Source organism: Vigna unguiculata, chromosome 7 (assembly GCF_004118075.2).
Source record: "Vigna unguiculata cultivar IT97K-499-35 chromosome 7, ASM411807v1, whole genome shotgun sequence".
Lineage (NCBI taxonomy): Eukaryota > Viridiplantae > Streptophyta > Magnoliopsida > Fabales > Fabaceae > Vigna > Vigna unguiculata.
The window spans coordinates 21390181-21461745 of NC_040285.1; the positions used below are offsets into that span (position 1 = coordinate 21390181).

A 71565-nucleotide genomic window follows, 5' to 3' on the forward strand; every position below is an offset into this window, starting at 1 on the left:
TCAATATAAATTAATCAACTTTTTAAAACTTAAATCAACAAACCCAATTAAATACACTCAAGTAAAACTTAGTTTTACTTTAAACTCTCACCAATCCAACTCCTAAACATGGCCACTACACAATAAAATATTAAATTCTCATATTCCTCTCAATATATCTTAATATGGTGTTTGAATTTTGAAAATCGCTATAGACAAAATTGTCTATCCATATCAAGCTCCGTTAATTACACGTTATTCCTTTATAAATTAATAATATAATTTAGTTTAAAACGAGTTCGGCAGAATTAGAAAATGTCCCATCAAGCAGTTACCTTTTCTTATTTCAGAAATCAAATTTAGTTGCAGATTAAGGTGGTTAATGAGACAAGATAATGATAAATACTCCCATTGTTTCATAATTCCTTGAAAAATAAAGAAAAGAAAGCAACAAAAGAACAAAACTACAACATCATAACTCCTACAAAATATGCTAGTTGGAACACAGACGTTGGAACCTGTCTTGTCAAGAAACTCATAACTTTGCTAAAAAAATGCACACAACAATTCCTTTCTGCAATGAATGAGTATTTAGAAATGTAAAGTACACTGAACACTTTGCAAATTTTACTAATCATGAGCTGCAGCTGAACTTTGTCATTTTCATGCCAAACCTGTTTCTCCAAAAGAGAATTATAAAGTGGTAGACCAGTTTCATAAGGCCCTATTCTACCACACATCTATATGTACTTGCTGTTCTTTTGCTTTCTAAGATTTCAAATTTCACTCCTTTGTAATTTATTTATTAAATTATTACTAGCATAGATCATGTTTTTTACTAATCTCATTTTGAGGAAAGTTATGAACCTAAGAATCAAGACAAAATGTTTACTTGTAGTAATTTCAACATAACTATAACTTGAATCAGTGAAAATTACTATAAAACCAGATGACTTTTATTTTGTTGTGAGGTAAGGCAAATTAACAGCAATGACAGTTTCTTTCTTTTTTGTTTTTAATTTTTTCATGTGATTTTTTTAAAAAATTTTAGTATTAAATTGTAAATATTAACCACTCAAACAACTTACTATTTGAATCCATATCATATTGTGAGATGTAGTTATAACAATTGGGAAGACTATATTCAATTAATATTAGTCATAAACTCTAAATGAATAATAGTCAACATGAAAAAAATAAGTTGGTAATAATAATGTTTGAAACGTGGATAACAATAGCAATTGAAATGATTAACTTATTTAAGTATCAACAATATGAAAAGTAGTTAACCAAAGTAATGAAAGAAAATTGTTTAAAAAATTATTTTAATGGCCCAAAAAAGTATAAGTATAAATTAGTTGTGAAAAGTAAGTTAAACATGTTTTTAAATTGTCTCAAAACCAAAATGCACGAACACTAAAAAAATCACATTATTATTCAAGGGAACATAAACGATAAATTTAATTTTCTCTTGCACATGCTATGCTAATATATTTTTTTATGCTTAAACTATACAGAAATTAGATTGTTAAATCATGTCAAACAGAAAAAAAAAATCTAAGGTTTTTGGGTAAGACATTGTCTTGTCCTCATAATTTAGACAATGTTAATCACAGAATTATTGGAATTATATTGGACGCTACATAACACCATGAATATCATTATTATTGAGATTATGTGCAGAAGAAACTAGACAGTACTATTGGTTTAATTGGTGAGTCAGAGGTCTCTTTTTCCCTTACCCTGGCTATTGAGAGAAAATTACACGTAATAATAGCATTGCTAATCACTACGGCCGAAACCAGACTAAAGAAAGAAACTTCCTTAAAATCAAATGAGTTGGTTGCAACCAAAATTCCAATCAGGAATGCCTTACACGTTATACCTAACAGTATGTATCTTGTCAAGTTTCTCCAAAAATGTACTTACTGACCAAAATCCTCAACAATTAAATAGCCTTGAATACAAAACAAGGACAGGAAGTAAAAGCAAACACTACTTCAGAGAGGAGAAAAATCATCTAAAGATCCAAACCATCCATGCAAAAAACAACCAATATTCAATATCCTTTTGTTGATACAATGGTGGTGGTAAGGGAGAAGAAAGTACAACAATCCTGAGTCTCTCTAACTGGTCAGGACCACAATGCAGTAAATGGGGAAAGAAAAAAAAATGCATGACAACTGCATGCTAGAGAAATGAATCTCATAATATTCATTGCGTTATTGCAGGTCAAAAATGTAATCTGACTCACGGGGGAATGCACTTCAAATGACTGGACAAATAATGAGAAACAAAAAAGAATTTCCCAAATTGGGAGGGGTTTTGTTTGCAAAGGTATTATTCTTCAGCATTTCATTAATTGTAGTGGTTAGTTGGTGTGGCACTAGCTACCAGTGGAGATTTTTGTCACTAGATTGCCTTCAATCCAGCGAGTTTCCTTAACTCCTCGCACAGTATAAATGTAATAGTGGTTTGTGGCCCTAATCTTGCAAAAATTGCAAAGCCCCTGAGACAAAAGTTACAGCTTAAGTAAACTAATATACAAACAGTTGTGATTTGTGAAAATTTTCAGTAAGTCATTGATCATAGAAGATTATTGATGATGTGAAAAAAAGCTAAGGAACAAGAATCATGCTGACCAACATAAACTCACCCTTTGTAAAGTCCCATGGGACCCTCACTGAGCAGTACCTGTTACCACATAAGAAATGCATCATATAAACAACAGTAATTTTATAGTGAATGCAGTTATGCAGACATGAATTGCATCATATTCATAGATGGGGCTTATGGAAGCCATTTCTTTATTACTATTACAAACTACTGTAGTAAACAATTTCATCCGACTTTGATTCTCTAAATTCATTCAGAGAGATTTGATTTAGGGCTTCTTCCTTTTTGTTGTTAAGTATCTTTCACTCTTTCGTGGATAATATTCTTCATTATAGACACAGGAGGGAGGCCAAGAATTTTCTAATCCAAAATACAATGCAATCATTCTTCTTGAACCTTTCAGGTGTTATTACATAAGCAGCCAGCACACATTTTTTCTCATAAAAAAGAATCAGGACAAGCTAGACTTGATTTCATGAATGCATGAAAGTAACATAGAACATAGAACAGCACCAAATTATCAACTAAAGTCAACCTTTCACTGGATTCACAATATGTTAACCAAAGAAATCATCGTTAAAAAGTGTTTACTGAAGGTAGCAATAGTATAAACTTACAACATCTGTATAAACCTCACAGGAACGAAGTTATTAGAAGACTAAATATGCCCAGTCCAATGAACAAATTGATTTAAAGGTCAATTAAAGATTTTAAATGCACAACTATGGCCTCAACTACGGAATTTTTCTTTTCTTTTTACAAGTTCCACCAAAGAAAATTAAAAACATCTTGTTTCGTCAAATCCCTTTAGTCCATCAAACCTGGTACTGGATGTTAGTGATGCCTTAATTTCTTGGAAATGTAAGAAGCAAGATCGTGTTTCTAAATCTTCTACTGAGGCTGAATATCGTTCAATGTCAGCTGCTTGTGCTGAAGTTATATGGTTACGTAGTCTTTTGGACCAGCTTGGGTTTTCCCAACCTACATCTACACCTCTTCATGCAGACAATAGAAGTGCTATTCAGATTGCTGCAAATCCAGTGTTCCATGAACGTACCAAGCATATTGAAGTGGATTGTCATTATATTCGAGAGGCCTTGACCAACAATGTCATCTCTCTTCCTTACATCTCTACTGATTTTCAAGTTGCAGATATCTTTACCAAAGCTATGACTCGACAGCGCCATCAGTTTCTTGTTGGCAAATTGTTGCTGGTTGATTTACCAGCATCAATTTGAGGGGGGATGTTAGTGTGTATAAATATAATTGATTATGTCTTTAATAGATTATTCTATACATGTAACACCTAGCTGTTAGGGATTCTCAATTACTCCATGTAAATAGGAAATCTCCTATAATCCCTCCCCCTTTATTGAATATTAATGTAAAGATATTCTGCACTGCCTATTTAAGAGAAGGGTGTTGCAGAATCAAAGACAAGTCATTCTGAAATACAATCTTGAGTATTGGATTGAAGTATGTTTTCACATACCGTGATATTGTGACATGGTATCAGAGCTACAACTCTGAACCGTGGGTCACTCTTGTTCTCCATCCCGCTCTGAACCGTGGGTCACTCTTGTTCTCCATCCCGCTTCTTCTTCGACCTGTTATCGAGCTCCGCTGCCTCCATCTTCGTCACACTGTTCGGAATCCATTTTTCCGCACACTGTTCGGAATCCATTTTCCGCACACTGTTGTTCGCAGTCGCTGGTTCGAACTTGTGATTGACGTTCGCAATTGGTGGAAGTTCTTCAACCTGTTCGCTTCTTGGTCGTTTGGGTTCGCGAGTAGTGGTGGTTCGTGAATCTATTCTTGTTCGCGATTTTGCGCTTCTTGGTCGGTTCGGTTAGCAGGCGGTGGTGGTTCGTGAATCTCGTTCTCGTCACTGTGATTATCGTGTTCGCTTCGATTCACGGTTCGTTCTTGTTATTGCTCGTTTACGCTCTTCGATTCATTCTGGTTTGACGTTCGTCAGACCCTTGTCTTCTCTGGTTTTGATTTCGAAAACCCATTCTTTGCATCCCTGTTCGTCATGGCCTCAGACAAAGTCGACACTTTTCTGGTTCGATTTAATGGAAAGAATTATGCTGCTTGGGAGTTCCAATTTAAGCTCTTTGTCAAAGGCAAAGAATTATGGGGTCATATTGATGGAAAAATTCTCGCACCGACGGCTGAAGCAGATTTGGCGAAGTGGGAAACGAAAGATGCCCAAATCATGACCTGGATTCTTAGCTCTGTTGAGCCTCATTTTATCATGAATCTTCGGCCTTACAACACTGCTAAGGATATGTGGGATTATTTGAAAAAGGTTTATCATCAAGCCAATGCAGCTCGAAGGTTTCAATTGGAGTATGAGATGGCTAATTTCACACAAGGAAGTCTATCGATTGAGGAATATTATTCTAGTTTTCAAAATCTTTGGGCTGAATTCTCAAATATTATTTATGCGGGTATTTCTGGTGAAGCCCTATCAGCTGTCCAAACGGTGCACGAGATTAGCAAGCGAGATCAATTTTTGATGAAGCTACGATCTGATTTTGACGCTACTCGATCCAATCTGATGAATCGTGACCCTGTGCCTACGTTGGATGCTTGCTTGAGTGAGCTTCTCCGAGAAGAACAACGAATCAAAACGCACACAGTTATGGAACAAAATATGAATTCTTCTGCTCCAGTTAGTGTGGCCTATACTGCCCAAGGAAAGAATAAGCCCAGAGATATGCGTTCTGTCCAATGCTACAGTTGTAAGGGATTTGGTCATCTTGCAAAGGATTGTTCACAAAAATTTTGTAATTATTGCAAGAAAAGGGGGCATATTATCTCCGCTTGTCCTATTCGCCCTGCAAAGAAACAAGACACTGCTTATCATGTCTCAGTTGGTGCTTCGAGTTCTACTGCTTTGCCTGCTCCAACTTCTGTTCCTACACCTCCTGTCAACACTCTTACTCCAGAAATGGTACAACAAATGATTGTGTCAACCTTTTCTGCCCTTGGTCTTTCAGGTAATACTCCTATTTCTTCTCAACCTTGGTATCTTGATTCTGGAGCGTCTAACCATATGACAAATTCTGTTGTGTCCCTATCCAATGTGAAATCTTATGATGGCAATCAGCAAATTTACACAGCTAATGGAACCTCCTTACCTATTAGTGCTATTGGTGATATTTCTCCTTCTTTGCCTAATGTCTTTGTGTCTCCTAATCTTTCCACAAATCTCATATCCGTTGGCCAATTAGTTGATCATGATTATAATGTCCAATTTTCTCGTTCTGGTTGTGTTGTGCAGGATCAAGTGTCAGGGAAGATCATTCTGAAGGGACCTAAAGTAGGACGACTCTTTCCGCTATGCATCTCACCTTCCACATATTGTCCTGTTTTTTCTCTAGTTTGTGTTGATGATAGACAACTAAATAAAATGTGGCATAATCGTTTAGGCCATCCAAATTCTCATGTACTTAGTACCTTGTTTAAATCTGGTTCTTTGGGCTATAAAAACTCCCATGTTTCATTTGATTGTACTACCTGCAAACTTGGTAAAAGTAAAACTTTACCATTTCCTCATAATGCATCTCGGACAAATCATTGTTTTGACATTATTCATAGTGATGTTTGGGGGATTTCTCCTATTGTATCTCATGCAGGTTATAAGTATTTTGTCACGTTCATAGATGACTACAGCCGATTTACTTGGGTATATTTTCTTCGGTCTAAAGCAGAAGTTTTCTCTGTTTTTCAACATTTTGTTTCGTTCCTTAAAACTCAATTCTCTGCTCACATAAAAATTTTAAGATCAGATTCTAGAGGTGAATATATGTCTAACACATTTCAAAGTTTTCTTCAAAATGAGGGAATTCTATCTCAGCGTTCTTGTCCTTCTACACTACAACAAAATGGTGTTGCTGAAAGAAAGAACCGTCATCTTCTTGATGTTGTTCGCACTCTTTTGCTAGAATCCTCTGTTCCTCTTCGTTTTTGGTGTGAAGCTCTCTCCACTGCTGTTCATTTAATAAATCGGTTACCTTCTCCTACTCTCCATAATGTTTCTCCTTTCTATAAGTTGTTTGGGTATTCTCCTTCTTACTTTAATCTCCGTACTTTTGGTTGTGTTTGTTTTGTACATCTTGCTCCTCATGAACGTCACAAACTCACTAATCAATCTGTTAAGTGTGCTTTTCTAGGTTATGCTATTAATCAAAAAGGTTATGTTTGCTATGATCCGCAGCTTCGTCGCATTAGAGTTTCTAGGAATGTAGTCTTCTTTGAAAATCAGTTTTTCTTTCCCTCTTATGTTGCACCATCATCTTCATCTTTTTCCTTTATGCCACAATTTTTAGACTCTTCTCACACTATGGAACGGTTCAAGCCTGGTTTGGTGTATACAAGACGTTGTCTTCCTTCTGGTACCCTTCCTGATTCTGCTCCGACACTTGATTATGTCCCTCCGCCGGCACTTGATCCTGTCACCTCTGTTCTACCTCTTCGTCGGTCCACTCGATCATCAAAACCTCCTGATTGGTATGGCTTCTTTACACCTATTTCTTTATTCACTACATTGTCGTCTATTTCTATTCCTTCTAGTTATACCCAGGCTATGGAACATGACTGTTGGAAAAAGGCAATGCAAGAAGAACTACAAGCACTTCAAGAAAATCACACATGGGATATTGTGTCTTGTCCTCCCACGGTAAAACCTATTGGAAGTAAATGGGTGTTCTCTATCAAACTTCGATCTGATGGCTCTTTAGGTCGCTATAAAGCTCGACTGGTCGCTCTTGGTAATAGACAAGAGTATGGGATTGATTATGAGGAGACATTTGCTCCTGTTGCTAAGATGACTACAATTCGGACTATCCTTGCTATTGCTGCTTCTCAATCTTGGCCATTGCATCAAATGGATGTGAAGAATGCTTTTCTTCACGGTGATCTCAAAGAAGAAATCTATATGAAACTTCCTTCTGGTATGCTTCCTTCTTCCTCTTCTGATGTTTGTAAACTTCGACGTTCCTTGTATGGGCTTAAACAGGCTCCTCGGGCTTGGTTTGAGAAGTTTCGTACTACTCTGCTTAAGTTCTCCTTTACGCAGAGTCAATATGACTATTCTCTTTTCTTTCACAAGTCTACTGTCGGTATCGTTCTCCTGTTGGTTTATGTGGATGATCTCATTATTACAGGAACTGATCATGAGTTAATTATTAAGTTGCAAACTGCGCTCCATGCAACATTTCGCATGAAAGATCTTGGACAACTCACATATTTTCTGGGATTGGAGGTTCATCATCGATCCAATGGCATTTTTTTAAACCAACAAAAGTATATTCAAGATTTAATCAAATTGGCGGGTTTAGTTGGAACTACTTCAGTTGATACTCCTATGGAAGTAAATGTCAAGTACAGGAAAGATGAAGGAGATCTCTTGCCTGATCCCACTCTCTATCGGCGTTTGGTAGGCAGTCTTATTTATCTCACCACTACTAGACCTGACATTTCGTATGCTGTTCACCAGGTCAGCCAATTTATGTCTTCTCCTCGTCATCTTCATTTTGCTGCGGTTCGTCGTATTATCCGCTATCTTAAAGGTTCATCTGCACGTGGGTTATTCTTTCCCAAAGCCTCATCTTTACAGCTTATGGCCTATAGTGATGCTGATTGGGCAGGATGTCCAGATACTCGTAGGTCTACTACTGGTTGGTGTATGTTTCTTGGTGATGCCTTAATTTCTTGGAAATGTAAGAAGCAAGATCGTGTTTCTAAATCTTCTACTGAGGCTGAATATCGTTCAATGTCAGCTACTTGTGCTGAAGTTATATGGTTACGTAGTCTTTTGGACCAGCTTGGGTTTTCCCAACCTACATCTACACCTCTTCATGCAGACAATACAAGTGCTATTCAGATTGCTGCAAATCCAGTGTTCCATGAACGTACCAAGCATATTGAAGTGGATTGTCATTATATTCGAGAGGCCTTGACCAACAATGTCATCTCTCTTCCTTACATCTCTACTGATTTTCAAGTTGCAGATATCTTTACCAAAGCTATGACTCGACAGCGCCATCAGTTTCTTGTTGGCAAATTGTTGCTGGTTGATTTACCAGCATCAATTTGAGGGGGGATGTTAGTGTGTATAAATATAATTGATTATGTCTTTAATAGATTATTCTATACATGTAACACCTAGCTGTTAGGGATTCTCAATTACTCCATGTAAATAGGAAATCTCCTATAATCCCTCCCCCTTTATTGAATATTAATGTAAAGATATTCTGCAGTGCCTATTTAAGAAAAGGGTGTTGCAGAATCAAAGACAAGTCATTCTGAAATACAATCTTGAGTATTGGATTGAAGTATGTTTTCACATACCGTGATATTGTGACACTGGAGAGATAGGGAGTCATTTCACATAACACTATGATAATAAGCTAAGTCACATTTTAGACAAAATTTGAGATATGCTCTTTAAGCCCACCTACACTCTCAAGGTTCGGCCATCAAGTAGTCATCAAAGTGCCTGTTCCCTCGATATCATTTCAAGGTCCTCTCAAAAGTTTGTGAAGGTATGAAGAATGATAAATCTATATTGGGCAACAATATAATCTAATCGGGTAAAAAACCAAAAGACTGGAAGAAAGGAAAAGAAAAAAAAATTAATACCTGGTATGCACAATGAAATCCTCCTTTATATATTCTAGTTCCAGTGGCTTCTCGTTGCAGCATTAGACGTGTTTTAACCATATCTATGGGTGCAGTTACAAGGGTGCTCAGTATGCCTGCAGCAGTGCTTGAGCTATACAAGGAGCAAACCGTGATTATTTCAGCTAGGTCAGATAATGGAAAAATAGTTATTTAAAAAATAATGATAAATTAGGAAGGCACAAGTTCAGATAATCAATCCATAGTTGTATGGTCTGCCAATATAGGAAAAAAGACTGTTTCAGTTTGTCAGATGAAAATAACAGGTAAGACAACTTCCATAAGATATGTACACAATAAAATCAATTCTAAAGCAAACCCTTGTTGAATTTATACTGACTAATCTGTTGCTCAAATTTCTTTAGTCTTATTATTCTAAGTCTGTCACCCATGATTTCGATCAATTTTCAGGCCTTAACAAATATTCCATTTACTTTGAACCAGTTGGCATCAGAAAAGATGCAAAGAAGAAACAAATTAGCCGCAGTGTCATACATCAGATGTAGAGGGAATCCTTCTTCAAGAGATGTCCACCTCACTAAAATCTGCATAATAACAAAATTTAACAAATGATAAAAAGGTAATAAGAGAGTTAACAGTGGAGACAAAAATGAACATGGGAGAGAATCAGAAACAAAATTACGCTTTAAAAGTTGACCTGTTTGGTTTCGTCATATGTAGCCAGCTGGGATGCAGTCAAGACTGCTGCTCTGGCCATGGCAGGGCCCACTCCCTTCCACAAAGCTTTGATTCCCTCTTCAGATAAAGTCCTTCGAAACTCTGAAACTGGTCCACTCTTTCTCATATCTGGATTCATTTGCAAACGAACCTGATTGTGGGAATATGATTTTGAAGAAAAAGGAAAAAAATATTTAATTCAATACTAAAAGATATGAAACTCACCTTGAGAACTTCCATTGGATTTGTCAGCGCAGTTGCAATTGCACCAGCAAACATTCCCGAAGCAATTTTAACTAAAACATTGGAGGAGCCAAAGGCAAGATCACAGGCATGCTTAGAGGGTTCATAAAGGCCCAAGCGGAGTCCTCCATAAACAACTGACCTTGTAAGTGCAGGTGTCAAACCTTGATACAAAGACTTTGGTCCTTCATTTTTCACCGCACTTATAAATATTTTTCCCTGAACAAATACTCAGCTGATAAACTTTTGTATTATAATGTGATAACAAAGGTCTAAAGAGGAAAGATTGTACTCAGCAAACTACCATTCCACTCAAAGGACCTTTCTGGCCAACAAGTTGCATTTGTAGCCTAACTTTCAATACATCTGCACAGAACATAGAAACATATTATATAGATGTTTTTAACTATTCACAACTTGATAACATGTGCAAAGGGTAAATCTCATCTGATCTTACCAACTTGATAAATACATCAAACCAGTCTTCAAGATATAAAGGAGCATAGACTCACAGTCTAACACAAATCAATAACGGTTATACCGTTCAGACATCATATGCACACTCTGTCCTAGCACTTTTAAAATACCGGACACTGACCGGTGTTACATGAGTATTGTCAGTGAAAGTAATTTCAACCATTGATGAGAAAATCGAGTTAGTGGATTCTAACAAATTCATAATTTTTTATGCATGTGAGAGAGTTTTATTTTAGTACTATTCATTCTCAACTTTGAGGTCTTGATTTTGAGAACCTCTATTCTATACCAACCTCACCATAAAGCAGATCTCATTTTAAAGAACCTGAAGCCAACTATTCATTCTCTCATCAACAGTTAAGATTTCCCACTAAAGCTAACCAAATCCAATCTCTATATGCACAGTGCCACGTTATGTAAGTCAGATAATATTGAATACAACTTAATTCACTCTCAAACCCAATCTTTATATGATATACTGAACATTAAAATTGGCTTTAAATGTCACACTTTTGCCATCAATTTGGACATTAAGATGAAATCAAATTGACCATTGAAGGACCAATCTGATGCTATGCATAGCCTAAAGGAAGCTGAAAAGTGTGTCTATACTGGTACACAGTTTATACTCAATCAAATCAACGAATTCAAATTGCAATTATGCACAAACCAGGGTCACAGACAACTTTAAAAACCCAAGTTAATATCCAAACAGCCCTTAGCAGAATAAACATTAAGTTGCAAGGGACACAGAGAGAATCAAAGCACCTAAAGGGTGAGTAACTCCAGTTGCAACCGCCACGGAAAGTCCACTGGTAGCAAAGTGGTTGAAAACAGTGGAAGGTGACGCAGCCCAGTTCTGCTTCTCATCATTTTGGAGTCCTGACACATTTTCTTCTCAATACCCATCATTCAAAATTAAAACTTTATACTTGACAGTGCAGAAGAAATCACGGGTACCCGATGTTACATTTAAAAGAACGAATTCATTTTGTTCAATTTGATATTTTGGTTCAAGGAATAGAAGCAAACATAACCTGAAGGTGTGGAATTGTTGGAGGAAGAATTCTCAGGCATGTTGTAGCTTTCTTCCGATCACTGTTGATGTGTGAAAACTAAAATGTCTTACCAGATCTTAATCTTTGATTCGTGATTCGAACCTGGGCACATGCAGCCAAGGTGAAGAGAAAACACCTGCTCCTGTGGGTTCGGGAAAGAGAAGTATATGACCAAACAAATCATGTTCTTTTTTTGTTGAAATTTAATAACTAATAAATGAATTAACCATCAATCTCTTCTCAAAAATATATTTGGAGGATGGATTAATTATGTAGATTGTTTTAATTTTGGGATCCATTAATAACAGTAGAATGGATTATTTATTCTACAATAAATAAAAAAAAAGTAGAAAGTGAGAAGAAAATAAATGGAATAAAATAATTTTAGTAACAGTGTATATAATTTTTCCCATCATTTTTTCAATAGAAAAGGTTGTACAAATCTCTCTCAGAAATTTTAATTATATGTGAGACTAAAGATTCATAGATATTGTAATTAAAAATGTTAGTAATACAGTCTTTATTGTTAATTGAAATTATTAAGAAAAAAATAATTATGATGGATTTCACTTCTCATACTGAGTCCCACTTGAATTTATTTTTGATCATTTGTCATGTTTTTATTTTATGATTTTGGGTTTGATTTTTTTTGGACTGTGAAAAGGCCGCAAGTTTTTTTATGGGTTTCTTTTATTATCAAAGTATAATTGTGTTTAAATATTAGAACGTTTAGGATGTTTCGTTTGTGTGACATAGTAAAAAAAGGTTAAAATATCTTTTTTGTCCCAATTTTCGTTAACTTTTTTCAAATAAGTCCTAATTTTTTTCAATTTGATTCAATTAGGTCCTAATTGGGTAACGTCGTTTAAATTGATAATATTTCATTGTACAGTTGACTTTTCTTTACTATGTGTCCACTTCCTAATCCTACGTGTCAGTTTTTCTTTATAATGAGATGGTTAATTAGGGGGTTAAACACATTAAGTCTTTAATTAACATGATTTAACGAAAAAAAAAAGATAAAAGAAAGTAAAATAAAAAAGAAATTGCAGCACGATTAAAAAGTAAAAGGGGTTAAACATGTTTAGGTTTGTGCTGAAGGAATTGGGGATTTAGGTTACCTACGCTCGAATTTGGGGGAAAGAAAGAAAAGGAAATTTACTTCATTTGTGGTGTGCAATTGCTACAGGATCATCATCAATTCATCGCAGATATCGATACCAGGTTAGGTTTTCTATTGCGTTAGCGCTTTCGCTTTCGTTTTTGGTTTTTGCTCGTTTGCAATTTTGTTTTTGGTGGTTTGCGATTGGCTTGGTGTTTGTTTCGAAAGCGGTTTTGTTTGTTTTATTGTGCTATTGTGTTGTCATTGTCTGCTATTGTATGGCATTCTGATTTTCGTTGTAGTGTCCCACTCGTTTTTCCTGAACATCTTTGTCAGTAGATTGGGGTTGTTGCGTGCTTTGTCGGTGTCGGTGTGGTTTGTTTGAAAGTTGTGGTCCCTTTTTTGTTCGTGGACCCTGGGTGTGTTGTTTCAAATATTTTATGCCATATTAAATGTGTTTGTGGACCCTGCTTACAATTCTTTTTTATATCTACCAGATATCACTTGTTTGAAAAAGTGGTGTGTAATGTGGGATGACAGTTTCGAAGTTGTGGTCCACCATGGTGGACTTTTTAAACAGCATGGTCCTATTAATTACATAGGTGGGGAAACCACTGTTTGGGGTTGTGACCCAGACAGGTGGAGTTATTTTGAGGTGATAGGGGAAATAAGGGAAATGGGGTATGTTAATGTTAAGGAGTTATGGTATGCAATAGAGAATGCCATGTATAAGTTGGAGGATGACAAAAGTGCAATAAATATGATGCACATTACCAAACACTATGGCCAGGTTCATATGTTTGTTGTGCATGGTATATCTGAAGCAGAAGTTGTGGAAAACGACTTAGAGGATCAACAGGGTTTGCTTTGTGGGGCTGAGTTAGAGAGTGGGGAGGGCAGTCACATAAATGCGGAGGTACAGGAGGTTGAAGAGGTGGTTCAAAAGGAGGTTGAGGAGGAGGTCCAAAAGGAGGTTGAGGAGGAGGTTAATGAGGAGGTTCACAAGGAGGTTAATGAGGAGGTTCACGAGGAGGCTAATGAGGAGGTTAATATGGAGGTTGAGGAGGAGGTTCAAGTTGAAGTGCAGATGGGGGTGATGGTTTAAGTGAATGTGAGGTGCAATCTCACTTGAGGGGTGAGGAAGGAGTTCAACATGAGGATGAGGGACTTGTTGATGTCCAGATCAGTTTGGACAATGGTGATCACAATTTGTTTGAAGGGAGTGTGGAGGTGAATAATGAGCAAGAGTCTGACACAGATCAAGATTCATTAGGAATGTTGTCACTGACACAATAGTAAATAACATGATAGAGGCATTTAACAGTGTACTTGTTAATGCTAGAAGCAAGCATGTTATCTCAATGTTGGAAGACATACGAATATACATGATGAAGAGGTGGCAATCTAAAAGACAAAAGCTGGAAAAAATGAAGGGGCAAATCTATCCTAAAATTAACAGCAGACTACAAGAAGAATCCAAAAAAACTAGATACTAGATCCCAAGGTATTATTTATTTAAGTGTTGTTGATGTATAACCTGATCTGTGTTGATGATTTCTGATGTAGAATCTGATAGGTGTATATGAATTCTAATGTAGTTGTGGTGGGGGGGGGGGAAACTATTTGAAGTTGCACACCTATCAGTGGTAGGTGACAAGTATGTTGTCAACCTAGACACCCAAGATTGCAGCTGCAGGAAGTGGATGATAACTGGCATCCCGTGCTGCCATGCACTTGCTGCCATCAGGTTCTTGAACTTGAATGCAAAAGATTATATCCCTCTATGTTTCAGGAAATCAAGTTTTGAAGAGATGTACAACTCCATTATCTACCCTATCAATGGACAAAACATGTGGCCCACCACTGATTTCCTAGATGGCATGCCTCCACGTAAAAGGATTATGCCTGGGCGACCCAAGAAAAAGAGAAGGCTGGAACAATGGGAGTTGAGGAAAGATGACACGCAATTACGAAAAGGTGGCCATAGAAAAAGATGCAGAGTTTGTCGTGAACTGGGGCACAATAGAAGACATTGCCCACAACTGCCTACACAAGTACAGTCCTCACAGCCAACTGATGTTCCTCCACAACCAACCCATCTCAGAAACCAACTTCTGCTACTCCACAACCAACCCAACCATCTCAAGAACCAACCAATTGTGCAGTCTGAAAAACTTGTTTAAGCGACCTTTTACTGTATATGTAATTTGGTCTTTAAGTTTGTACTTTGATGGCTATTATTTTGTAAAATTCATTAGCCATTTTTGGATCATTTGGATCACAAACTTTTTCATTTTGTAAGTTGGTTAATTCAGGATTATGGTGAAGGAGAACAATTTGTTTAATCACAATTATGAGGATTTTGGTTATTTATCAATTAAAATTTTATTAGTACTGACATTATTATACGAGTTACAATGCCATTTGATCTATTGAGAACATTATTAAACAGGAAAAGTTTATCCAGTATACAATTTAATTAAACATCTTTTTTAAAATTTGGGACCTATTTGAACATAAATTACAAAAGTAGGGACCTATTTGAACAAAACTAACACAATTGAGGACCTGATTGAACATAAATAACTTATTCATTCATAATTTTGGAAACTTCATACATCATTACCTTCACAATTACAACCCTTTTCTGTCAATTTTTCAGCATCAACGCCAACATCACAACGTTTATCAACCCAACAATACTAACCACTACTGCTAATACATTAAACCATTTCTTCAGAACCCTAACTACATTCTCGAGATCTTCTATCTTCATGTTTTGGTTCACAATAATAACTTCTTTTTCTTCATCAACGTCTTCATACCACCATTTAAAAAAATTGCAGCAAACACCACCACCTTCACTCTAGCGCTGTTGATGAACAGAAAATACATAAAAGATTCATTAAATCAGACATACCCAGAACAATAGCAATTAAATCAATCTTACCTTGTAGTTAGTACAACCCCAGAACTTTCTACCCACATTTCTCGGAGTTCTTGCTATCCTCAGAACTGCAGCTTCCCCACAATCACAAATGGGTCTTAAAGCTTGGGTGCGAGAAGAGGGAACACTACGCTGCACACAGTTATTACAGTATGAAGAAGATGATTGGGTCAGAGACATAGCTGCAACAAAGCTTCAACGTTCCAAGCATGAGCAAGGTCACACACGAGATGGCTTCTTCGACTTTTTATAAACCCTAACACTTTATTTTTTAATTTTCATTATTTGCATTTAATTAAAAACGTAATGTGTTTAACCCACTAATTAACCACCTCATTGTAAAGAATCACGGACACGTAGGATTAGTATTTCGACACGTAGCAAGGAAAAGCTAACTGTACAGTGAAAAGTTATCAATTTAAACGCCGTTACCCAATTAGGACCTAATTGAATCAAATTGACCAAAATTATGACCTATTTGAGCACCCCGCGAACATTGGGACCAAAAAAATATTTTAACCCTAAAAAAACTAGTATATATAATCTAGTTTATATATATATATATATATATATATATATATATATATATATATATATATATATATATATATATATATATATATATATATATACACTGAGATATATATTAATAAGTATATTTTAAGTGTAATTTGATTTCATAAAATTTAATTCGATTTCATAAAAACTAATTTATAATATAAAATTTGTATATATTTTTATATTCTAATTTAGTTTTATCTGGTCGACGTAAAATTTACGATATAAATTTTTTATTCTTTACCTTTTTATACATGAATTTGATAGATTTAACGAGCTTTTCAAATCAATGAATATTATGATACAAATAAATGTTAATTTAATCGGACAATCCTTTATTAGGGTGTCATTGCTTTATTCAATATTAATTTTTAAATTGAATTCAATAATTAGTAATGTATAAAAATATTAATATGATTAAAAACTAAAATATTCACTATTTTAGTTAACTGTATATTTTTTTTATGAAAGTTGTTATATATTTATTATACAATTTTATTTTTAACGTATGATTGAAATATATTTATTATGCAAAATTATAATATATTTTATTAAATATAAATATAATTAAAGTTTTTTTTAACATCTCATTTAATATTGTAATATTATTAAATAAAATTTCACAAAAATCATAATCCATAAACAATTAGAACAAGATATACAATGACATTTTTACGGTCATCTCAAGATTTCCATGATAATATATAAGGTTTTCCACGTCTACAAACTAAAATAATTAAGAGTTGATAATAGATGCTACCAACTTATTATATATATATATATATATATATATATATATATATATATATATATATATATATATAAACCATACATAACTAAGAAGTTTTAATCTAAGAATTATACAACTGCATCAACATCTTCCTCCTGGATATCTCATTAACTGTTTTTCCATCTGCTCTCATTATTAAAGGTGATCATCACAAAAGAAGAATAGCGAACACAAGACAAAAGGACAAGAGAGAGTAAGCTAATATAAAAGAAGTGTCATAAATCATGAATCAAATCATATTAGGAAACTATGTAATTACACCATTAAAGCCACAAACCACATCTTAAAAGACCTATTAGACTCAATTATCCGGATAACCAACATTAATGTAGAATTACTTGGAAGTTTTAGCACTTCCAATGGATAATTTCCACCTACAAGGTTAATCCTATACAAACCCCCTAAAACTCTAAAGTGTTCTTCTGACCATGACCTCTTACTACTCTCAACTCCTAATTACTCCTAATTAATTTTCCTATATATGAGTATGAACGCTTAGTAGAGTGTCAAAATAACTTCAATGCATGAGTCCCTACGTCAATGCACACCTTCAAAAGGATTTTCCCTTGAAAATCCATTCATCATTCTCAATTCACAGGTAAATAAGTATCATGTTATATCATCAATATGCAACACACATATCCATTGACAAAGTCATCATCATTACAGTTTCATACATCATTATATTCAAAAATTTCATACCATCCCCACACATTCATGTAATCACCAAGTATATTACACAATAACTTAATAACATTATGCAAATTAGTTGAGGATTTTAAAAATAAAACTACAACTTGTACAAAACTCTACAAATTATTTTCTTACATTCAAATTAAAGATAATTGAATTAAGAACTTAATGCAAAAAGAAAAAACCCAATTGGATACCTATAGAAAAATGTATGCACTAAACAAATGACAAAGGTCAAAGTTGTCAACAACCTAATCTACTACAACCTTACAAGAAAAATTGCTATCACTATAGACTTTCAAACAAAGATCACAACGGTCAAAACAAATAATCATATGTTTAAGACATGCTGTAAAAGTTTCAGTTCGATCCGACAATTAACGAAATGAAAATTCAAAATTTTCCTAGATGACTCAGAGTTGGAAAACTCACTCGTCCGGTGAGAGGATTGCTAGCCCAACGAGAATTGCTTGCCTAATGAGGAAAACTCTCAATCAAAATTGATTTTGACACTTGCTGGGCAAGCCGTGAGTCTACACGATGCAGAAACTCAAAATCTGCAGTTTTGTTACTAACCAACATACTAGAACAACGAAACTCAATTATAAAAGTCAAAAACAATCCCAAACCAATTACAACCTCTAAATAATACAAATGTATCTCAATTAACATTCATTCAACAAAATCCCCATATTAAATAATTTGTAATGAACAATGATAAATACATAATTATTTATCTAAAAAATAGGTATTAATTTTATGAGATATATAATTATTTCTCTTAAAATTGATTTATTTTTTTATAAATATTAAAGACAAAAAAATAATTTAATAACATAAAATACAAAGGTCGTTATTTAAGTTTTTGAAATAATTTTGATAATTAGAGGTTATAACGTCTAAGTAGTGTATTTTATTTGATAAATTAAATTTCAATTTCACTTTCTGGTTTTATAATGTTTATTGATATATATATATATATATATATTATTGATTTATTAACTAAGTATTGTGTGCATTATAGTTTTACAAAATGATTGATTTCAATTTTTTGAGTGTACTTTATATAAGAAAGACGTGAACATTAAGTGATGAATTATTTACAAGTTCATTTATATGTATTTAAAAGGCATCATCTTGTCTCACATATAGGATGTCTCACATAGTATTTAATTACTAATGTAAAATTTTACAAAAAAATCTCACTGAAAAAAGACTCAGTAAAAAAGTTAAAAATCCATTTAAATAAAATTATTCAAAAATCTAAAATTATTTAGAAACGTTTATAGGAATAGGAATTAAATTGGTATTTACTCAGCAATATTTCAATATCATATCAGACTATAAATCCATACCTCTGATGGAATCCAGAAACTTCCGCGCTTTCTGCACATAGTCTCTGTTTGAATAGCCCATTGTTTCGATTTTTTCACCCTTTCCATCCGGAACATCAAGCTCAGGTTACTAACGTCGTTCATTCCTCTTATTATTATTCTTTTATATTTTTTGTAGGGTTTTAAGTTTTTTCTCCTTTCACGATTTTGATAATTTGCTCCACTTCTAGGGTTTTGGCGGGACTCATTGCCATTGACACAGTCATGCCTCGGTACATATAAAATTGTGGATTCTTTTATATTTCAGTTTTCATGAATCCGAGGTATTCATTTTTTCTTGATCAATTTTGCATTGCAGGTATTACTGTGACTACTGCGACACCTATTTGACCCACGATTCTGTAAGTTGTTTTCCTCATCAATTCCTCTTTACTTCGAGTCTGTTTAGTCTAGTGAATTTCTTGCATTTAGTTGTACCTAAACTGCATTTGAAAATAGTTTATTGTTTCTGTCATTGTCATCGCCTGCTAGAACGATTTTCTACCTGGCAATAAGAAGATGCAATTGCAAGATGAATGTGTATTGTTTCCTGCGTCATGTGGGATTCTCAGGTGTAGTGACCTCTTTGTTATGGTTTAGGTTTTGCACATGAATCCCCCTAAATTCTCATTTTTTTACTCAATTAATTGGGGTTGGAGTGTAATTTGGGATGCAAAACAAACTGAAGTGGAAATTTGAAGGATCATGTTAGATGTGCCATGATTTTAAGAAGTGTGAGGATTTGTGATTCTCTGATTTTGGGTGATATATAATGTTTTTATTGGTGATTTTTGAATGTAAGAGGGTTTAATAGGTGAATTTGTTGATATTTTATTTTGAAAATGATGATTTTAATGTTTTAAGCGAAGGAAAGGATTTTGTTGTGGCAAATTAAAAAAACTGGGGGATTAACTTTGATGTTATTGGGGGGCCAAATTGCACATTAATTATGGTAGAGGAAGTAAAGGTGTACTTTAACCATTAGTGTTTCATGAAGGTTTTTTAGCCTCATTGTTTGTCTTATGCAGCCATCTGTTAGAAAGCAGCACAATGCAGGTTACAAACACAAGGTACCGTGAAATTTCTAACTTCTTGGAATCAAATGTACTACATTGTACACCATATTTATGGCGTTTAGCATCTGATCATATCTTCAGGCAAATGTGAGAACCTACTACCAGCAATTTGAAGAACAACAAACACAGAGTTTAATTGATCAGAGGATCAAAGAACATCTTGGGCAAGCTGCAGCATTTCAGCAGGTTGGTGTAGCTTATAATCATCTGATGGTTCAGAGGCCAAACCTTCCTCCTGTGTTGCCACCACCAAGACTGCCTATTCCTGGAAATGCACAAGTACCTGGAAGCCAACCACTAATGCCAGGAATGAGACCACCTGTCTTTCCTAGACCACTTCCTGGGGCACCAGGTGAATTTTATCTTGCACATTGCTTTTGTGAAGTTCATAAAGCTTCCATCTCCCCTTATTGAAACATTCAATCCGGCTCTGGCTGTCATATTTATGTCTTTGCATTTTACTTGCAGACATGTGGTTCTTTCAATTATTATCTTGACAGTGACTACTTATCACATGCCAAGGATTAACCACAAATTAATTTTGGTTTCTGTTGTTGCAACGACCTTGTTATTTAAATTTTCTTTTATATGGTGCTTCTTTCTTTGGATTTTCTGTATTAAAAATAATTATTTTGTTAAATAACTAAAATAAGTTTTCGACAAGAAAACCTCTATGCTTTTATCTGTTTCTTCTCTAAGCTGTAGTTCTATCTAATGCTGAAAGTTCTGAAAAACTTGATAGCCAAGTTCAAGCATTATAAACTTGTTCTTTTATTACCCAATATCTGACGTAAGTGGTTTTCAATTGGAATGTATAGGATATGCTTCTGCACCTACCATGCCTCCAATGTTACCCCCACCTGCTGCTCCCCAGGTGTCAGGTCAACTTAATACCCTACCAAGACCCCCTTCATTAGCTCCCCCTCCAACTGTTCCTGGTAGCACTGCGCCCCCAGCTTCCAATGGTGCTCCCTCTATGGTATCGTCAGCAGTGTACCAAGCTAATCCACCAGCACCTGGAGGTTATGATAATTACAATGCCAGTGCTCAAGCACCTGAGGGCAATCACTGACCTGGTTAAACTGGTATATTATTTAATATTAATTATTGAATTTTATGAAATACAATACTTGTTCAACTGTAACTCGGGTAGAAAGCATTGTAGTTGCTGGAATCACGCATCCACTGAATTTCAACTAATTAACATTCTTTCCTGTTTCATTTATTTGTGCTATGCAGTTCTCTCTGTAGAATGCTATATCTATTGGAATCTTAACTATTTGTGCTCTCCCTACCTGCCGTTCATCAAACGAGGACTTGCCATTTGTGGTCATATGTAGAGTAATCATTGGTATGTAGCATGTCCATCAGCTTGAATGCAGAAAAAAATCTTATAAGTTACGTTTTTAATGGAAGATTTATGTTAAGTGCCGATCGCCATAACTTTCCAATGTGGCCTGTTGATGATAGCTTCTATTCTGCAATTAGTTTATTTCTAAACTGAATTTCATTAGTGATAAATGTACTTGTATTGTAGGTTTGGAGAAAAATTCATTATTTCGTATTGTGTTATTGGCTCTGAATTTCCTAAAAGCTTTACCTGTTGATCAACAACAAAAGTCTTATTTCACAATGTAAGGTCAGTTACATAGATCAGATGCTATTTTCCTCTGTTAAGATTAAATCTTCATAGATATTACTCACCACGAGATCCTTCTTAGCAACTTCTTTTGATGTTCTTCTTGGTCTTCCTTCTCCTTTTCAAAGATTGAAAAAGCCATGCAATCTATTTTCCTCACTTTTATTTTATTTTATTTGAAAAAGCCAAAATATATAACAGTGTGATAAAACTTTCTTGGCAGTTTTATTTTTTGATCACAAATAACTAATGACTTTTTTTCCCATTTTAAGTCATCTCACCATCATTTAGTAATCCTGATCACAATCATTTTAATTTAGAAACCACTGGTGTGACATTTCTTATTTTTACTTTCAAGTTATATGTCTCGTTAAAATTACAATGTATATACTGTCTTCTTCCAGCTTAGTGAAAACCCTTAGTTTCTAAAGCTAAAAGTTGAATCTAACCATTTTACCTAATTATTCTATTAAAACTATATCGTTTGTAAAAGCAAACGTTTAATTAACGGTAACTTTGTATGCGTATGGTAAGCACATTTTAACGCTAGATTAAATGAGTGTGGACTTAAAGTTGAGCTGCAATATTCTCCCTATAAAACGTTTAATTAACGGTGTCTTGCTTGATCCATCCCCTCTGAAATTTTAGAAATGGTCGTTCTTTTATTTCATGGTCTCAGATTATGCATTTTTTCTACTGTTATAACTTTTTACATTCATTATGTCTTCATTCAGTGATTAAATTATTAGGGAATAACATTTTCCCTTGCTAATTGTGTTGGTACTTTTTTAGCACATTTTTATCAAATTACCCTCAAAGCAAACATCAGTTTGAAGTTCCTTTGTCCACCTTGACGCATCTGATATAGGTTCATAATTGTTTGTGTCGTACCAACTATTTATTTGGCAAGTCAATCAGTATTCACATATGGGGGATTCATTTCTTGAATTATTTTTTAAAATTAATTGTTGTGAAGAGATATTTCACTTGGTGTCCCTGTATGTATAAATATTATCTTGGGTTTCAGGAAATAATTATACCAATTTTCATTTGCATGTTTTGGTTCTAGCTTTTCATTAGCCTCGAAGAAAAAAAAAATACTTATATAGATTTCAATCAATTTATATTCCATCCATGTGTGATATATGAACTGATGCTTGTCATATTTACTTCTGACAAGCATGTATATATAAATATAGCATGCATGATCTCGAATACCATTTTTTTGGTGTTAACGGTTCTCAACTGGAAAACCAGTACTGAAGTGATTGCTGAAGACGAAATTTCCACTTTGGTCTAAGGAGTAAATTGTTCACTTCAGTAAAGGGGACTATGGTGAATGAGATTTTAAAATATTTTGCGACATGGGCAATTAAAGCAAAAGTTCCCACTTCATTAATTTCAAATTAACATAGCAGCAATGAATGAGACAATAAAAATAAAATTGTTTTGTTTTCTTGGTTTACTATTCTAGTAGTGTGTAGTATCGTTAAATAATTTTCGGACGAGGCATATGCAGTTTATACAAAAATCCTGCCCAAAGAGAGGTTTCTTCTCGCAGACATTAGAGTTCACCCAACGTTTGGATATGGCGCTTAATCGGGGATTTCTTTGTGCACGTTCCATCTTTTTCTTCTGCCTTTTTATAAATATGAAAACATTTACCTTGCTTTCGAAAATAATTTTGAAATTACATAATTGAAAAGTCATATTTGCTTTTGAATTCTCCAATTTGAAAACTTTTTTTTTTATTTCTAAATTGTGTAATTCAAAAATAATTTGCTTACATGAACAATAAACAGTTTTAAATTACACAATTCAATAATTAGTTTTTTCATAGGAAAAGATTGTAGATCGTGTAATATGGAAATATCTCACCTAATTTTGCACTAATGACTACGAAATTTTGTACTATAGTTTGGTGGGATTCTTTTCTGATGGTTTAGAAAGGTTTTCTCAATATTTTTTAAAACCTAGTTTTAAAGCTGTGTTTCAAAACAAGTGTATAAAATAAAAAATAAAAATAGTTAGATGTTGTCTCAATATTTTTTTGAAGATGCTCTATTGTCGTGTTTAAAAGGCAGATTAGAATATACAAAATGTATGAAAATTTAAAAGAATAATGCAAAATTACCTTCTGTGTTATTTTTAATTCATAATATAATAAAACGTAAGCGGGCATTTGGTCTAGTGGTATGATTCTCGCTTAGGGTGCGAGAGGTCCCGAGTTCAATTCTCGGAATGCCCCTTTTTTATTTATCCTTGCCTTCGATGATTAAAATTATATATTTAATAGATTTTCTGTTTTTCTTTACACATTACCTGCAATTCAAACTATCCTATTTTCATTTTAGATTTTGTTTGGAGTAAGAGTTTAAGTACTTTTACTGTTAAAATAAATTTTATATTATTAATCAATAGAAAAAATATTATTAATGCCCAATTTAGGATAATTATGGCAAAAGTAAATACATTTATCAAACAAAATGAATTATTGTTAAATGATACTATAAATTTGTTTTGCATTAATTGCTCATATAATATTTTCTTTTATAATGATACTTAAGTTAAAAAATTACGCACTTAAAATGATTAACCTTAGAAAAACTTACTATCGATATATCTTTTGACAATGACTAAAAGGTTAACAGCTTAGTTTAATAAGTTCTACTACTAGCCACATTTATTAACCCTGTTATAAATTAAAATTTATTAAAAAACTTTTGTTAATAATCACTTTCTAACACATTTTACCATTCATTGTAAAATAAGAAGAAAGTCTCGTTAAAACTAAGATGATATTCACCAAAATTTACAATTCTAATAATTTCATACAATAGTAAAGAGTGTTCAAAATAAGATATTTGAAAATTGTTGTAAGCATTACTCTTGTAAAAATCAATGAACTTTTCTTAGCTTATTAATACGAGTTTGAGATTACTATGTATAAAAAACAGAATGCAGATCCTAATGATTAAATAATAATAATAATAATCATAATAACAATATAAACTCAATGAAAAAAATGGCTAGGTTTTCATATGAAGACGTATCTACAAAACAGTGAAACTAAAAAAGCCGGTGAAACATAAAATTAAGATGTTTGAACATAGGATAGAGGATAAGGAAAAGGAACAAAAACACGAACAAGTAGAAATGCTGCTGCTGCGCCAACACTGAACTCGGACAAACTCAATTTACAATCTCTCTTTCTTTTTCACTCACTGTGTTGTGAAAATGGCAGTTGCACTATCAAGTTGCACTTCCTTATCCTCTGTGCTCTTCTCCACTGTTAAATTCCGCTGCTCATTCGGACAAAGACCCATCATTGCCTCTATTCGCTGCAATCACTCGCACCGACTCTCCTCCTCTTCCTCCAAATCCAATCGCCAAAAGGAAGGTGCAGGCCACAAGAAACAGCACTCTAAAGATGAAAGGCCTTCAAGAGGGAATGTGGTGGAACCCCAGCCAACTTCTTCTAAAGCTTTTGGCATTCTTAGGAAAAATAAAGAGATGTTTGATTCCAAGGATCAGCAGGTGTATAACACAATCCTACCTTTTTTACTTTTTAGCATTGAATTCACATGGTTTGTGTTCGGAGCAGCCTGTAAAATGCTGAAATAGGTGACTTGTGTCTGTCTTCATATTTCGAGGTGCTATTGTGGCGGCTATGCAGTGAATTATGTGGTTGTAGTGACAAGTTAAGAACTTGGGTTTTGCGTTTTAGGAAGGGTGTGTTTGTGCTTTGGATGGAAGAATTATCCTTCCCTCCCCTTCCTACATACTGTAGTGTAACTTGTTGTGTCGAGGAAGTTAAGTTTGGGTTGGGGTGCATCAGACATTGCGTGGAAATTTAATCACTATTTTGTGTGTGGAAAGTCGAAACATGAAGCAGTGTTTTTTCACTTGTGGTGCGGCATATATGATAATTGAATTGAAAATACGTGTCAGGGTGTGAGAGTTGGCTTCACTGGTAGGCCCTTAACACCATTGAAAAACAGGTTTTGGATTTGATTCCGGTTTCTGGTGGCATGCTTCTTCACCTCGGAATGGGAGGGAAACTTCCCTGGTGTTAGTCAGAATCTGTATGACTGTTTTGGTTAAAATATATGTAGGTTGATCAATTTGGTAAAAGGTTTGCTGGAATGTTGATTTCCATATCAAGAATCCCTCCTGAATATGCAGTCTTTTTAAATTTAAGTTTGGGGTTTAGGCCGCCATTGAAGAGTAATTTCCCATTGTGGGTACAGAATGCCAAACTGATTGCTTCTCTTTATGTGGGTAGCCTAATTTCAGTTAATTATATAATTTCAGGTTGAACCAAGTGATTTACAAGACTCGGCTTTCCTTAATGCTGTTGTGAAGGTGAAACTTAAATTTTATATTCCTGGTTAAGAATTTTAATTTTTTTTTTTGTCTCAAACCTTTGGATGTGAGGGGGAAGAGTTGCACCTCAAATTTCAAAGTTCGAAAACAAATGTTGTTTACTTCATGCCGCTGTTTGCTTGCATGTGTTTTGGCTAGTTCGCCTCCTTGGTGTGGAACTTTCTCAGATTTCTGAGTTATCTAATGATGTCAAGTTTCTGAATTCTTATTCATTATCATAATATGATCTGATTCCTTACCTAGTGTTAACATAGTATTTTTTCTACACTGGCCATAGTTTGTCCCTTCAAAGTGCCTTAAAACAGTATCTATTCTTTTTAGCAACAAGCAATCATCCTTGTTAATTTCTTATAATATTTTTGTGCTATGCTTTATATTTGCATTGCTCATGTATGGATTTTCTTTGATAATATATCTTGTTCCTGTAACATCTTTAGGTTTACTGCACCCACACTGCCCCGGATTATTCACTTCCTTGGCAAAAACAGAGACAATACACTAGCACTGGAAGGTAAGTTTTTGAAAGCCTTGACTGTAGAATTGTTAGAGTCCTTATTTATTAATCTTACAGGCCACGTTTTGTGCAGTGCATTTATGATTGGAGACAGGAAACTTTTAACGAATGCACATTGTGTGGAACATGATACCCAGGTAATTTTCTTAATTATCCTATATTCAGTACAATGTTGATTTTTGTAATTTGTAATATAAATTAATTAATGGGTTTAGTATGAGTTATTATAATTTATAATTTTGTGCTAAATGGACCTTATAAACTAGCCAACCAAAAGTGGATAGCTAGAAGAAATTTTCAGATATAAAAGAGGGCAACCCAATGCATGAGTTTCCACCTAGTGCGTAACCTTACCTGGCAGGCTGTGAGAGGTTATTTCCAAGATTTGAACTAGTGACCGCCATGTTACTAAGCAACTACCTTAGTGTTTATGCTAATGCTCACCTTCAATTAGTCAATTTCCTGATAATTGGATTGAAGAGAAAAAAAATAGAAGAGGTAATTGATAGAATTTGCCTTTGATAGATAACTTGTGTTACATATTACAAATTTGTATATCTGTGCTATTAATAATATGGCCAATGATACTAAAACTTTAGATTGATATGTTTCTGCTTTATCTGATCATTTGTAAGGTCTTTTGTGTAAAGCAATTTAAGAAGATTCGGTGGTTATAATTTTTTCTCTTTTGGGATGATTGCAGGTCAAAGTAAAGAAAAGAGGGGATGATTCAAAATATGTGGCTAAGGTGTGTCTGGTGTGAGGCTTTAGTTTTTTCTCTGTATTCTATTATCTGTTCAAACTTTAGGTGTCTATAACAATTTTCTTGAATTATCTGGCTCCGTAATATTATCTCATTTATCATTGAACTAAGACCCCATAATACAGAAAGTACTAGCAAATTAGTTTGTAAAATACTTTAAGTGCAGAAAAAAGGTGTTATTTTTGGGTTTACTTTCTAAGTTATACCTTGCTAAAAATTTCAATTGTACACTGTAGAGTACAAGTCACCTTTACATGGGTAAAATTTTATAGTCATTTGTGAACTTAGGAAAGTATATTGCACCCAATTGCAACTTGGAATGGTGGTGCAATTTTTTATAAATTTGTGGGTTAATTCAGGTAACTTGCAAAGGATTCTTTTCAACAGTTTAAGCTTATCACGTAAAATGCTTTCCTGATTCACAAAATGTATTCATGATAAGCATAATTTATTGATAATACTGAAAATGCATGTATTTGTAAGTTAAATTTAGACTATAATATATGGCCTTTATTTCATATATTTCAAGCACTTGTTCATATATTTACTTTACTAATTGATGGAATGTACAGGTTTTGGCTAGAGGTGTTGATTGTGATATAGCTTTGCTTTCGGTAGAAAATGATGAGTTTTGGAGAGATGTGGAGCCTCTCACATTTGGACGTTTGCCACATCTTCAGGTGTAAAGTTTTCTTTGTCTTGGTATTTCTTGACTTGTAATCTACCCTAAAGAAAGGTGTTAAGTGATTTGTTAATGAATTATATATAAATTGGTTTGGGGATTGTTAGATGATGGATTTAGAGAACTAGGTTGAAATGGTATTTTCTCAGTGTCAAGGTACACGATGATAGTTCTATTTTCTTTCTTGCTATGAAGTATTGGGAACTATTCTGATTGATATCATGAGGCCAATATTTGTTATCATAAATAAATTATTACACACCTGTTCAACAAGATTAACTGGTGCTGGGAAGAGTAACATTTCACACTTCCTCCTTTTGTACACCCTCCCCACCAATTCTATTTACAAAATAGTAAGTGATTTATTTTCCTAGTGATCTACACCAATTACCCAAATGATGTGGGGTTTGATACGTGTCTGTGTGTTAAAAATGAAAAAAAAAAAAATTAACTGGCCAATTTTATATAGTTTTATAAATTTTCTTAAATATTTCTGTTCAAATGGTTCATACTGAAATTTATATTTGCTTTTTTTCTGATTTGAAGGATTCTGTAACTGTTGTGGGATATCCCCTAGGAGGAGACACAATTTCAGTGACAAAGGGAGTTGTATCTCGTATAGAGGTTTGATATATTAAATTGGATGTAAAGCACCATTTCATCTGTGTCAAATCAATAATTTTTTTTTGGTTTATGGTCTTAGTGCTCAGTTGTTTGAAAATAAATTTTAACTAGGTCACATCATATGCTCATGGATCGTCTGATTTGCTGGGCATTCAAATTGATGCAGCAATAAATCCTGGTCAGTATGTCTGAAAGTGGTTAAATTTTAGTTTTTCCTCCTCTCTAGCAAAAACTCTTTCCACTCTATCTTTTCCTATTATACAGTATATCTATAACCCACCATTGAAATATTTTTATGATAGACAGTGCTCAAAATTGTTAAATTTTAGGTAATAGTGGAGGTCCAGCATTCAATGACCAAGGGGAGTGCATTGGAGTAGCATTTCAGGTAGATTGTTTGGCATGCAAGTAGTCGATGTCTCATTACTTGGCTTGGATACTTTGCCATGAAAGATTCTCTTTGTAAGACAATTATTAAACATTTGTGAACTTGGACATTAAGATAATCCTGTTAGAGAGAATGACTACTTTAGTTATGTTAATTAAGAAATAGTATTACGTTAGATGTTGTTAGATATGAAATTATTCATGAGTATTCCTGAACAACTTATGCTTTTGGGAGTGTGGTCAGGTGAACATTCTTTGCCTCATTGTCTAGATTATAAATTGAACTTTAGTATAGCCTAAAGCCTCTAGCATGAGGGGGCCTGTGAAATATAAAATCATTAACAAACCTTCTCAACTACAGCTTCTAGGAAAGTTGGTTCTTTCTTGACATACCATGATATGTGTATCTTATGCTAATTGATAAAAATTTCATTATATTTGTAACAGATAAATTTGATCTTAGTTATTAGGAAAATATATACTACTGATAACTAGGGATATTCTCCACTATTAACCATTATTAGATTTCCCCAAATTATACTTTGAATAAAATTATAAGTAAATGATTTACATGTGTGATTAACACAACAGAAACTCTTTAATATTGTAATTTTTTTTAATCTGGAGCATTTTCTTATGGGACATTACCTTTAGGTCTTCAGATCTGAAGAGGCTGAGAATATTGGATATGTGATTCCTACAACTGTTGTATCTCATTTTTTGACCGACTATGAAAAGAATGGCAGGTATACTGGTAAGAAACTCTTCTAGAATATGGTTATATTTGATAGATTTGGCATGGCACTCTGTTATTTGAGTAAGCACGCTGAACTGTGCATTTATTACTGGAAACGATTTGATTTTTTATTGTAAGGGATAGACAACCTATGGGTACATCCAGCAATTAGTAAAACTACCCTATCATCAATAACCATATCCTAGCCCCATACGCATAATGCATCATGCAGTAACAGTCCCCATTTTATAGCGGTCTCAACAACTGCATAAAGACAGAAATAGAAAAACAGATTCGTGGCTACCTTAATAACTGCCTAAGGAAACTATTACTGCACAAACACCATAATTCACTCCAACTGAGCCTTGTTTGCATCTTATCGCTTCTCACATACTCTTTCCAAGGTGTATCTCTATCGCTATGCTTCAGACATTGTGTCATATGGTTACGGGAAATTCAGGGTTGTGTGATGTGAATATCATTTTGTTCGACCATCTCTCAGAAAATGTCTTGCTGTTAAAATTTATAAGCTACTGAAATTACACTTCTGCAAAAGATACACACACACACACACACACTTATAATTCCAACGAGTCCAGATTCCAGAAAAAGAAAAAAGGTTACTATTGTATTTCACAAAGCATGTTATATTCTATCATAAATGATGCCTCCTGATCAAGCTTAATACGGAAACTATATTGGTAGTCTGAAAATGTACTTTTACTCCCAGGTTTCCCTTGCCTTGGGGTACTTATACAGAAGCTAGAGAACCCTGCACTACGTGCATGGTTGAAAGTACAGTCCAATGAGGTATGATATGCATGGAGATGATTTGTTTTAATGGTGCTGTTTGAAGATGCCAATATCCATTAGCCACGTGTTCTTTTGGAACCTTCTTATCTTTAATTCACGTCTGTTATTATTCCAACTTTTTAAGCAGTATATGCATATAGCAGTATGAATTATTTAATTAGTGTTATGCTCATAACTCTTAAAGATTACAGTGTGATTGCACATGTGGGTTTGCTTGTATGAGGTGGATCATTTATGAGGACTTAAAATCAAAAAGAGTTAGTTAAGACAGGAGGGTGGGGGAGAAAAAGAGAGTATTTAGATGAACACTTGCAATGTTAGTTGCTTGATGAACATACTTGTGATATTCTGGTGTTACCAAAAGATTTTTAATATGATTCAGTATCACTTGGTAGGACCTTGTTTTTATCGAATGTTCTGGTGATGTGGTACAACTACTTTTGTCATTTTGTCATGAAAAAAATGCACCTTGCAATAATTTTTGTTCCAAGGCTTTTAGTGTGGTTAAGTTTGGTTAACAGACATAACTTTTGTTCTTATGATGTGTCTGATTTTTTTATATCATGTTTGTATTTGTTAGAGTTGAAAACAGCTCACAATATCATTTAAGAACACTTAAGTATCTCAGATAACCTCTTAGGAACATTTTCCACTTTTCATTATTATTAGTTAGTAGTCTTTTTGTATTTGTGTGCTTGGAGTTGTGCTACTTTCTTGATTTAAGTATCTCAATGTAAACGAATCAGTAAATCAGTGTTGTGTCATATCTTTCACACCATATCAATAATATTTTATTATTTTCAAATATTCTTTCTCTTGTTTCTCCACCCATACCTAAACCCTATAATTTCAACACAGCATTATGGCAGTACCATCTTCCGTCACTTGATTTTGTCACTAAAATATAGAATTCCACTTTGGCAATGTTTTATCTCTGTGATTTTTTTTTTCTCATTGGCACACACCAATTACACCATGCAAAACTCTTATCTTCTTCCATCTACGTGCAATTGTTTCACTACTTTTCTTTTTACAGTGATCTTCTCTCCTGGATGCCCTTTCCCATTTACTTGATTGAAGTCTTCATCTTTGCTCTCTTTCATTTTTCATTTCGGTATTCCTATTGGTTTCCAATACTCGCCTGGTATATGGTATATGAAATAAAGAGGCAATTTTTAACCACAGATGCTGCGATATTCTCCTCTCACCATTAATCATATCATATCACATTGGTAATTTCTCTTCCAATCATGAATAATGGTCATGGTATTTTCTATTTCTGTCTAGTGTTGACAACCATTAATTTCAATTTCCATTTCTGAGTTCCTCAATTCTGCTACTGCTTGACTAGCTTGGAGAAGTTTTAGTTATTGCCATAAGAGAAACTTTCTTCTGAGCAGCTTTTCTTGAGAAGTCTCTTCCTTGGTCATGCAATATTCAAACCAGATTTTCAAGATGATGATCATTCTACCCGTCTTGCTAGGTTGTCTGTCTTACAATGCTCATCTCTACTTTGTTCTGGCATCCTTCAGTTTCCTTTCCACACTTTGTTGTGGAATCCCATTTTAAGTTGTCTTATTTTCTTTCTAAATTGTTCATTTGTAAATAATATAAAAGATTAGTATGCTTTAACTTGAATGATAATGTTAGAATATATTAAAAAAAAATCCCATAATATCTTTATTGTCTAAATTAGAATATTTTGGAGTATGTTAGATGATATCTTAGGAGGGGTTTCCAAGTTTATTATTGATTCATATCATTGTTTAGTGTATTGGTGAGCTCGGGCTGGTACCATACTAGGACTTGATCTACTTATTAATACAAATAGATTGCATTATCAACAAAATTTTGTTGAGTGTTCTTTTTCTATTCTTTCCTTCACCCTCACTTTTTCAACAATAATTTCATAGCACTAAATTTGGATATTTCACATTGTCATTTGCAGGGTGTATTGGTTCGTAGAGTTGAGCCTACTTCTGATGCAATTAACGTATTAAAGGAGGTAATGTGGATATTTTAATTTGCAGGACATTTTCCTCGAAGGGCAACCAACTAAAACCTTGAATCATTGCTCTAAAATATTCTATTAAGCTTCTCTACGGTCTAGAAGAATGCTTAAAATGCTTAGTTCATTTGAATTTTACATAAACAGAAACCATGAGGGACAGGCAACTAAAACCTTGAATCATTCCTCTAAAATATTCTATCACCCTTCTTTACGGTCTAGTGAGTTAAGGGGTCAGACAAATTTAAGAAATGCTATTTGTTTATTGGAATAAAGGATGGGCTAGCTTGGGGGTCTAGATATTGAGTGAGTTTGTTTGTGCTTATTTTTTAAGAAAACATGTTTATTTAATAAAATAAACAGATTTTTGCTTTTTTTATATGTTTATCCAATCTACTTATTTAGTAAGAAAATTTTTTTGCTTCTTAAGTAAGTGATTATTTTAAACATTACTTACTTCAAAACCACTTACTTTAAGTTTCAACAAAATGGTCCATTGTCACAGAAATCCGTTGCGTTCAAAAATTGAAAGTTATTACCCGTGAGGTGTCTAATCTGTGTTGATGTGTGCATGTCTTCTTTGTTATCCTTTTTTAAAAATCATCATTGTCGTCTCAGGTAAAAAAGTTTGTTATTTTTTGTCATTAACATTTTAAAGTAAAGTGTAGAAGATGCACGCTTGGGTGTTAATGTGAATTCTCACTGATCAATGCATTAACCTTTCTGAACGAACTTCCCATTACAGGGTGATGTGATTATCAGCTTTGATGATGTTCCTGTTGGTAGTGAAGGAACAGTCCCATTCAGAACAAATGAGCGAATAGCCTTCCACTTCCTCATTAGTCAAAAGTAGGGGCTTTCATTCATTCCCATAATCTCTGTATTATCATACGCAAACTTTTGAAAAAAGAAAATAAAGTAAAAATATTGGTGACATTTTTGTATTTAAAAGTTATAAAAGAAAATATTCTCTTAAATTTAACAACCCCTTGTATATGTTGCTAACCATTCCCCAGCTTTTCTATGCTTTCCTACATTAAATTTTGCGGTTATTGAGGATACAACACTTCACAATTTTGTGCAAAGATCATTTAATTCATGCTAGATGGATATACTCGTAGGTGGTTTATTGGAAAGCTTCTGAAAGGTTTCATTTGATAATATGATGAGACATGTTTCAGAGCATTTGGCATTTGCTTTTCTTGGCTGTTGATGTTCTTAAAATTGAAGCCTATAGTAATGGTGTTATACAGATTTTCAGGTGATACTGCAGAGCTTGGTATCATCAGAGCAGGGACATTTATGAAAACTAAAATTGTTTTAAACTCACGAGTTCATTTGGTATGTGACATATCATTGAATTTTGGCATCAATCTTTTTCATGATATTGTTGATCTTATGCTATTTATTTTGCAACTTTGTTTTCCTGTCTTCAAGGTTCCCTATCACATTGATGAAGGTCAACCTTCCTATCTAATAATTGCTGGTTTAGTGTTCACACCCCTCTCAGAGCCATTGATTGAGTATGTTGTATTTATTATATTTGCAGATTTTACAGTGTTTTTTTCTTTCCTATTTTTTAGCTGGGTGTCGTGAGTTAGTATTTAATTTATTCATTATGATATCTTGGCAGGGAAGAATGTGAAGACTCTATAGGGGTAACTTCTGGATTTGTATGGATTAATCTTAAAGCAAAAAAGTTGAAATCCAATTAGTTTGTGACTCGGTTTTATTTTATTTTCTGTCAGCTAAAATTATTGGCAAGGGCACGTTATTCTTTAGCAAGGTTTAAAGGGGAGCAAATTGTAATTCTTTCTCAGGTGGGGTGCTGGATTACTTCTAAAAAACCATGCATATGTATAGCTTGGTTGTATTCATGAATTCTTATATCACATATGGCATTTACTTTTATACATGCTTTGATCTATTTTATTAATTTATTCAACAATGTCATAGCATTTACCATTTTCTAATCGAATATTTAGTTGCTTTGTATTGTGTGCTATAAGTTTGCTTTGCTTTATGTTTGACAGGTCTTGGCAAACGAAGTCAACATAGGTTATGAAGACATGGGCAATCAACAGGCAAGTCATTTCCATATGTGAGATTGATTTTCACATACCCAATACATTATGCATATGCATGTTTCTCTAAAATGATTTTTTTTTTCAGGTTGTAAAATTCAACGGAACTCGAATCAAAAACATTCATCACCTTGCACATCTCGTTGATTGTAGGTTCTTACATTCTTTATCTATTTGTTGTGCATTCATTTGTTTTAAAAATATGTCTCAGGGTTGTTCTATTACTTCTGTCTTGCTCAGCATGCGAGGACAGGTATCTACGTTTTGAATTTGAAGATAGCTATGTAGCTGTTTTAGACAGAGAAGCTGTTGTTGGTGCTTCATCCTCCATACTGAGTGATTATGGAATCCCATCTGGAAGATCTTCTGATCTTTCTAAACCTTATGTGGATACAGCAGAAGGTGATCAACCAGCAAACCAGGAATTTGGTGATAGCCCAGTTTCAAATTTTGAAATTGGCTCTGATGGACTACTCTGGGCATAAGAAACTTGCACCTGAAGATATCTGTGAAATTTCACATGGCGTCGTTATTTGAAGCAAGCAATCTCAATTTTGGGTTGCAGAAAGTGCTGCAACAGTATGAGACAACCTTAATGTTGAACACATGAATGCTGTTATGCTACACTGGGGCATATCAGAAGCGACCTGTTAGAGTAGGACTGTAAGAAAGAGAGTTCATAATTATTTCTTGTGTCACTCTTCTTGAATTGATGAACCTGAATGATCACTTCGGGTTTGACGTCTAAATTTTTCTCACACATTCTATATTTTTAAGGCAATAGTGCACATAGGAGTGACTCGAACACCTCTTTGATGTAATCAATGTAACATTTTTCAATACATTGATTTTACATTTGTTCTGATTGAAGTTAAAATTATATCAATGTCATATTTATGAAATTATCAGTGCTCAGTCTGAGTGAATCTCTTTCTGAGATCAAGTGTAATGCTCAATTTGAATGAGCCGCTTGTCTTTTTTAAATTTTGCAGATTGATTCATTTGAATTGATTACAGTCCATCAGAACTTCAATTTGTATTAGATATACATAGATATTTGCACTTAATTATCTAAAAGTTAAATGACATTACTAAGAAAAACAAATTGACAACAAAAACTAAAATAAATTCAAACCCAACCAAATCTGAAAGGACTAGCACAGCAGGAAAAGAAAAAGCTAAAAGATTCTTGTTTGGACAACAGGAAAAAGAAGTCACACTCATTTTGTTATTCTGTTTATAAATTTACAAAGAAATACATAAACTCGAGCAAAAGAAAAAGGTCAAAGAAACATTTTGGAAGCTATAACATGTAGATCAATGCATCTTATATTACTTTGGACAATAAAAATATAAAGAGATATAGTTGAGACAGTAGAGTATTTCATAATCATTAAAAATCGGAAATTGAAAAAAATACTACAATATTGTTGAGAGTGGGATTTGAACCCACGCCCTTTCGGACCAGAACCTTAATCTGGCGCCTTAGACCAACTCGGCCATCTCAACTTAATGATATTCAGGTATTAGTATTCAATAATATTTAAAACATACGATAGTGGCAGTTGGTGAAATGAGGTGTGAGTGCACCTTCTCCACAATTTGTTGTCCCTACCATTAAGTTACTAGCAGACAATGAAAAACAAATATTTGTTTCATATGTGATGTCCTTCAATGACAAAATAAGTTCACAAGGAAAAAATAGTCCAAACCAAAGTGACCCACTACAAAAGAAACCACCAAACTAAAAGAAGGAAAAAGAAGGCATGAATGGAAGAAGAAAGAGCAGTAACTTCACATTCTCATACTAGTGCTATACCATTTCTATTGGCATATTTGTTACTATGATTGTACAATACTCATTCATAATTATTTTTTCGATGTGGGACTGCGTTGAAATTTTTTCCCTCCTCCTTTCTGCTATAAAGTTTGTCTGACACCTGACATATTGAGGACCCCAAATGCCATTTTCTTTTGGATGATGGGTGAAATCAGTTGAAATGATATGATGGTAAAATAAATAATGTCAAACAGTCTCTCTCTCAATTTCAAAAAAAAACTAGTTCAGATTTTAAACTAAAATTTTAGAATTTTGTAGATGAATAAATAAAAATTTATGTACAATTGAGAAAAAAAAAACTACAAAAAGTGGTCGATCAAATTCTTGACTAATGATTAATCATAAATTAAACTGAATTGTTTTGTACCAACCATACAACAACCATATAATGTAAAAAATGAGTAAATAATGTCAGTGTTACATTGATACTAAGCATGGTCTTTTATCAGATTAATATAAAAAAAGTCTTTCTCACTAAAATAATATTTACAAGACTTCCAAGAGTAACAGTAAGAAGTGAAAAAAAATATTAGCTTTAAAAGTAATAGAACTTAAAAGTATTTTTGAAAATTTTTACTAGCTAATTCAACTAGACGTTGAAGGGATCAATTTTGATGTTATTCAAAAAAAGTTTACACATTTTTTAAGATAATCATCTAAAAGGGATTACTCAAATAATTTAAAGGATAATAAACACTTAGTTTTATATCAATTCATCGAAACATGATTTACAATAAGTTATCATTAGCCATAGTAAATGGTTTCATTAATCTTAAGATCGCAAATATATATATATTTCAATTCTAGTTTAGAAGAGTACATAAAGTTTCTTTAAGCTATATATTAATTTCTTAATGTGATTTAATGTATAATATACAACGTTTCTCTTGACTAAGTTTATAAAGTCTCTTTAAGAATATACAATAATAAGTTATTTAGTGTTATGAGAAAACTCAAAATGAGAGAATATTTCAGAAGAACGCTCTTTACTTCTAAATTATTACATAATATTAAACTTCGAGTAATACTTATTTTCCTATTCAAGTAAATTGTTACATACAACAAAGTATCATATTATCTAATTGTAATCAAAATATAGAATATAAATATCCTAAGTTTGATGTGAAAATAAAAACTTAGATCTTATTGTATTTTGCCATAACAAGAAGCAAACGATTAACTAATATTATAAGTTGAGTTAAATTCTGCATTTCTAATGATTGGTTGTGTGTAAATAAAGCACCCTTTATCTGCATCTACTCGAACATAAACCGGCTTGCATGATTCGATTTTGAAGATTAGCAGGAAGTTAGAATCAAGCAAAGGAACTTTACTTCATGCCTAAGAATTTCTGCACTTCTTATTTTTCTTTTCCCATAAACTCCTTTTAAGTGTTCTTTATTTGTATTTTCAGAGTAGGACATGTCACATGGACTCAGTGGTGGTGCACACTGGTGACCCCCTGATATGTCTCTAGAAAATAAGTGGGGACAAACATAAAAGGAAGGAAAATTCAGACTAAAAAAATATTTGAGAAAACTAAATCTCACATATTCCTAGTAATTCGGTTGCTAAGTTCTAAGTTGTGACTATTCCTTTATGTTTTGTTCTTATTTTTTTGTGTTTACTTTTATGCGAGTGACACCTAATGTTCATGTGCTCCACAAGGTAATTCACTAATCAGTTTTGTCTTGTAGCAAACAATGTGCAGCTGTTAGATGGAAAAGGTTCCAATGATCCACTGCCACTGAAAATTGGAGCCCCACCACCACTTCTTGTAGACCCTTTTAAAGTTAAGTACTTCAATGATGAACCTCCTCAGTTTCACCACTCTCCAAAACAGTTCTCTCTCTGGAGACACATTCATTAAGGGTGTTTGCTTCATCATCATCATCATCATCATCATTTATGGCTTCCTTTTGGTCATTCTTGGTAATGCTGATGGCCTTAATGGCATGCAATTCTTCATTGGCTTTGGCTTCTCGACAAAACATGCATGTTTCCACCATTTCAGCAGCACCAACAACTCTACCAGGTGCCCCTCTGCAATTCTCTCCTGCTATGTCACCAGATATTGAGCCTTTGTTTCCAACCCCTGGAAATGCTGCTTTCTCTCCCTCAGACTCCTCAATACCCACAATTCCTTCAAGCCCCAGCCCTCCCAACCCTGATGTCACCAACAATCCAGGCTCAGTTTTGGCTTTTCCACCTTCAGAGTCTATGCCAGCTTTGGCCCCATCTTCCCACGGTGTATCTCTCCCTTTTTCTTCAGCTTTTCATCTTGCCATTCTGGTATTTTGCATAATGCAGCTTCATGGCATATGAGGTGAATAGAGGTTGCAGTTTCTGCATATGTTCTGCAATCATGTTTTGTCAGCGTTTACTGTTCAGTCTGTATATCAAGTGCGGCAAGGCATTGATTGCGGGTACCCTGAAGTGCTACAGTTTTACGATGTTTCAAAACATTAAGACTTGTAAACATTTTCAAGTTTCTATCTGATATTTTGGGTTATTTGAGTGTAGAAATGACAGTTCAGAGGAAATGGTTTTCATCGTTATATCAGTTCAGAATTTACTCAGGAGATGTAATGTGATAGGAAACTTGTGGTGTTTGATCTTTTACTCTTTAATTTTTAGTATTTATTACATTATTTTCATTTTTTAGTATATATTATTGTAGTAATTCTTGGTTTCTTTTTACTTCTGCTTATATAGTTTATACTGGATGTAGAATTCGGACACGCAGGAGGACATCCTCCTATTCTCCTACTTATACATATTACCACTGGCCTCAGCAATCAATGAATCAAAGATATTTTTTCTCCTAGGAATTAGGACCACAAATCACTTTGTTGTTGTGAAAAAGAACCTTTTAGTGACTCTGCATCGTGGGCACTTAGCATTATTATATAGGAGAAAACATTTTTGGCATGAAAAGGAGAGTTGGGCACATTACAATATAGGTAACTAACAAAAAAGTGAGACAAGCAGAATATGCATATGTCGCTAACAAAGTATGTATAAAAACAAGTGTAGAGGAAATCCTCTAGATACTCGGTCTTGGATTAGTTAGGAATATACTAAACTGTATACAAGATCTGCAGGTTACTTGAGCAGGTCCCCATAACATGTACACAAGCCTCTTTTAATATTATGTTCTACAAAACTTAGCTATTTACTCTGTGAACCTTATCTAGAGAGCTACAAGACTAGGTTGATTCTTCGTAATTCCATTAAACAACTGCTCTGATAATGATCCCATGAAATTCTTAAACCCAAATGGATTCTTCCATTTGTTGGCAGATTCCTTAGCAATGAAGCTTCTCATCTTTACGTTCTCCTGCTTCAGCATATCTATAGCTAAACTCAGGTTTCTTATCACCTCTATTTTCTCTTGGTCTTTTTGCTTAAGACGGTCCTTCTGCGCGCTATTCTCTTGCCTTAACTTCTTTACTTCACCACAAAGGGTACCACTTTGTGCTCTTTCATCTTTTCCAAGTCGTTCGATTTCTTTTCTTAACATCACTTCTTCACCACAAACGCTGTCTTCTGGACTGAGTTCATCATTCTTCACTCTATTCTCTTTTGTGTATTCTTCAATTTCTCCCCTAAACATCGTTACTTCACACTTGATACCTTTCTGGTCGAGTTCATTCTTCTGCCCTCTATTCTCTTTCCTGAGTTGTTCTATTTCTTCCCTCAACATCATTATTTCTCCACAAATGATATATTTCTTGTTGAGTTCAACCTTCAGCGCTCCATTCTCTTTTCCCAATTGTTCTATTTCTTCCCTCAACATCATTATTTCACCGCAAATGTTATCTTTCTTGTTGAGTTCATTCTTCAGCGCTCCGTTCTCTTTTCCCATTTGTTCTATTTCTTCCCTCAACATCATAATTTCATCGCAAATGTTATCTTTCTTGAGTTCATCCCTCAGCGCTCCATTCTCTTTCCCCAATTGTTCTATTTCTTCCCTCAACATCATTATTTCACCGCAAATGTTATCTTTCTTCTTTAGTTCATCCTTCAGCCCTCCATTCTCTTTTCCCAATTGTTCTATTTCTTCCCTCAACATCATTATTTCACTGCAACTGTTATCTTTCTGGTTGAGTTCATCCTTCTGCGCTCTATTCTCTTTTCTGAGTTGCGCTATTTCTTCCCTCAACATCATTACTTCACCACAAAGGATACTTTTCTGGTTCAGTTCATCCTTCAGGACTCTATTCTCTTTACTGAGTTTTTCTATTTCTTCCCTCGACATGATTGCTTCACCACAAATGACATCTTTCTGGTTGAGTTCTTCCTTCTGCGCTCTATTCTCTTTTCTGATTTGCTCTATTTCTTCCCTCAACATCATTACTTCATCACAAATGATACTTTTCTGGCTTAGTTCATCCTTCAGAACTCTATTCTCTTTACTGAGTTGTTCTATTTCTTCCCTCAACATCATAGCTTCACCACAAATGATAGCTTTCTGGTTGAGTTCATCCTTCTGCGCTCTGTTTTCTCTGCTTAGTTGCTCTATTTCTTCCTTCAGAATCATTAATTCACCAAAAACGATGCTTTTCCGGTTGAGTTCATCCTTTTGAACCCTGCTCTCTTTTCTGAGTTGCTCTATTTCTTCCCATAACATCACTGCTTCGTAAATGTTATATTTCTGCTTGTTCAGATCCTTATGATCCTTGTTCTCTTCACCAAGTCTCTCAATTTCCATCACATCATTTGCAGCCACAAACTGAACTCCGTCCAGTTCTACACAGTTATCGATTTTGGAATCCTCTTCCTCTTCTTGCTCAGGATCATCAATTTCAGATTCCCCAGACTCCTCCACATCACAACTCTCAGAATAGCTATCATAACTGTCATTCGCAAAACTCATCAACTTCTCTGGTTGATGATGCTTGAGCGGAGAAAAGGGGGATCCTCCAGTCTTCTGCTGACGAATTCCAGCGACTTGATCATACCGCTCAGCTAATGATCGATGTGTCCTATAGAAATCTTCAACCAGGCTCACAAGCTGTGGTCTCTTCTTGTAATACATCTCAGCACGTTGGGCAAAGGAATCTGCATCTTCTTCAATTAGTTTTAACATTGCCTTTGTCTTCTCATTTAGCTCTGCCATAGAAAGCACAGTAAAATCACGTTCCATTATTAAACTACATATTAACAAAAAGGCCAGGACACCATACGCATGGCCTAATAATCCAACTAAGCTTCCACTCCAAAAAAAAATATACAAACCACTGGTTGCTAGAAGTAACAAATGCATAGGGACAAAGTAAAAGGGAGTGAGAGAAAAAAGTTTTAAAAAGTAAAGCTCATGAAACATAAGAAAACAAAGGTTTTTCATTTTTCTAAACCAGTACTTTCTTTAAACCCTAGTATCTTCTTTTGAAAAGGGTCCTGTTTCTTTTAAGTAATTCTTTTTAATTGGAGAAAGTAGAGAGAGACACGTGTAATATATAGGTCTAAATACTTGTATCGAAAAAGTAATAACAAAGGACCAGAGAATGATTTGGGGACCTTGGTTCATTCAAATATTATGCTCTTAATATTAGGGCAGGTGGGTAACAAATTACACACCATCATTGCATGATGATGATAAGCCATGAAAAACATTTCGGTTAAAGTCAATCCATCTCTGCACTAATGGACTTTTCGTGCATCTAATTTTCACTAAACATCTAACTGTAGGAAACAGGATTTCAGTAAAATCTTGAAACCATTTGTTTTGTTAACTTACTGTTCAACTAATCAAGTAGTAACATGTTTGTCAAATTTTCAGACTCAACTTTTAAACCATTTAACAAATCTGAAACAGAAATGTATAGAAGTTCTTAAAGCCAATAATATAAAAGGAAGGAAACAGTACCCGTGAGAGTGGATTGAAGCCAAGGGGATAGTTTAGTGTTACTGTGGCTCTCAAGCCACCACCACTGTGACGGTTGATTCTTCATCATTTTAGCCCTCTTCAGTTGTTTATGTTATCAAGAACACCAAGAGCCTATGTATGGCAAAACACGTAATAAAAAACAAAAAGAAAACCTGATTTCTCCAAACAAAAATCTCAAAATTCATATACATATACATAATAATAACATAAACAATTATCGCGTCTCAATCACTAAATTAGTACGTCTTGGTCAGAAAAAGAAGTTGCAATAGAAATATACGGTGAGAAAACTACTGTGAAGGAAACCGTTTCATTTCGAATAATAACCATAATTAATCGATTCACAGAGTGCATAAAAAATAGTCTGACAATATACAAATGAAAAAAACAAAACAAATCAAGTTTGATGGAATGACAAATGCACCTACCGAGATACACTAACACTACCACTTCGTCTTTCACAAGGCACCGCATACAAACAAACATAAACTTCCCCGAACAATGCCACTTCCTTTAGCAGAAAACACTCCTAATTTGAAAGTTCAGAGACAAAGACATACATACAAATATAAAACTAAAATATAAAACTAAACAAAACGAGACAAAATTAAACACAAGAAAAGAAAAAGAAGATTAACATGGAAGAAGAAGAGGAAAGAGAAAACCTCACATGAATTAATGCAATGCTTGCCACCACCGCCTGCGATAGAATTAGAGTTCACACATAGCAAGATATTAGAGTAGGACCATTTTATACACCGTTGTTTTCGGTTTTGAAATTCTTGATTTGTCTCTTCTGAAACCCTCCACCTATCATCTTATGACACGTCTACTCAACATTTCACAATCAACCCTTTGTCTCGACCCTAATGCAAATACAACCAATAATAGTAATAATTCACACAAACACACCCAAATTCAAAATGCTATAGTTCAGTCAATGATCCCGCTGCCATAATCTATGGAAGATTTAAATTGAAAAGCAAGAAGATATGAGAAAAAATTAGTGCTTGAGTGATGTAATAACTAGTGCTTAAATGATGTATTAATTATTTAAATGGGTGATTACCGAAAATTCTGATTTGGCAAAAGCAATATCTGGCGTGTGACTTTGGTTGGAAAATTGGGGAGCGTGATGTGAAGACAAAAATTTTGGTCCAACGGTCGAACCCAAACTACAAACTAATTCAAAATAAACGCATTTTGTAGTGACAGATCAGTTTGTGGTGACACTATGTTGGGTGGCTGTATCATTTTGAGTCTAAATTATTGTGGTGTCAATAAATTAGTTTGACTAGTAATTATTATTTTTTATGGGTTATTTAACTTTTTAGAGAAATTTTATTAGTTTTTATCTCTTCATTACAGCTTAAATATTTGATTTATTTCAGTTTTTAATTCTATTGTTTAATGATCTTTTCATCTCTGTCTTTTGTATGTTATGTAAAGACATGGAATTACATATTGTATTTTATAATTTTATAATAGCGTGGTTTCTTTAATATCTTATAAAAGGACGTATAACTTAAGAAATTTATATTTTATAATATCATTGTCACGAAAATTCGAAGTTTGTTGAATTTTTTCTTTTTTTTTTCAAGCTTATTACGTACTTTTATTATACGCTTTTTCAAGTTTCTGTGTGTGGAATGAAATAGTATACAGCAAAACCAGATCCACATAACAAAGTTCAGTCTGCTCTGTTTCTGATAAAAAAAAATTAAAGAAATGAGTTTGATGAAATTAGTGAAGATTAAAAATATATAAATTAAAAAATAGTATGATGGTTATTGTAATGAAAATAATGTGATGAGTTTTTTTTTTTTTTTTCATTTGTGTGTGCAAATTTTTTTAACTTTCCACCACTTACCCTATTTTCCCTTATATCCTTGACATTAGTATTACAATTAATAACAAATATTATACTGTCAAAAAAGTCAATTAACTAAATTAAAGTCAAGTACAATTAATTTCGCAAAAAAGTAAATTCTCATCATATTTTTTCTGATTTTGCGGCTGAAATTATGTTTTTTAGGAACGAATCTTTAATAATATTTTTTTTCTAATTTTATAGATTTGTACATTTACTTATAATAAATTACTTTATTAAAAATTATATTTTTTTTAATAAATTAATGTGAATATAAATTTAGAAAACATATTTAATTTAATATTAATAAATAAATCGTGAAAACAAGAAGAGTAGTTACAATAAAGAAGATAATTTAGATATATTATAGTTATGGTAATAGAAAAATTATCATAATAAAATATTGTAATTATGATTTTGATTTTAGTAAAATTCATTTTATTAAATGTATATTTATTTGATTAAAACAATTTATGTAATTTTTTTGTGTGTAATAAGTTAAAAGATTAAAATTAAATAATAATATGATTGTAAATAAAAATATATGAAAAGAAATCTAATGTAAAGTTAAAAATTAGTAATACAATATAAAATATTTAAATTTATTTATAAAAAATTATTTAAAGAAAATATTAAAAAATATAGATATTCTTAGATAAAGTTTTATTTAGAAAAAATATAGAAATTTAAAATATAGAAAAACATAAAATTTCTTAATAGAATTTTATAAAAAGTTTAAAATACAAAAGGTATAAAATTCAAAAGGTCAAATTTAAATTAAATAATTATTTGTTGAACTTATTAGTTTTTAAAATTAAAGTTAATAATTAAAAAAATTACTTAATATTTAAATTTTCAGTTTTGAAAAAATGAAGTTAGTATCATATGTCTGGTAAATAAAGAATAAAAATAAGATGAATTAAGAGAATTGATTAAAATTAAATTTGACAAATGTAATTTACATAGTTAAAATTTAATTTATTTTTTTAACTTATTACACACAAAAAATATTATATGTATTATTTTAACCAAATAAATATAAATTTATCAGAAATAATTTTACAAAAAAGACAACTATAATTACAATATTTTATTATGATAATTTTTATTATCATAATTATAATATATTTAAATTATCTTATTTATTATTACTAGTCTTCGAATTTTTTATTTTAATTAATTCATAAATGTTAAATTAAATATATTTTTAAAATTTATATTCAAACAAGTTTGTAAACAATTATAATCTTTTAATAAAATAATTTATTATAAATAAATAAATAAATCTACCAAACTAGAAAAAATATTATATTATTAACAATTGTTTTTTAAATAATTTCAACCACAAATAATCTGCAAGAAAAAGCATGATGATATTTTATCCTTTCGCAAAAGAAATTGTACTTGAACAATAAAAAAACCTAATTTATTTTTTTTAAATGATCTATTCAAGTTAATAAAGTTTAAAAATATCTATAACAGTAAAAAAGAAAAGTCAACTATATCATGTCTATTGAAACTTACGAAGTCCAATAATGAATCAATCTTGTTAAATTTAAATGTAAAGTTCTTTTAAGATAAATAATTTATGATCATCTATTTCGAGAATCGATAAATTTGTTTCTTAAAAGAAAAAAAAAATCGAAACAATGTATGTTTTGTACAACAAATAATAAAATCGGTTTACCTTTGTTTATTTAATTAAAAGACACAGAAATTAAAGAAAAAACAAAAATGTTTATTTAATTAAAGAAATAAACACCACAACATGACACAGTTGATTTTTGTACCACAAATAATAAAATCGGTTTATCTTTTTCACTTGCTTTTTTTTATTGAAATGTTGTTACATTGTTATTTTTCTCTTTATGTTTCTTTTATTTGGAAATAATGATGGATTGATAAATTTTAAATAAAAATTAATTTTTTAATTTGCTTCTAATTCATATGGAATAAAAATGCTATTTTCATATAGTTCTCAAAATGGGTTAAAATTTGTGGGTTAACTCATTCCATCACGGATTTGAGTTGAGTTTGATTAAAAAAAATTACAAATTTCAGTACGGACCAATAATGAACTTGACCCACTAAGAATCCAACCCACCTAGGTCGAATCCGGCTCACCAACGCGAACAATAAAAGAATATCCACCTCACTCTTCAACATACTAATCCAAAACACAAGCATTTTTTTAAAAATTTTAGGGGAGAGAGACCCACACTTATCACACTTCATTCACTCTGTGCATTCGTCTTTCATTAGTCATTTTCTTTTAATAAGGTAGGTATAGTCCAAGGTTTATGAGTTTCTCTTCCAACTTTATGATTTAATTTTTAGGATGAATGATTTATTTATTATCTAAAATGAGAAAAAACAAATTTTTAAAATAGGTTTGGACTTTTTGGATTTTGGAAAATGTTCTATTTTTTTAGTTAAGTGAGACAACCCGTGGTGGGTCGGGCCGAGTTAAAATTTCTTGAGCTCACTAATGAATGAGTCAGTTGGTTTGGCTCACTGAGTGACCAAGTTGTGGTGGGTCAAGTTGGGTCGGGCTAGGTGACATGTTTTGATAGCTATAACCTTCAAGTAAGACAATTTTATGCTTGATGCAAATCTCCCTTCCAAGTCCATATAGTTATAAGTATATTTGTTGTGAAATTGTGTTATCCTTATGTAATGTTTTTTTCGGATATTTATTAGGGGAAATTGTGTTATACTTTGAACCATTGGGTTTATGGTTCATTTTCTTATATGGTGTTTAACTTTGTCATTTTTATCCAATATGAGATTTAGACTCACTTGGATTATTTTCAACAATGGCTTTTTTCCCTTTAGTGAGTCCATTTTATTGATATATTTCTCCTCAAGTGTACCAGTTGTTGTTATGGTGTTGTTGTTATCACAACAGTTTAAGCCGGTCATCAAGATGAATTATTAGCTCTGATACCATTGATGGTTTTTTTAGGAGGGTTCGTTAGGGAGAGATTACATATATGTGACTTGAGCTCAACCCATATAATGAATTAAAACCACTTTTAACCTAAAATCTCAAAGCATGTTGTTTAACTTTGACATTTATACCCAATGTTGAACTTAAGCTCACACTTGGATTGTTCTCAATATTATGAAACACCTATTTAAAAGGGTAAAAAAATGGTCTTAATTGATAAAAAAATAAAAAATGCCCCACATCCCCCCAACTTATATTATTGACGGTCTTATGTATATATAATGATATTATTTTTTTGCAAATAGTATAATAGGGTGGAGGTGTGATTGCTCGTATCTTCAGTAACTTGTCATAAAAAAGAAGAAAAAAGAATATAGAAAACTACACCATAGTTTAAATAAGGCTTAATTAGTGATTTAATCCTCTAATTTGTTTGTTTGATTCATTTTGTTCTTCTTATTACTTTGTGGTTCAATTTGGTCCTCTAATTCTTTAAAAAAGTCTAATTTGATCATTTTCGTCAAGTTGACGTTAACGTCGTGTCAGTTTATGTCACGTGTCATTTTGTGTGATTTTAATTATTTTTTTTTAATTTTTTTAAAATTAAAAAAATTAACTATCATGTGTCACATCATGATTGTGTCACATGTGAATTTGTGAAATTTTCTCTTTTTTTTATTTTCTTAATTTTAAAAAAAGTTGCCACGTGACAGGTCATGTCAAACTAACAATGTGTTTTCAATTCAATCTCTTTATTTACAATTTTTTATTCAATTTAGTCCCCCTATTTTTTTAAAATAATCCAATTTTTTCCTCTTCAATTTGAGATCAAATTTGTAATTAAGCTTAATTACAACTTATATATACATATTATTATAACTTCTTTATAATTTATACATCAAATTATTCCACCTAAATATTTAAATTATTTTGTTTTTTACATGTGTAAAAAATTTAAAGTGTAAAAATTTACAAGTGGAAAAATGTAAGAAATAAAATAACATGAGTATTTAGGGAGTGAGTTGATGTATAAATGATAAAAAAATATTTTCACATGAATATATAAGTTGTAATTAAGCTTAATTACTAATTTGGTCTCAAATTGAAAGAACAAAATTGAATCATTTTAAAGGACAGGAGAAAGTTAGACTGAAAAATTAAAGATCTAGTGACATTAATCAAGTGTTAGCGTTTTTTTTTTCTACAACACCATCTTATGGGGTTTCAACGCATAAGGCCTAGTAATACCAAAATCAACATAAATATGTTGCTTGATAAATTCTAACCCCTTTTCAACTTAAATCAATTTTATTTTGGTGTAAATTATCTTTCAACAAAGATGACAAAGGTTTTTATGTGAGTTTGAGTTCCAACTTTAGATTTCATGAGAAATATTCTAACATAATAAGAATAATCATCTACAATGGTATGAAATAATTTATGACTAGTCAATGAAATAAGATGGCTAGGGGAACAACTATCAACATGTATGAAAGAGAATGGAGAAAGAAATTGATTTTCTTTAAAAGAAACATTTCTAATGATATAAACATGACAAAAGATTAAACAAAAATGCATTCAAATCATACAAATGCAAAGCTAAAAAGAACCAACATCTTGTCATTGTTGCTCTCGTTGTGCTCTTTCAATTGTTGAATTCTTGCTCTCTATACACAATTATGTTGTGTGATGAGAAAAAAAGAGTAGACTCAGTGACCAAAAACAAAGAGTATATGTCTAATTTATAGTGCTTCAATCAATTGTGGAGTTAAGAACGTCCAAAAAAAAAACATGCAAAACCATGTCACCATATCTATATATTTCCATATAATAAGATTGAATTGTTATTCAATAATGGACAAAAAAAGACAAAGCTAAAATACACTCGTTGCAAAGTACACATGCACATTATGGAGGATACACATATATGTTGTTGATGTAGTGCAACAATTATATGCTAACATTCTCCCTCTTGATCCATTTATTCAATTATCAATCATAACAAGAAACCAAATATACTAATCATGGGTCACTTGATAATGATCATTATCTCCCATATAATAGATCATATTAAGTCTCTTCACAAACTCTTGTCTCTAGTGAATAAACCATATACTTTTCTATTTCACAATTCAATGAGTTTTCTCAAAATTAAACATGTACACAAAATAAATGAGAAAACATAAAAAAATATATTTAAAATACAAGCATATAATTATTGTCACAACATGGAACAAAGGCTTGTTTGAGTCACAAGATCCTCATAAATCTTTGTTGGCAAGCCTTTAGTTAAATGGTTGATAATTATCAACTCAATACAAACATGTTTAGTGGCTACTTTTTTTCCTTAACACTTTTGTTTTATGGGTAGATATTTAATGTTGATATGTCTACTTCGACATTATACTCTTATTATTCTTAGTTATAGATAATGCATCAAAATTATCACGATATAACTTCAATGATCTAACAACTGAGTCCATAACTTTATGCATACATAAAACTCTTTAACCATATATCATGTGAGGTAGTCATAAAATAAAAAATGAACTCAACCTCCACAATAGAAGTGATAGTCCAAGTTTGTTTTCTACTGCTCCAGGACACAACTCAACAAGTTAACATAAAAGGATAACTAGATATGTAGATTTCTTAGTCATAGTGCCTCCAATGGTCAACACATGGATTATCTTACATATTCCCAAAACTCCAAATACAAATGTAATGTAAAGTTTGTATTGTCGATAAAAAAAATGTAAAGTCTGTACAAACCTGAGCATACCTAAGACAACCAATAGTTTAGTATGAAATATTTTTCATGTGTTTATGCTCAAAGTCATTCTTCCGACATTGAGTCAATTCAAGTCCAACACCTTTTGAAATAGGAGTCACACTTAGTGAAAATCTTTCATGTTAACTCTCTTTAAAACTTTGTTAATATTAGTCTCTCGAGATAAATTCAAAATAGCTCATGATCTTTTTTTATGGATCATAATTCTTGACATAAAATGTTTCTCTCATATCTTTTATATTGAAGTTCTTTGAGAGAAATTATTTCACCTAAGTAAAACATCATCCACTTATAAAACAAAAAAAACAAATTTTACTCCCACTAGCCATCTAGAATGTACATTGATTCATAATGTTTTCTTTAAAACTGAATGAAGATATAATTCCATCAATTTTTAAGGGTAAAATATGTTTTTAGTCATGAACTTTGACGCAAAATTGTAATTGGTCCATGTCTGAAACTTTGATACATGTTGGTCCTCAAACTTTAAAAATAAATGGATATAGTCCTTTTAACCCAATTATATTAATTTTTTTTGACATGTTAAACGTGTTTCATGCTAGCATTTGAGTTGTTTACTAGAAAAACGTGTTTGACACGTCAAAAAAGTTTAATATAATTGGGTTAAAAGGACTATATCCATTAATTTTCAAAATTTGGAGACCAAAATGTGTAAAATTTTTGGATGGGGAAGAATTCTAGTTTTACGTCAAAGTTCATAGACTAAAAGTTCTTAATAACCCAATTTTTAAATACCATTAATAGGAAGCTTGTTTTAATCCATTTATGAATTTATTAAGCTTGTAGACTAAATACCCACTATTACTAGAAACAAATCTTTCATGTTGTGTCATGTAAACCTTTTCTTTTAAATCACCATTGATGAAAGTTGGTTTCACATCCATTTGATGTAACTCAAATAAAAAAAAGTTGCTAATACCATAATTACTTAAAGAGAATTCTTTCTAGACATGAGAGAAAACAATTCATTGTAATCAATGTTGCAAGTTGAATCAATTGTTCGGTATATATAGGTCAAGTTACAATCGAACCATGATGTTTAAGCTAATGTACTCTTAAGTAGAAAGGTTTGTGTATTGACTATAAACTATAATTATTGGTCCAATAGTAAGATTTTCATCCAACAATTGGTATTAGAGTCAATGTCTTTTGATTAATCCATGTGTGTACACGATATCCAACGTAGGAATACCTATCACTTTTAATCATTATTGATAAATTTTATTTGAGTACTTAAAAAAAACAAGTAATCAAAATAAAGTTATTAGTGACGTAAATATGAACATTGAATAATTATTTAAAATTTAATTTTAGTATAATTACCGATTTAGTTCTTAATTTTTTGGTTTGGTCCACTTATTATTTGTTGATTCAATTTAATCTTTTAATTATTTAAAAAGATTCAATTTAGTCATCTTTGTTAAGTTGGAGTTAATATTGTGTTTGTACATATCACATGTCAAGCTGTGAAATTTTCAATTTTCTTTTAATTTTTTAATTTTTTTTTCTAAAAATTTATAAACTACCACGTGTCAGGTTATCGTAGTGCCACGTGACAGTTTACCATCGTGACACGTGGTACTGGTAGTAGTTGTTTTCAATTTAATACTCTATTTATATTGTTTGTTTAATTTAGTACTTCTATTTTTAAAACGATCCAAGTTTGTCCTCTTCAATTTAAGATTAAATTAGTAAATAACCTTACAACTTATATATACATGTTAAAATGATGTTTTTGAATTTATACATCAAACCACTACACCTAAATATTCAAATTATTTTATTTTTTACATTTTACCCTTGCAATTTTTCATACTTGAAATTTTTTACATGTAAAAAATAAAATCATTTGAATATTTAGGTGTAGTGATTTGATGTATAAATTCAAAAATATTATTTTAACATGTATATATAAGTTGTAATTAGACATGTCAAAGTGAGCCAACCCGGCTCACACGGATTGGCTCACCACGAGCCGGGTTGAAAATGAGTGAACCCAACCCAACTCACTTTATGGTGAGCCAGAAATTTTGCAACCCGACTCAACCCACCACGGGTTGGTGGGTTAAGTGGGTTGACTCACCAACCCACATAAAAAAATTATTTATGTATTTATTTTTAGGTATTCAAATATTTAAACAATTTTTTAAGCAACCCATGAGATGACAATCACAGTAAAATCAAGAACCAATATTTTCATCATGCACACCACCAATATATGATTAATTGTTTCCAAAAAAGTGTCCATATAGTCCAAGAAAACATGCTAATATTACACATTTTTTGTCATGCTATTCAACAAAATATAAATAAAAAAATTACACATGTTTATCATGCTAATTTAGAAAAAATTATTTATAAGACAGTTACTTGAGTAATTTCCTATAAATATTATAATTAAAGATTAAAGTATCAACGTATATAACTTGACAATCAAATTAACTAAATATTCAAATTATTCAAATATTATTGAACAACATTCTAGCATTTAAAAATATGAAATTATGAACATATATAATTAATAGTAGTAAATAAAATTATTTAAAAAATAAAAAAATTGAAAAAAAAAATGTTGGTGGTTTAAGTGGGTCAACCTACCCTCAACCCAGCTCGAACCTGTGGGTTAAGTGATCGGGTTGAATTCAACCCAGTTTTGAAAAAAATTGATTTTTTTCTCAACCCAACCCAGCTCAAACCCGTGGTGAGCTGGGTTGGCTCACGGGTTGAAACTCATTATGACATCTCTAGTTGTAATTAAGTTTATTTACTAATTTGGTCTCAAATTAGATACGACAAACTTAGACTGTTTTAAAAAATAGGGATACTAAATTGAATAAACAATATAAATAGAGTACTAAATTGAAAACAACTACTATCATTGTCACGTGTCATGACTATAAACTGTCACGTGGCACGATGTTAACCTAACATGTGACAATTTATAAATTTTTAGAAAAAAAATAAAAAATATTAAAAAACTAAAAAATTGAAAAAATTTCACAACTTGACACATGTCATATACGAACACGATGTTAACTTCAACTTGGAACATTTTTAAATAATTAGAGGATTAAATTGAACCAACCAATAAGAAAGAGACCAAATCGAACCAAACCAAAATATTAAGATTATAAATAAGTAATTATACCTTTAATTTTATATATTTATATTTTTTTTATTTACACCTATAAAATGGAAGTAATTTTGAAATGATTAGTTTTTTAAAACTTATATTTTTATTTTGAAAATTAAATTTATTTACATTAATATTTTAGTTGTAATTTTATTTAAATTATATTTAAAATTAACTCTTTCATTTAAGTTTATATTTAAAAAATTAGTATTAAATAATTTTATTTAAGATTAAAAAAATATCACCAATTTTTTTAGAAGTATTCTTTTTCGTGTGAGTGAAACAGGAAATATAGGAAGTTTTTTTAGAGTATTGGGTAGGTGCTACTACCATTTCAGTCCCGACCCGGTGCAATTCTACCAAACCAAACCCAATGCATAGATAGGTATTGGAATTGGATAAAGGCCATTTGGTCTCAAGGAATCTTCTTCACACTTCTTACTTTGTTTTCTTCCTTTCCATTTTTCAACACAATCATCGCAAGGGTTCCCCTTCCACCTCACATGCTTCCGAGGGGAGGGATTCACGCTCCTTTTCTCCCAATTACGCCTTTCTTACTCAACTATTCACTTATTCATGCTGCTTATCCGTTGTGTTCAATTCTGTGAAAATTCAGTGTAACTGAAGCTAAAATTAGTATGTGTCTCTCTGGGTACCCGTAGTGCTTCGTTTCTTCGACAAAAGGTGATTTTTTATTTTTATTTTTTCAGAAAAAGTGCTCACATTTCCATGTTTTGGGGTGTTTTGTTAATCTTGTGAGGGGTTTAGAGGAGTTGGGGAAGTGGGGATGATCTGCAAGAGGTGTTAAGAAAAAAGGGGTTGACGATGTCGTTTAGGAGTATCATCGTGGAGAGGAAGGGATTTGAGTTTAAGTTTGGGTATAGTATGAGATCCAGGTCACAGTCACACAGTGATGCCATTGCCCAGGATCGTTTGGTGGTACCTGATGGGTTGAAGCAGAGTTGTTGGGCTAACATGCCCCCTGAGCTTTTGAGGGATGTGCTCATGAGGATTGAGGCTTCTGAGGATTCCTGGCCTGCCCGAAAACACGTCGTCGCCTGTGCCGGAGTGTGCCGCAGTTGGAGAGAAATCATGAAGGAAATTGTCAAATCCCCTCAAGTATCTGGCAACTTGACATTCCCAATCTCCTTGAAGCAGGTCTCACTTCTCACCACCATTTTTCACTTATTTTGATCATCTAGACTATGCTTAGATTCTTGCACGGTTCCTTTGGATGTATGTGTTTTAAATTTTCAACTTTTGGTATGTGTGCTGTATTTTGTTTGTGACTGTAAGTTAGTCAATTTGATTCCAGTGATCAGCTGCCTTCTTGCTTGTGTTTGTTTTGTTATGCTTTTGGGTGGGGCTTAGAGAACCTTAGTTTTTTACTTGACATCATTTTAAGCTTAAGTAGTTTGATTTTAATGATGACAATATGCTTATATTTTGTAGTGCTTTAAGTGATCTAGATGAATTGCTTCGTTCAAGGAAGATTGATGAGTTACATTTGCTTTATGAAAGTTGTTTACTGTTTAATGCTGCTCTTGCATAGAAGAAACTGAAATCAATAAAACTTGAATTTGTCGAGTAAGTACTGTTGGGTTATGTGGATGGCGAGATGAATTCCAACCCACTCCTTACCCTGGGTGGGGGAGCACGAAATATAGTTGAAATTTGATTAATTGAAGGCTTTTGTGATTGATTTGAAATCGCTAAATTCAGTTAAAATGTATGAAATATGGTTTTTTTGCCGTTAGCTTTTCCTTATTTGTACACTCGACATTGCCTGCCTCTTTTGCAATTATTTTTGTTATCGTTAAAGTGAATATACTTCTATAGACATGTTTCAACATACTTTTCCATAAAAATTTGTAGGACAGAAGAATAAGGAAGTTTTTCCATAAACTAAAATTAGCTTATGCATAATGAAGAAGTTCATTTTGTTTTTTCTTCTTATTTTTCTTGTCCAAAACAGACCCTATTATATCCTCTTCAACCTTAAGTTGACTAGGAAAAAGAACAGTATAACATTATGCAAAAGAAGCAAAAACAATCCTAGTTGAAACTTGATAAGGATTGGCTTCATGTTGTAATATTAGTTACATAACATGAAATAATCAGTACTTTTTAATATTCTAGTTATTGCCAATCATTAATCTGCTTCTTATTGTCATCTTGCAGCCTGGTCCAAGGGGCTCTCTTCTTCAGTGCTATATTAAACGAAATCACAGTAATAAAACATATTATCTGTTTCTTGGTTTAAACCAAGGTGAGCACTACCACACTTCTAAATTTAATGTGTATAATGCCTTCTAAGCATTGTGACATGTGGGTTGGCTGAACAATCATCCTTCTTTTTAGGCTGTACTGAATAACAATATTTAGTGAAGAGCTGGCCTTTTCTTTTCTTCTATAACCTTCCACGTTGATGCTTTTGTGATGCTGATTTTTATAATCTTCCAGCCTCAACTGAGGATGGCAAGTTCCTTCTTTCTGCACGCAAGTGTCGACGTGCAACTCACACTGACTATATCATTTCTCTTAACTGTGAGGATGTCTCAAGAGGGAGTGATACCTATATTGGGAAGCTGAGGTATTTTAGTTGATATTTGACATGACTTGTTAATCACTATGAGCATGTTTGGATTAAAGTTGGATGAGTTGAAAAATACTTTTACTCTCAAAGCAACAAATCTTTCTTTCTCACTTCATGCATCAAAACGTGCAATCACATTGGAATTCACCAAAGTATTTCTGTAATTTTAAACCAAACATGAACTGTTTTGTTGGCCTAAATTGACTCTTTTTCTCATTAATAATAGGTCAAACTTTTTGGGCACCAAGTTCACTGTGTATGATGCACACCCTCCAATTTATGGAGCCAAAGTTACAAAATCTCGTTCCACCAGGCTAGTCAGTCTCAAGCAAGTTTCTCCCAGAGTTCCTGCTGGCAACTACCCCATTGCTCATGTCTCGTATGATCTGAATGTTTTGGGCTCTAGGTATTAGTGTTGTCACTAAAAAGTGTCTGTTTTGGGTAAAGAGAATTATTTGGGTGAATGATTATGTTTTGTCAATCAGTGAATGAATATGTTTGGTGACTTTTCCTATGTTATTGATTGTTCTCAGCTTTCCTTTCAAGAGGTGGCTCTATTGACTAGTTGTCAAAATGTTAACAGAGGCCCTAGAATAATGCACTGTGTTATGGATGCCATCCCTGCCTCAGCTGTTGAACCTGGAGGTGTGGCCCCAACACAGACTCAATTTCTTCATAGCAGAATTGATACTTCTCCATCCATCCCTTTCTTCAGATCAAAATCAACCCGCATGGATAGTCTCACGTCAGCACCTTTGACTTGTCAAAATGAGGGTATGCTGGTACTGCAAAACAAGTCCCCCAGGTGGCATGAACAACTCCAATTCTGGTGTCTGAACTTCAACGGACGTGTGACAGTTGCTTCAGTTAAAAATTTCCAGCTGGTTGCTTCTCCAAAAAACGGAGTTTCTGAGCAGGCTCAGGAAAATGTTATTCTACAGTTTGGAAAAGTTGGAAAGGATGTATTCACCATGGATTATCAGTATCCTATCTCGGCCTTTGAAGCATTTGCAATATGCCTTAGCAGCTTTGACACCAAGATTGCTTGTGAATGATTGCTGCCATAGACAGGTAGGTATTCTCATTCTATAGAATAATGCCATGAATCAGAAACTTTATTTAATGCTTTGAGATGTTTGTCGTTTATACACAAAATATGAAACTGCAAGTAGGAACACAATGTTATCGGAGCCATCTTACAATTTGCAAAATAATATTTGGACCTCTGTGTAATATAAATGCTCACTGAGTTGCTACTTTTTACTTGCCAGATATTTACAAATCCTGCTGCTGGTTGGAGTTACACAAACAGTAATGTGGGTAATACCTGCAAAAGATTTTCTACTCTTCTATTTAGTACTGCTAAGTTTCAGAATCACCTTTCCTTTGTCTAGTGTATATATGGTTCTTTGTTTGCATTATACTTAATCAATGCTGCTTTGTATTTTGTGTTGTTTTTCTGTAGACTAAAAACTTTCTTTTGCTGTGAGTTTGTAGATGACCTTAGTTGTCATTGGTTTGTGAGTTTTCAGGCTGTGTCTTCGGCTTTTGTAATGTACCTGCTTTTTAAGTGACAAAGCCTTCCTAGTAGATTCTAAAATTTCTGTGTGCTAATTTTTCCCTCCTGTTCATTGATACTTGATAAAAAAGAAGGGAAGAAAGGATAATTTTGTGTGGTTTATAATAATCTCTTGCGCTCTTTTTTGTATTGCAATTTTACAAAATAGAAAATTAACAACTATATTTGCTTCTTCTTTTTTGCATTATATAAAATATAAAATGATATGAACATATATTTGAATTTTATTTGTAATAATGACTTATTGATGTAAGATGTTTTTTTTATGTTAAGTGTAATAAATATTTTAAAATTGAATAAATATATTTAATTTGGATCTTATGATATTTGTAAAATTTATTTTATTGAAGTAAGATAATAAAAGAAAATTTTAAATGAAGAGAAAAGGGAATAAAAACTTTTGTAGCATGAGAAATAAATAATATATTAACCAAAATCATTAACATTTACAACTTGTGAAATATTGCATTGATTTTAATGAGTTATGACATGCTCTCTTATGATAATGGACAAAAATAAAAGTTAGAATTTGGTTCCAAAAATTCTGATCATAAGTATTAAATAATATTATTTCAGTAAATGTTATAAATAATACGTTATTTGATTTTCTTTTAGAGAGTGCAATTTAAAAAAGAAATAGAGATGCAACTTTTAAAAAAAAATCACTAGGAAATAATTCTAAAATCTTATAAAAGAAACGGGGAGAAATGCATGCAATTTACTGTACTACTGAGGCACGTTAATCTTATTTAATTTAAAGATTGTTCATTTATTTAGAATTTTAGATGAGTATTTATGCAATGGTTATGACTAATGATATACTTTATTATACAGAGATCCACACAATCACTGTGTGTAACAAAAGAGAAAATGAAGTATTTTTTTGTTTTGTTTAGGGGTTTGTTTGAATAAAATTATTCATAAAATGATTTTATATATAAACTAAATTTAATCTATGAAAAAATTAATTTGAAAATTAATTTTATTTTACTTTGGTCTTAAAAAGAGTTTATACTAATAATGTGTATCATTGGCTGGCATTTGGGTTGTTTCTCTCCTTGTGAATACTTAAAAATGTTTAGGTAAATTTTTAACATTATTCACCACTAAATTTCCTCTTAACAACAGAACAAAATCATAATAAAAGAAATTGCATTGAAAATATGTTAGAGAATGTGGTGGTGGGTTTTTGAAAGAGAAGTTCCAGAGTGTAATTCATTTGGAATATTATCATCTGTAAGTTGTGTTTGTAGCACACAGAACGCTACATATTCTCATTATGTTCATTAAATAATGGCTATGGATCTTCCATGACCCTCTTTCCAACGCTTCATAATAATAATAATAATAATAATAATAATAATAATAATAATATTCAGTCCTCTCCAAACCTAACTGCAAAATATTAATTATTAATATCTTATCGATTGTGAAATTAAAGCTTCTGTAATCTGGCAGATAAAGTTTATCCAAAAAGTTTCACAATAATAGCAGCTTTTATTTCTGTTCTCCACACCTTAACAGCCACCAATAATTTTCTACACTGTACAACTAACCAACAATCCTAGATATAAGCCTATTTTAAATGGAAGGTTGAGATTTGTTATCCTCTAAACTCAATATTTTATTTGATGAATTTCTGGATTAGGCTTTGTCCACTAAATTACTGTGTTCAATTTAGAATTATATAACTTGTTATACTGGATGTATTATATTTTATACGAGATCTATAATTTTTTTTTCTCTTACCTATTATAATATGTTGGGGATTATTGTGAAAACAGAGTATTGAAAAAGGAAAAAACAAATTTGACATTGCAGTGCAGGGAAGAGGAAAAAGAGAAACCCAAATTGAGGTTATTAGCAAAAGATACACGTACTCATTCTCCCTTTCTTCGACGTTGGGCTTCTCAAGCTCTTGATTGTTTCTCCCCTCTCTACAAATACCACATTCTTTCTCCTCTCAAAACACTTACCTTTCGCTCATCTTTTCTCTTTTTTTATTCTTTAAAATTTTGTTTCCAGTTTTCAATTTCTCATTAAATCTGAAAAGTTTCTATTATATTTTACAAGACTTGCACAATAATACAATGTAGATAAGTCTATAAGAGTAGTGATTATGCACGTCTCACAAATCAAGTTTTGTTTGTAATTTTATAGTTTTGTTTGTTATTTCATCAACTTTTACAACAAACTTTTCATTATAGTTCATAGATGACAAATGAACTTATTTTAGTAGGTACTATGTAAATATGTTCAAATTTTCTTAGTAATCCTTGTATTGATTATATATGGTTATGAGAATGAGTAATATCTTCTTTTTTTTTTTGAATAAAGAGGAGCTATATATGTATTCGTCTCATTCATGTCCCCAAATCCATCTAATATTGGTCTAAGTCCTCGTACTCTCTTTTAAATTACTAAAAGACCTCTATTTTATTAGGAAACCCAACAAAAAAAATTATTCTAACTTTCTTTTATCCTTAATTTCATAACTTATTTCTCAGACACACATTTGAACATCTTTTTATCATTAAATACTTGATAATATCTGTGATAAAAATAGAGTATCGCAAAGTCTCTCTACTCCACGATCTTCTCTATATTCTATGCTTTTGTTGCTATCTTTTGTGGATGTAGTTTCTATGTAAATAACGAGCGATGGTTTACTTGTGTGAATCATGAAGTTTAGTCGCAAGATGCTTCTAAAGGGTCGTGTGTAACATTTTGTTGGTTGTACAATTTCTCCTCTGCAAGCAATGGTCTCTTCGTGGGTCAAGAAATCACAGCGTGTGACCGCAAGCCTTTCCTACTCCTATAAATAGGTGTTCCTTTGTTCCTCCGAAGAACACACTTTTCATTCTCATCTTCTCTTATTTTTCATATTTCTTCTTTTATATCTTGGATTATTTGCTCTTTGAATAGTTTCTTACTAGTTTCGAGTTCCTCAAAAAATCTAAGTTCCTATTGTATCTTGAAAAACTTGCACAACATACTGCAAATAAGCCCTTAAGGATAGTAATTATACATGACTCACGAAGCCCAATTTGTTCGTATTTTCATCTACTTTTTCAATAATATCGTGTTTTGTTTATTATACTTATTTTTTGTGAAAAAATATTTAATTAATGTTTATGACAGTAAAAGGATAAATAAATACGGTCGTTCCAATAAGAATAAGTATAAGAATGGGAATGAAAATAAATTTTTACGGTAATATATTTAAACCTATTTACTTATCATTCCTTGAATAATTCCAAAACCAACTTTGTCCTTGAAACACTATTGTGACAGGACAATTACTTTACAATTTTAAATTAAAAATGATATATGATACCATTTTATTGTAATTTCATGAAATCACATGAATGGTATAAGTTTAGGAAAAAAAATTTGAGCCTGGACAAGTTGTGCCAACTTGGCACGACTTCAAGACGAAGAAGTTTTACTATGTTAAAGCAATTTCACTGTAGATGAACTGAAGTCATATCAAGTCATAACGACTTCTGTGAAAAAAGCTAAAGTCGTCACAACTTAAGATGACTTTAGTTCTGTAATAAAATGAACTAAAGTCATATCATGTTGTGATGACTTCAATTTTATAATGACTTAAATTCTTTTTATTACAAAACTAAAGTTGTCACAACATAATACAACTTTAGTTCATTTCATTACAGAATTGAAATCATCACATGATATGACTTCAGTTTATTTCATTTTTAAACTGAAGTCGTCACGTGACACGATTTAAGTTCATTTCATTATAGAATTTAAATTGTGCTGACATAACAAGACTTCAATTCATCAACAATAAAATCGTTTTAATGTGATACAACTTTTTATTTTAAAGTTATGTCAAGTCGATGAAGCTCCAAAATTTTCTAAAACTTACACCATTTATGTAATTTCATAATGAAATTACAATGTAAAAAATACATATATGATTTGTTCATGATGTATTTATATTAAAAATTTTCAACTATTTTCTTCTAAAGAGTCCAATAAATTGTGCGGTAATAGAACCCAACAATTTTGTTCGCCCTTACTGATGTCTTGTGCAGAATCTCGAATGAAGCAAACGTTTTCTATTTTTGTCTGAAGTTTCTGTACCACACCATTTGAAATATTGGTATTATCCAATGGGGTAATGTAGCAAATGTTGGTTCCTTTAATTCCAATGTTGAATGTGATCCAGCAAAGGATGAGAACATTATGGAAGTACTATGTTTGTTTTTGAGGTATGTGACAGTTCATAGTTCATTCTATCCATGGACCATGGAAACAAGCCTTTGGGCTTTGGAAACTCCACGTTCTCACAATTTGAAGCAAATGACCCATTAATCAAATATTTTCACTAAACCAATCACTTCTGAAAGCGTTGCATAAAGATCCCATGAAATTAAGGTAAGAAGGAAAGTGCAAGTGTCAAGAACTTCCTTCCAATGAAAAATTGAAAGTAAAATATATAAAGATTTTCAGAGAAAGAGAGAAAGAAAAAACTTTGTCCTTCTCCTATGCAACATGTGATGAGCGTAAAAGGCTACACAACAAAACCCCGTCTTCGATAATAAGACAACGAAACCTGTGTTACCAAGGAATCACGTGTCTTGTTCAACACTTCACAAACACTTTATATACTTCTATTTACGTTTAATCATTTTTTTTTATATTTCATACAAATACATGTGAAAATATTTATTGTACTTACAATGATTCGTACTATTTCTTAAATATATTAATTGTTTTTTAATCCAAAATACTAGGTACATATTTCAGAGTCACTTCAAGTGTTCGTGTCCTAGTTGGATCTGATTTATATATACACACGTACGCGTAGGAGAAAAGTAATTTCATTATGCTTTTTTATGTTTATGTTAAATATGTTTTTTTTGGAGGATATTTATGCTAATTATTTATTATATATCATAATATGTTGTGTTATAATTTTTAAACTTTTTTTCACATTTATTTTCGTATAATTGAGAATATAAATATGAATTTATGTATGAGGTATGTAAAGATAAGAAAATTGAATATTATATAAAAAAATTCTCAAGATTTTAAATTAAACGTGGTATCAACTTTTAATGTAAAATAAATTTATGTTTCATTAATATCATATCTTTTCAATAATTTTTCTTTGAAATACCTATGAGATTCATGTACTCTCTTATGCCAATATTGATTTTAATACCTTAATGATTAGGAAGAAAAGGTGATTAACATTTTGAGCTTGAAGTATAGAAGAAGCAGAATCCAAGTGGAAGAAGATCTCAATTCGACTAATTTTTATTAGGTGTATGTAATGCATCATATTAAATGAAGAAAATATTTAAGCTAATAGTTTAAACTTTATTGAAGTACTCGCTATCGTAAAGAATATATAATTAAACATTTATATACTACATGTATGTTTAGTATTTATATATGCATAAACAGAAGATATTTTCATACGTGTTTTTCGAAAGAAAGCATTTAAAAATTCCAAGACATATAATGGGAACTCCTAATACTACTTTTGTCCATAGATTGGCCACAACATATAGGTCATATTCTCGCGCGTGGCGATGATTTAGAAAGTAACTACAAGTAAAACATGATAAGTTATAATAATAATTATTATAATAAAATAATTCAAAGTAATCGTTTAAAAATAACAATCAAACATATTTTTGTGTATCAAAATATTAAAAATATTAATTAAATGACAAACTATTATATGATTTTTAAAACATTAATGTTACATACTCTTTTTGTGTTTTGTTTTTAATTGTTTGACATTTTTACATCGATGAAATTTACACATGTTTTCAATGTAATTTTTCTTTTATCATAAAGTTTGTAAGGTATATTATTAATTACAATTAATCAAATAATTTTATACCCCATCTTTGAATACTTTTACTCATTTGTAATATATTTTTTTCTCATAAAAATATTTGACTCTCAATTTCAAATTTCAATAACATACCTTTTATTTAGTAGGTGTAACGTCCCATTTAATTATTAAACGAAATTAAAGAAAACGTCACGTGATAAGGTATAGCAGCGTAGTCTTGGGGTCCTTAACGCAATCCCTACAACCTGGCACCACGATGCCGGCATAAAACAGATACCAATCTAACAAAGAGTGTAGAGTAAGAAATCATAAGGTAATACAGAGGCCGTAGCCCTAAAGCAAAACATGAATAAAATGACTCCAGTCCAGATGGCTAAGCTGCTGAATCGCCATTCCCTTGCTGACCACGAGAAGCTCGCCCATCTGCTCCCATCAACCAAGTCGATGATCATCGCAAGAAAGAAGAACCACATACAAGGCAACCATACAACAAACAGGGTAAGCTAGAGCCAACACATTCTTATCATACAGTCAATTACATTATTATCATTCCATATCCATATAGCAATCAAGCATGTCATGACTCTTCATTCGATACACTACGACTCGACTCGACTCATCCGGATACGTATAACTTAGTCGGATTCAGCGGATGCTTGCACTTGTGGTGGATACCTCTGCTCGAACCTGAGCTGCTCATCCCCGAGCTATGTGTTACAAGTGTTACGATAAACCAATTCTCCCTCACCACAAGGTTAGCCCTTAATGAATTTCAGGCCTCCTGCTACTCTCACCACAGGAGTCAGTCCGCTCTAAGTGAGACTAACTGGCCCCTTAGAGTGTCAGGATACAGTCCTTACCTTGAATCCTTACTTAATTATACAGATGGGACACCACCATGGACACCCACTAACAGGGGCCATGGGATTACGTCCCGACCACTGAAGCGCAACCCCGGAGGTCTCACCTAGAGACCCCAAGGAATTTACACGCTGACACGGACCAACATTCATAACTCAGCACTACTAGAATATTAAAAGCATGTTTACAATTCCATACCCATCCATGAGATTTATTCCTCATACGCATCACATTTGAGTCCCTACCACTGATCATCACATCCCATGAGTCTAGGATCTCATCTCATGTCAATACCATGTTCCTTAGATTTCAAACCACACATTCATTTCGCATGCTAAGTCTCATACCAACTCCTCATCCACAATTCATGAATCATGTCAAAAATATACTTCATGCTCCATTATATACAGATCACTCCTCATACAATCATACTCAACCAAAACAGATCATTCAGGGACCAATAGACATTCAAACACAGCACAGTCTCGTCCAGCACCTCGCTTAGGCTGAGGGGTCTCGCTCAGGCGAGACGTGCTCGCTCAGGCGAGCCTCCCCCTCGCCTAGGCGAGAGCACAAAAACAAGTGTGTGGGCAACGTGGGATCTCGCTTAAGCGAGATCCCTCTCGCCTGGGCGAGTTGCCTGCTCGCTCAAAAGCCACAGCAGGTCGCCTGGGCAACCATTCGTGGAGAAAATGCTTAGGCGAGCCTCTGTTAATCTCGCTTAGGCGAGACTAGCTCGCCTGGGCGAGTTTATCAGAGCCCGCCACTGTTTTTCCCTGCAACAGATGTGAATACATACCATAAACAATAATCACATCGCATCATGCATCCATATTAACAGGCAACCACAAAGAAGTCACCAACCACATAAAACAGCAACTCAGACCAAGCCAACAGGAGGGTTCTAGCTTCCCTTACCTGGAAATGGGTTTGCATAGGACCTCCGCACTGAAACAAGGGGCACCGTAGCTCTAGAACCCGACTCGCAAGCTGGAACAGCGAGTCAAACGAATCAATACAAAGTTTCTCACTGTGAGTACATAACTATTCTAGACAGGGGCGACAAGGTGAAAGAGCACTTACGTGAGCAAGACTATGGTCAAGATGAAACTTAAATCGGAAGAACGTTGGAACCTTAGCAGAAGTAAAAGACGGTTGCGGCTCAAGACAAGGACGGCAACTTTTCTGAAATGGTAAGGAATACTAGGTTTAGGACAGACCTAAAGACTATATATGTTGGGCCGGCCTTAGGCCCACTTACAAGGGCAGCCCATTAACTTTAGGGCAGAAAAGCTAAAAGATTTTTAATGGGCCTTACAGTAGGTAATATAAAAAATTTATTTTTTTACTCTCTTTGAACTTTAGTTTTTGTTCCTATGAAAAATTTTTGGTTTTCTGAAACAACTTTAATTATCTCTTACCAGTTGGATTACTTTGGTGTTTAAAAAATGTTTCTAAAGAGTATTTTTTATCTTATCACGTTTTTAATTATGCATTTTTTTTTTGCATTTCATTTAATGGTGTATCAAATTATTTTTAAGATGCATTTAATAACTTTTATTCTTTTTTAATATTTTTATTTTTATTTATTTTTATCATTTAATATTTTTATTAATTGTTTATTTTCATCATGTAAAATATTATATTTGGTGATTTTTTATTATTATTTGTATTTTCTAACTCTTTTCATAAGTGTAATTTTATCACCGTAATTGTTTAAAAATATTTTATTTACTATAATATAATAATTTAATGTCATTATCATGAATATTGTTTATTACCATACAACATAGATTAAAGTTCAAAAAATGAAAATCTATGCTAAATTTCAATTATTATTAATTTAATTTTTATTCATTGAGCAATTTTGTTCAAGTGGTGTATTATAATTTTTATTACTTTATCAAAAAATTATTTAATTAGAATTTAGAGAAAGGAAGTAAAGAGACATTTAAACTATTTTTAAACTTGGATCTTTGTTTTTTTGTTTATAATTTTTCAAAGGTTAAAAAAAATTTTAGTCATTTTGACCTGAAATTGGAATTCGTCATTGTTCAAAACTTTAATACATTTGGATTCCAAAACTTTAAAAATGAATTAATATAGTCATTTTAACTCAATTATGTCAAATGTTTTTTACTTGTCAAACACGTTTTCCAAGTGACATTGAAACAAGAATGTGTCAAATGGAGTAAACAACTCAAATAATATGATGAAACGCGTTCAATGCGTCAAAAATATTTAACGTAATTGGGTTAAAAATACTATATCAATTCATTTTCAAAGTTTGAGGACCAAACTGTGTCAAAGTTTCGAACAAAAACGAATTTTAATTTTGCGACAAAGTTAAGTTACTAAAAACATATTTAACCCTTTTTCAAAAATATATTTTAATTTTATCAATTTTTTTTCATTGACATTTGCAAACTTAATAAATATTTTGATCTCTTGAAATTGTATTTGGTACTCTAATTTGAAATGTATAAAATTATATTTTCTTTCTAAATATTTGATATCAAAAAAGAAAAAAATATTCATTTGATATTGAATACTTGATAATATCATGTTTTCTTTGTCGTGATTTTTTATTTTTTTATAAAAATTAATTAATTGACATTGAAATAGTAAGAAAGTGGATAAGGAAATGGGTACGAGTGTATACCCATTACTCGGTAAGGATGAGAATGAACAAAAAAGTCATTCTACCATTAGATATGGATACAAAAATCAAGAGAAATTTTTCTTTGAGAATAAATATGGAATAATAAAACTTATTCCCGTCCCGTTCTATTGTCATCTCTATGTCTTACACCCTCGTCATATTCTTAACAAACCTTCATCTTATAACATAATTTTTTGGTTAAATTTCTCTTTTGGTCCTTGTATTTATCAGGTAATATCTATTTGGTCCTGAAGTTTTTTGTGTGTCTCAATTTGGTCCTTGATTTTTTAAAAATGATTCAATTTGGTCTTTATCGTCAGTTTGACCAAACGGTTTTAAAGTCAATGCTATGCGTGAATTTCTGTTTTTTTTTTAATTTTTACATGTGTCATTTCACAATTGTGTCACGTGTTAAAATGATTCAATTTGGTCCTTATATTTGTTTTTAGTTTCAATTTAGTCCCAATTTTTATAAAAAATGAGCAATATTGTCCCTCCCTAAATTGAGACTCAATTTACTTTTGGTTAAATTACTCTTTTGGTCCTTGTATTTGTCAAGTAGTGTCAAATTGGTCCTTCAGTTTTTTTTCTCAATTTGGTCCTTATTTTTTAAAAGTGATTCAATTTAGTCTTTGTCGTCAATTTTGACCAAACGACGTTAAAGTCAACACCATGTGTCAATTTTTTGGTTTTTTTAGTTTTTTTGAATTTTTTTTTATTTTTTATACATGTCACTTCATAGTTGTGCCACATGTTAAAATGATTCAGTTTGATTCATATATATATATATATATATATATAGTTTCAATTTAGTCTCAAATTTTGTAAAAATGAAGTAATATTGTCACTCCTTAAATTGAGACTCAATTTACTTTTTGTATAAATCTTATGATGATATTCTTATTAAAATTGACATTTTTATTAAATATTTGTAGAAACATTTTTAAACAAAAATCGATAGCTAACTATTTTGCGACTAAGGTTTTCACTACTATCTATGTTCGGTGGCTAGAGGTGTTAGCCACCAATTTTACCCATTTGGTGACCGATTTCGTTGGTGGCTAAATGACATTTTTCTAGTAGTGAATGAAAAATTTCTACACAAAAAAATAAGAGACAATATTACAAATATGCTTCTTAGATTTATTCTCAACCATAAACATCAACTCCTTAAGTTGAAAAACAACCAAAGTAAAAGCAATAAGAACATAAAATCTACTATGACTTCTCATTTTCCAAATCATCCAAATAACTACACTAATGACAATCATTTTAATGACCTTAAGCAAAGGATTACAAATATACTTTATACACTGAACAATTAAATTCAAAGAGGAAAACTGCAAATTATGATTCCCTTCAACCAACCATTCTCATAACTGCATAACAATAGAACAATGAGAAAAAAAAATCAAACATTATTCTCGCACATAGAATATAAAATCACACCCCATTTTTTGAACATCCAAATTAATAAGTGAACGATTTTACAACAACTTCTAAATAATCAAAGTTTTAGTTGATGTCACAACATTCGACTAAATCAAATTCCTCCAATCCACACATTCCATGCCAGATGAGTAAAATTATTTTGTAACTTTTTTAGAAAGCTCACTAGTATCATCTAGAATTCAATTAGACACATCCTTATCTTGTTAACCATCAAAGAAGAAAAATCATATTAATTTGTAACAAAATAAATGAAGTTTCGGTGAATACCTGTCCAAATAGAGCTAACAACATAGTATAATCTTACTATGTTGAAATAAAAAATTATAGTCGATTTAAATATAAACATCCATTAATTTCACTATCTTAATTTATATAATTGAAATTATAAAAAAAAAATATTTTCTTTCATTAACAAATTTCATTACTTACTATCATAACTCACAACTAAGAATTCGGTCACACTGCTACCTCATGTATGTCTTTTCTCATTTAATGTAACCATTACATCTTCACTTCATGTTAACTTCATTCAATATTTGTTTCAATCTTACCACATTTAATTTTATTGTTATGTACACCCACATGTGATTTAAAATCAAATCATTCACATGAAATTTCCTTGTAAGGAAGATCCATATATAGTTTATTCATCTCACAAGAACTTATTTTATTGATATAGTGCGGAAATTTAAGATTAGTGAAGAATGAGTAACTTATTTATTTGAAGTTATAAGATTACAAATTAACTCTTCATTCATAAAAAAAAATAGTATCCTTTTAGAAACTTAGATTTTCTAGCTGCTCTTACTATAAAACAAATTTCTTCATTTTCTCTTATAGAGAAAGCTATTTAAAAGCTATAAGAATTTAGAATAATGTTATCTCACTAGAATTTTAATTAAAGCGAGTTTTTCTTTTCTCATTAGATTTAAGGTTCTCGGATCTAGTTTTTATTGCATGTGGGGTTTACGCTGATAGATGTACTATCTAATTGGAAAACATGAACCTCATTCATTCTTGGACAGACAATTTATTAAGAAAATGCATTTATAAAGTATAAAATAAAATAAAAGGAGAAAGCAATTTATCAAATAAAGCAAAACAATTTATAAAAAAATGAAATATACACGTGATCTCAATTATTTTAAGCAATCTTATTGTTCCTAAAAATGTTTTGAAATCCTCTTTTCGCTTTCCTTCCAACCCAAACCCACACATGATTGAAGAAAGAACAAGACTTGTATGAAAAGAAGTTAGAAGAATTTCACTCACTCATAGTATTCATTATACCATTGCATGATTAATATTGCGCATTCAGTTACATCACATTTATCGAATTGCACTAACTTTCAATCATTTGCTCAACTATGCTACTTCACACACAAATAACATGATTAATATGAAGTTAATTAGTTGTAATACAAAATTGATCAATTTGATTATGTTACTACCCAATGATCTTAAAGAAAAAAAAAACAATATTTTTAAGATAAATGTTGATAATGAATAAAGAGTAGCAGCATTGAATATCATTGTCCTTGCAATTATATCAAACGGTCCACAAAGTCATAGTCTTACCTATGATAAGACTAACGTTGCACCTTAAGACCCGCACCCCTAATTGGAGGAACAATTGATCACCACCTAAGGGTTATATGACCCTAGTCAATTGGGGATAGGAGCCCTACAAATAATTTATATTTTGTATTAATAATAATAATAATAAGTAGAAGAAAATGTTGCGTGAAATAATTTGTTTTATATTTTTAGGGACAAGTATCTAAATAATGAATGAAAGGTAATTTTCAGCACCGCTAATATTATTGAGGGATTTAAAGAGAGAAATAGAAAGGAAAGGTTTTGTCACAGTCACAGGTTTTGATATGACAGTGCAGGGGCGGCAACAGATAGAAGCGCCACTTCCTTTTATTTTCTTCGTCAATGCTTTCTTTATTATTATTTTAACAAATTCCTTTTCCTTTGTGGGCTCCTCAAAATTCGATTTCCAACTTCAATTTTGGATACTGCCAACCCAACCCAACCCAACCCAACATTTCTTCTTCTTATTCTTCTTCTTATTATACATAAAATTTTAATTAAATAATATAAAATAAAAGATATCGAACAGTATAAGATATGGTAAAACGGAGATATATATGATTTAATTATTTTTTTATGCGTATAATTTTGGTGCATGCAGTGCAGCACTCGGAAGAATTAGTGAATTTCCATTATTCATTTGTTAAAAGCAAAGGTCATTAAAGTGAAAGGGAAACATCTCTATGCAAATCCATACATGCAACTGTGTGCGACGTAGATTGCATTCAATGTCCTCCTTATCAACGTATATCGTCCAAATCTTCATTTCATACAAAAATTTAATTTCAATATATTCATAGCTAGCTTGGTAGATTATTATTTTTCATCTTCTTCAATTTACAAAAATTGAAACTAATGATTTCTACAATTATGCATGAGGATGATAAGGAGTTTTAAAACCAGTTATTCGCTTAAGAAACTCTAATAATCTCTCCACCATAATGAAAAAAAAAAAAGTATCGAACTTTTTTTATTCAACATGATTCAAGTCAGAGGTCTAATCTTAAATTGCACGCTCACTTTCTTAAATATTGTGTTTGATAGTTACTTTTACTTCTTTCTTCTTCTTTTTTTATCATCCAACAACTGATTTAAGGACAATTATTCAATGGTTCTAAAATCAAAATACTAAACTAGTTCAATTTAATCATAATGGTTCCGAATTTATTATAAATCTTATATGTAATCGTTCTTTGTCTATTTAAGGAAGTTTGTATATTTATTTATCTGAGTTTTATTTCAACGTTTTTATTATCCAAACTCTTAATTATGTGATTTAGATAATTATTGAAATTATGATATCGTTTTATTTAATGAATTAATATGTTTAATATAATCACTTAACACATGATATCATTGTACATATTTAAAATAACATACTCATATTGTATCATTTAAACAAGATACTTTATGAAAATATAATTAAAAGTGTCACTTCCTTACTTGAATATCAATCTTTATGTTTGGACATTCGATACATACATGTTGACTCCTTTCAACAAGTTTTAGAGTTTTAATTCACCATTCTATTTAACTTTTGAGTGATTAATCGTCACTTCAGCG

At 32.2% G+C, this 71565-nt stretch overlaps 7 protein-coding genes and 2 non-coding genes across 11 annotated transcripts; 5 read left to right on the top strand and 4 right to left on the bottom strand.

Annotated features, from left to right (window-relative positions):
* Positions 1-2035: 2035 nt before the first annotated feature.
* Positions 2036-11935, bottom strand: LOC114192517 (mitochondrial substrate carrier family protein ucpB). The gene is made up of 9 exons (XM_028082262.1): positions 11721-11935; positions 11452-11565; positions 10511-10572; positions 10189-10425; positions 9944-10114; positions 9781-9830; positions 9247-9379; positions 2636-2673; positions 2036-2488 (listed from the first exon to the last, which is right to left on the bottom strand). The coding sequence occupies exons 1-9, from the start codon at positions 11758-11760 to the stop codon at positions 2392-2394; spliced, it is 942 nt and encodes a 313-aa protein (XP_027938063.1). The 5' UTR covers positions 11761-11935; the 3' UTR covers positions 2036-2391.
* Positions 11936-15493: 3558 nt separating this feature from the next.
* Positions 15494-19247, bottom strand: LOC114191286. The gene is made up of 3 exons (XM_028080458.1): positions 19187-19247; positions 15794-15972; positions 15494-15709 (listed from the first exon to the last, which is right to left on the bottom strand). Exons 1-3 carry the CDS (start codon positions 19245-19247, stop codon positions 15494-15496), a joined length of 456 nt encoding a protein of 151 aa, XP_027936259.1.
* LOC114189804 (U1 small nuclear ribonucleoprotein C-like) lies at positions 19153-22018 on the top strand. Of its 2 annotated transcripts, XR_003605735.1 has the most exons (8): positions 19153-19291; positions 19396-19437; positions 19524-19566; positions 20233-20274; positions 20362-20632; positions 21099-21365; positions 21520-21631; positions 21818-22018. XR_003605735.1 is itself a non-coding variant. In XM_028078502.1 (7 exons), exons 2-6 carry the CDS (start codon positions 19430-19432, stop codon positions 21350-21352), a joined length of 618 nt encoding a protein of 205 aa, XP_027934303.1. In that variant the 5' UTR covers positions 19153-19291; positions 19396-19429; the 3' UTR covers positions 21353-21365; positions 21520-21983. The 2 variants fall into 2 exon arrangements, 1 of the variants encoding a protein (XP_027934303.1); XM_028078502.1 differs by having other exon boundaries at positions 21520-21983.
* Positions 22019-24095: 2077 nt separating this feature from the next.
* TRNAP-AGG lies at positions 24096-24167 on the top strand. Its single transcript has one exon. It is a non-coding gene; the product is annotated as a tRNA-Pro (tRNA).
* An 842-nt stretch (positions 24168-25009) lies between these two features.
* On the top strand, positions 25010-35786 carry LOC114192563 (protease Do-like 2, chloroplastic). Its single transcript, XM_028082317.1, has 20 exons — positions 25010-25456; positions 26234-26284; positions 26743-26816; positions 26893-26956; positions 27523-27567; positions 28155-28262; positions 28811-28888; positions 29000-29066; positions 29218-29276; positions 29930-30029; positions 30742-30821; positions 32773-32829; positions 33578-33681; positions 34086-34173; positions 34270-34355; positions 34466-34490; positions 34581-34652; positions 34866-34916; positions 35005-35065; positions 35157-35786. The coding sequence occupies exons 1-20, from the start codon at positions 25157-25159 to the stop codon at positions 35399-35401; spliced, it is 1815 nt and encodes a 604-aa protein (XP_027938118.1). The 5' UTR covers positions 25010-25156; the 3' UTR covers positions 35402-35786.
* Positions 35787-36344: 558 nt separating this feature from the next.
* TRNAL-AAG lies at positions 36345-36425 on the bottom strand. Its single transcript has one exon. It is a non-coding gene; the product is annotated as a tRNA-Leu (tRNA).
* Positions 36426-38554: 2129 nt separating this feature from the next.
* LOC114191806 (classical arabinogalactan protein 26) lies at positions 38555-39486 on the top strand. The gene has a single exon (XM_028081209.1). It carries the CDS (start codon positions 38665-38667, stop codon positions 39079-39081), a length of 417 nt encoding a protein of 138 aa, XP_027937010.1. The 5' UTR covers positions 38555-38664; the 3' UTR covers positions 39082-39486.
* Positions 39487-39775: 289 nt separating this feature from the next.
* LOC114191805 (protein NETWORKED 4B-like) lies at positions 39776-43408 on the bottom strand. 2 transcript variants are annotated; one of them, XM_028081207.1, is made up of 4 exons: positions 43320-43366; positions 43078-43178; positions 42629-42760; positions 39776-41871 (listed from the first exon to the last, which is right to left on the bottom strand). In XM_028081207.1, exons 3-4 carry the CDS (start codon positions 42714-42716, stop codon positions 39950-39952), a joined length of 2010 nt encoding a protein of 669 aa, XP_027937008.1. In that variant the 5' UTR covers positions 42717-42760; positions 43078-43178; positions 43320-43366; the 3' UTR covers positions 39776-39949. The 2 variants fall into 2 exon arrangements, with proteins under 2 accessions (XP_027937008.1, XP_027937009.1); XM_028081208.1 differs by lacking the exon at positions 43078-43178 and having other exon boundaries at positions 43320-43408.
* Positions 43409-53766: 10358 nt separating this feature from the next.
* On the top strand, positions 53767-57677 carry LOC114191935 (tubby-like F-box protein 3). The gene is made up of 6 exons (XM_028081389.1): positions 53767-54572; positions 55596-55683; positions 55878-56007; positions 56237-56416; positions 56594-57081; positions 57282-57677. Exons 1-5 carry the CDS (start codon positions 54240-54242, stop codon positions 57063-57065), a joined length of 1203 nt encoding a protein of 400 aa, XP_027937190.1. The 5' UTR covers positions 53767-54239; the 3' UTR covers positions 57066-57081; positions 57282-57677.
* Positions 57678-71565: the final 13888 nt, after the last annotated feature.

Bases quoted from the DNA above. Each gene is read 5' to 3' on its own strand.
- LOC114191286 (XM_028080458.1), bottom strand. From the start codon at position 19,247: ATGGGCTATTCAAACAGAGACTATGTGCAGAAAGCGCGGAAGTTTCTG. The intron at 15,973-19,186 runs GTATGGATTTAT...GCTTTGTTGCAG, and splicing joins GTTTCTGGATTCCATCAGAG to CTATGTCTCTGACCCAATCA. The intron at 15,710-15,793 runs GTAAGATTGATT...CAACAGCGCTAG, and splicing joins GGGGTTGTACTAACTACAAG to AGTGAAGGTGGTGGTGTTTG.
- LOC114192517 (XM_028082262.1), bottom strand. From the start codon at position 11,760: ATGCCTGAGAATTCTTCCTCCAACAATTCCACACCTTCAG. The intron at 11,566-11,720 runs GTTATGTTTGCT...AAAATGTGTCAG, and splicing joins CAACAATTCCACACCTTCAG to GACTCCAAAATGATGAGAAG. The intron at 2,489-2,635 runs GTGAGTTTATGT...CTTTTGTCTCAG, and splicing joins CCCATGGGACTTTACAAAGG to GGGCTTTGCAATTTTTGCAA.
- LOC114191806 (XM_028081209.1), top strand. From the start codon at position 38,665: ATGGCTTCCTTTTGGTCATTCTTGGTAATGCTGATGGCCTTAATGGCA.
- LOC114191805 (XM_028081208.1), bottom strand. From the start codon at position 42,716: ATGATGAAGAATCAACCGTCACAGTGGTGGTGGCTTGAGAGCCACAGT. The intron at 41,872-42,628 runs GTACTGTTTCCT...TTTCTATGGCAG, and splicing joins GCTTCAATCCACTCTCACGG to AGCTAAATGAGAAGACAAAG.
- LOC114192563 (XM_028082317.1), top strand. From the start codon at position 25,157: ATGGCAGTTGCACTATCAAGTTGCACTTCCTTATCCTCTGTGCTCTTC. The intron at 28,263-28,810 runs GTGTAAAGTTTT...TCTGATTTGAAG, and splicing joins GACGTTTGCCACATCTTCAG to GATTCTGTAACTGTTGTGGG. The intron at 30,822-32,772 runs GTATGATATGCA...TGTCATTTGCAG, and splicing joins TGAAAGTACAGTCCAATGAG to GGTGTATTGGTTCGTAGAGT.
- LOC114191935 (XM_028081389.1), top strand. From the start codon at position 54,240: ATGTCGTTTAGGAGTATCATCGTGGAGAGGAAGGGATTTGAGTTTAAG. The intron at 55,684-55,877 runs GTGAGCACTACC...ATAATCTTCCAG, and splicing joins GTTTCTTGGTTTAAACCAAG to CCTCAACTGAGGATGGCAAG. The intron at 56,417-56,593 runs GTATTAGTGTTG...AAATGTTAACAG, and splicing joins CTGAATGTTTTGGGCTCTAG to AGGCCCTAGAATAATGCACT.
- LOC114189804 (XM_028078502.1), top strand. The intron at 19,567-20,232 runs GTAAGTTGTTTT...TGTCTTATGCAG, and splicing joins CCTATTTGACCCACGATTCT to CCATCTGTTAGAAAGCAGCA. The intron at 20,633-21,098 runs GTGAATTTTATC...TGGAATGTATAG, and splicing joins ACCACTTCCTGGGGCACCAG to GATATGCTTCTGCACCTACC.